Source organism: Henckelia pumila, chromosome 1, assembly GCF_033568475.1.
Source record: "Henckelia pumila isolate YLH828 chromosome 1, ASM3356847v2, whole genome shotgun sequence".
Lineage (NCBI taxonomy): Eukaryota > Viridiplantae > Streptophyta > Magnoliopsida > Lamiales > Gesneriaceae > Henckelia > Henckelia pumila.
In genome coordinates, this window is record NC_133120.1 from 66,884,295 (window position 1) to 66,956,383 (window position 72,089).

The window sequence follows — 72,089 nt, forward strand, 5'->3', positions numbered from 1 at the left end:
TGGTATATCGTACCGAAAATTTATATCATATTTCATACCTAAAATTAAATATAAGAAAATATTATATCGACACTCATACCAAAAATCATGGTATACCGATTTCATACCTATCATAACGAAATTTATGGTATACTGAAATTTTGGTACGGTATCGCTATATAATGTTTTATATCGAAAAAAACTTTATACTTTAAAATTTTATAGTTTATAAATATTATATATTTTTCAGTATACCGGTATATATAAAAAAAATTCAAATTTCATATCGTTATTGTACCGAAAAATTCGGTATTTTTTTTATCATAACAAATCGAAATATTCGATATACCGAAAATTCGATATTTTTGGTATGATAACTTGGATATACCAAAAATTAAATATTTTATCCACCCCCATCGACGATCATGGTGCACGAGGCTATATACTGAAGAGTGGAGAGATTTTCAGATCTTAATGATGGTGGAGAAAAAAAAAGGGTGACTAAACACGTCAATACATTCATGGAACAAATTGAAAATGAGAAAAACAAAACAATAAAGAAAAGAAGACGAAAAGGATAGTAAAAGGGTAGTTAAGGGGTTTTCAAATATTGAGAGGGGTAATTTGGTACATATGCATGACATAGGGAGTTGAAACAAATTAATACTCCATGTCAGGTAGTGGAAACATAATTATTATGACATGGGTACTGGACACAAAGTTCAGTTTTGATTTAGGAATTTTAGAGCAATTTACCGTTTTTTAAAACATATTTAATGGCTTCAAAAAAATATTTAATATAAATTTAATGTATTAGGTAAAACAAAAATAGATAAATAAAATAGTAGATAAATATAATATATTTAAAATTAGATATATAAAATTTTAAATTAATCATAATCGGAATGACATCAAATCGAATATATTGTTATATATCACTTGGTGGTGGGAAAATTTGAAAAATGAACTTCACATAAAAATACATACGTGACGTCGTTTTTGCTATTTGATAACCTTTGAGATAATAACTCAAGAATAACATCGAATAAATTTAATAATATATCATCATTTTTAAAACTTTGCAATCTATATCAATATCTATAGGGGTTTTTAATTAAAAATCCCTCTCCAAAAACATTTCTTTAAATCAGTCCCTATGTGATTGTTTTTAAAATTCAATTCCTGACCCACTATTTTTAGATTTCATTTCCTATGTCAATCGTTTTACTCAATTGCCCTCAATGTCACGTGCAAGAGACGGTGTTCTCTCTTTAGTTTTTTTCTTCAATACCCGGTCCGAATGAACGAGAAGTGTAATCTCAAATGTCCGAAATCTCATGAAAAATAACACTTGGACGAGCTGTGGTCTTCGTTTTCTGAAGAATTATGATCTTCTTATATGGATAACTGAGACCTCAAGTTTCCAAATAAGTAGGTTGGTGTTTTTTTCCTGTTGATTTGAAATAGACTCCCAAATTCTTCTCCAGCTAAACCGATTATTTGCAAGTTATGAAATAATATAGTTCCCAATTTGTAGCTTTGAATCGGTCATGTTTAACAGTTTTGAACCCTAAGTTTTGGTGATAACAAGACAATATATCATTGTTGTACATCTTGCTTTCTTTTCATGTAAAACAGGTATTGACCGCTTGCCTTGAAGAAACATGTGTCAACCGCTTGCTTTGAAGGACAGATGTATCGACCGCTTACAAGAAAGACAGTGGCAGGCTCCTCGATCGATCAAATACAAGTCACATCTCTCGATCGGTCACTAGCTCAAAGATATACTCCACTGGCTATATTGATGATATGATAAAAATTCTATCATATATTTATTTATATTTTATAGATATATTAGAATATTGCATGGACATGCATGGATCTAGTTGCCTTATACATTAAAATTCTATATGAACTAAGACTCACTTCTTATAAATAAGGGTTCTCTAACCCTTATTACACTAATTCTGACATATGTTTCTACACGTATTTACACGCTCATAAATGTTCTCTACACGTCTTATATACGCTTTTACACGTCTTTTACATGTTTTCTATCTCTTTCAATTTTTATACTTTCTCTATTGAATCATATACTGACTTGAGCATCGGAGTGGCTTTGTCTTTGGGCGAAGTCATCTCACATGTTTTTTTTATACACAAAAATAATTTGGGATCATTCGGCTCGGTTTATTGAAGAACTTTGTTCGTTAATTACAGATTCGGGGATTTATTTGATGCAAATTTTTTTAACGCATCAATTGGCACCGTCTGTGGAAACAAAAACTAAACCTACGATTACTCTTCACGATTGACTCAAGAATGGAAAAAGAAGGAAATATAGAGAGAAAAGAGATGTGGAATTCTCGGATTTTAACATTTTTCTACACATCAGCCAATGTGCGAAAATGACTAGGATTATTTGAACCGTTGGATCGACTTCAAATTCGGTATGAACGTCTATAGTTGTGTGATCTAAATTCAGGACGGTAGATATTGTGATTGTTCGCACGTAGTACCATATTCTGACCATCGAACAAAAGCTGCACATCTCGCATGATTTTTGTGCGTTCTGGTTTCACAAGCACTTACGAAAATTATTACCGTTAGAATTATGAAAAATTTACACCGTATGTTTGGAACATCAGGTTGCAAATTCTGAACGGTGGAGATCTTTATTGATTGCTCGTAGGCATAGATATTTATGGCCAAACAAAATCTATTGTTCTTCTCGCATGATTTCTGTGCGGCTTTTTGAAAAATCGGTTGCGGAAATATAATTGTTGGATGGATTCTGAATTTACACCATATGTTCATGACACTAGGACTCTTATACTGAACGGTGAGGATCGTGATTGGTAACAGTTTAATTTGTTTCTTTGATTAAAGAATAAAAGATGATGCTTCGCCATAATGAGAGATAAGTATTTAAATTACTCTTATCTTGACATTAAATTATCGAAATTTTTATTTTTAAAATTTATTATCCTTTCTTAAAGCTCTCCTAGTATCAAAGTTCTGTGTTTGTTTTTTTGTGATCAGATTTTTTGGACTTCTATTGTTTTGTATTTTTGTTTGGATTATTTTACAGATATCGGGCATGCAATCTCGCATTAAGGCTCAACTCAATTATATCAGGTGTGCGATCTTGCTGTAAGGCCATATTTTACATCATCGGGCGTGCAATATCGCAGTAAGGTCCTATTCAATTATATCAGGCATGCAATCTAGCAATAAAACCCCAATATAATAAACTTTCCTCAACCGCTCAAATATGCTAGCCAGTACTTCTCAACGGTCATAAGGAAAGACTCTTAAACAAGGAACATCAATTTGAAAGACTTGTCTGAAACATTTATGAGCAGCCAACAAGGAATATTGAAAGTTTACTCGGAATGATCACTTAGGCATCTAAGCTCGGAAACTGATTGCAACCGTTACCTCCTAAATTAAGAAAGAGTCAAATCGTGCATTTATTGAAGACTATATTATCATATGAAGAACAACAGATATAGTACATTTGCATTAATGATGTTGGGCTCTCCATGCAAAAGACAACAGTCAAAGGACATACGCATTTAATGGATGAAATAAAGACGTTGGGAGTCTCCATGCAAAGGACACTATAAATAAGATATTGCTCTAAGAAAGAACCACGAAGACTATTATGCGCAATCTTAAGAAATCTCTTTGAGCACTTGAAAGAGATCTTATCTACTTTTTTCACTTCATCCCTTGCTTAGTCAGAAAGTTCTAAGATCTATTAGGATCATCTAAGGGTTTCAAATCCCTTGATTGCTCAAGAAAGAAAGCTCGAGAAGAAGGATTTAAGAGTTTGAGTTTGAGAACTCAAACTGAGTTTGAATTTACGAATAGTTTGATAAGAACTTTGAATCATATCTTTTTGAAATTTAGGAGTTCCGAGTTAGACAGTGCATAAGTCCTAATATTAGATTGGGTGTGTTACAAGAAGTTTTAATAACCAAAGTCTTCTAGTGATTTCTTCTTATGTGAAAAAAGGCAAAACGTCGAAGGATTCAGCCTTCGAACTTTCATAACTCCTCCTCTATTTCTTTCTGCATTTTCTATTCTATCTTTCTTAACTTTACTGTGATTTGAATATACATTTTTCAATGGAGTTCTTGAACTATTTAGGCACTTTGTAGTTGCTCAAACATCTTCAAAAGTTGAGAAAATTATTTTATGGACTCATATTCACTTAAATCTTTGTTTTTTGTTAAAATATTTTAAGAGTATGCATTCACCTCCTCCCCCTCTACGTAAACACTCGGTCCCCAATAATTGGTTTCAGAGCAGGATTTTTCCTCAACTGCTGATACTTATATTCAAATCATGACTTTATTTAAAAAAAATATCTATGTTTTTTAAATAAGAATTTGATGACTGGAAGATTTGTATGCAGACACATTTTTCAGCACAAGATGATGACATATGGTATGTCATCACTGATGGACCTGTGAAGATCCTCAAAGCAAATAATACAATAGCCATCTCTAGTGGTGAGCCACAAATGGTAGAGAAGCATAGATATGAGTGGACAACGGAGGATAAGAAGAAAGAAAATCTCGATAAAGTTGTCAAGGACATTCTCTACAAAATGCTAGACAAGAACATGTTCAGCAAGATCAAAACATGTACCACCGCAAAGGAAATCTAGGAAAAGGTTATCCAGTTGTGTTAAGACAACGATCAAACCAAGGAGAACAAACTCGATGTCATCATCCAGAAGTTTGACAATGCTAAAATGAAGCCAATGGAAACAATGGCTGATTTTGACGAATGGTTTAGTAGTATTGTTTGTGAACTTATAACTCTTGGAAAATCATACTGTAACAGTGAAAGTTTTTTGAGCAAACTTGAGCTTCATGACCTCTTCGCGGACCTTAAAGCCTATGATTTTGAGCTTGGAATAAAGACAGAAGAAGAGCCCTCAAATTCTCACCCATCCAAAGCACTGACTACGGCCGTTTCATACTCACCGATCGAGGAGGCCTCAAGCAAAAAGACAGCAAAACAGTCATCCTCATGTTTAAAAATTTCTCAAGTACTGCAGCACATCAACTGTTCAAAATCTCATAATATGCTTCTTTCAACTTGCTCAAGTCAAATAAAAATCCAAGTCTCTTTATATTTATGAAACTACTCAAATATTGTCTTAAGTAAAGAAAGATCATGATAAACTATCTACAAAAAATTAATTTACTTGAAAATATTATTCAGCTCCTTCTATTGGTTCATCTCAAGAACTTTCATCAAAAAAAAATCTTTTTATATAACAAATACGAGTTTCATGACATATAGGTTCAACCTTGTAGTGACCCTACCCATATCACCTAATATTAGACTTATTAATCATGCAATTAACTTAAGCAAAGCGATAAATATAAATAACAATGAAAACTAACAACCAATTTTACAAACCAAACCGCTGGTATACAACTGGTGACTAAAAAAACCAAAGGTAATAAACTGTTATACAACCAAATTGAATGTATTGTATCAAATCCCTTGAAGTAAAGAAATTCACGGAAACCACGGATCCAGCTCTAAACCCTGCCTCGACCCACAGACATTGTCCAACTTGAGACCTGCCTCGTCAAATAGGGTGTTCAAGAAAAAAACAGTACTGGGCGTGAGCGACTACACTCAATATGATAAGCACGAGTATACAAACTTAGTATGATGCATTCAAATGACTGGGTACTAGTTATCATAAGTCCTGCTCAGTCTAGGTGCCCATAAGTATGTAGTACCATTTGGGGTCAACTTCACTGTGTACATCCACACACTCGTCCACATCACCGTAGCGTCAATTCCCGTCAACACGGCGTCTCCCGGTGACAGACAATATAATCAAGAAATATAAGGCTGAGCGACCCTAGTACAAAGGCTATTTCGAAGAAGACTCGGCTCAAAGTGAATATGCACTGAAACATAATATATCAAAGCAGTAAAACATGTATCATGGCAAATAAAATGCAACATATAAGCATGGATACTCATTGGCTATCTCAGTCAGTACTTACGTACCTCACTAAGGCAGTCCTAGTAACACAAGTCTTGGGTCCAAGACTACAAGCAGATATTTATCATATCAATATTACTGATCTAAAACCCTTAAATAATATAATAGATACTCTCTAATACTAATAAGTATCTCAAACTATACCTGCGCCCGTCGTCAACCCACTGAATTCGAAGCCCTAACTCCTGGGCACAACTCCGCTACGACTTTGGAGGCGTCCTGTTACCACCCGGACCACGCCTAGATGGTTGGAATCGCCCAAGAAACACAAATACAAGAGAGGGAAAAGTTGTGAATAAGCAAGAAATCTGATTCTTGGTTGCCCTATTTATAAACGATGTTCGGAAGCTCCGATCCCTCGATCGGAAATTCCGATCTCTACATGCTAGCCACGTTTTCGAACTATCCTAATCGGAAGCTCCGATATCTACTTCAGAAGCTCCGATCCCATGCATGCATCTGCATGTCCAAACTTTGGCGACGCATCACTAGTTTGCATGGCCTAACCTTCGGAAGCTCATATCTCACATTCAGACTTCCGATCTCAACTTCTATGGTTCGGTGCTTCCGGACCCACTTCGGAAGGTTCGATCTATTCGGTTGTTTTGAAGTCCCGATTCCATATTTTTTATTCAATTAATCACGTGGATAATTTAGATTGTCTTCATTAATCATGTTTAACCATTAAACTCGTAAGCTGGGGCACAAGTTACTACATTCTCCCCAACTTAAGAGATTTTGTCCTTGAAATCAAGCATGAGGATACTAAAACAAAGTGGTAAATATGTCTTTATTACAACTAAACATCTTAAAAAGTACAAGTGCTGAAGTCATAAAGAAAATACATCTCTCAAAACAACTCGGGATTCTCCGAACTCATACGACTCTCTAATTCTCAAGTTGCTTCCTCGATGCCTCGACGCTGCCACTGTACCATGACTAGAGATATGCTCTAGTTCCAAAGTACTTTCTATTTACTGCAAATTATCCTTTGGGGTCTCTCCACATACGATAGATCTTGATCTACTGAACCTCCGTCGAATGCAACACATGAGACTCATCCGCAATGTCCTATCTCAACAAGGATACGTAGAACACATCGTGAATGCTGGAAATACATGGCGGCAACACCAAATGCTAGGCTACATTTTTGAACTTCTCAAGAATCTCAAACGGCCCTATGAACCTCAACGATAACTTGTCCTTCAATCCGAACCTCATCACCTTTTGAAAAGGTGAAAATCTCAGAAAAGCATGCTCACGAGGCTGGAACTGTTAAGGTCTATGCTGCGTGTTGGAATAACTGTCCTGCCGATCCTGAGCAGCTCTAACTCTCTGTTTGATCAACTCCACTTTGTCGATGATCTGCTGGACGAACTCTGGTCCCTCAACCTGATGCTCGTCAACCTTGTCCCAAAACAACGGTGTGAGAAAACGACGTTCGTACAAATCCCAAAAATTTTCCATGTCAATACTACGATGGTAGCTGTTATTATACGTAAACTCAACCAAAGGAAAATTATCCTGCAAGGCTGACCCAAAATCCATCAAAGAAGCTCTGAGCATGTCCTCAAGGGTGCGAATCGTCCGCTCGGACTAACCATCGGTCTCAGGATGATAAGTTGTACTCAAACTTAAAGAATTACCCAAGGCACGCTGGAAACTACCCCAAAACCTGGAGTTAAACATCGGATCTCTGTCACTAACGATACTCAACGTAATCCCATGCAGGAGTACAATCTCCTGAACGTACAGTCGCACCACCCGATCAAATGTGAAGTCCTGGTTATATGGTAGAAAGTGTGCAGACTTAGGCAACCGCTCTACAATAAACCAAATCGCATCATTGTTACTGGATGAAAACGGTGGGTGTGTGAAAAAGTCCATCGTCACATGCTTCCATTTCCACTCAAGAATCTCCCAACTCTGAAGCAACCCTCCGGTTCATCTGAACTCTTACTTGACTTGCTAACAAAAAAGGCATCGCGACAAGAACTGGTATACATTGCGCTTCATGCTTTTCCACCAGAACCTCGTTCGTAGATCCTTGTACATCTTCATACTGCCTTGGTGTAGAGAGAATCTACTATGATGAGCCTATGACAAGATCTCATCTATCAACATGGAGTAATCAGGAACTACCACATGCCCTGAAAGACGCAACAAAACATCTGTCTGAAGGTGAAAGCCAGATTTACTATCTCTAAGACATAAACGAGCTAACTTCTGAGTCTTCAGATCTAAGCATTGTGCTTTTCTGATGCGATTGTACAAGGCGGGTGGCGGGTTTTGCAAGAAATTAAAAAACTCGAATCCCATGTTGTTACTTCTTATGGCGAAAAATAAATCACAAGGAACAACACTCCTGCACAACTCAAGAAACTGCGCTGGTACGAATGGAACTCGCATACACTTTGCGAATAAGTGCATCAACAGCCGGATTTGAAAAACCTGGATGGTACTTGATCTCACAGTCATAATACTTCAAAATATCCATCCATCGGCACTGTCTCATGTTCAACTCTGCCTGATTGAACAGATACTTCAAACTCATGTGATCTGAGAAGATCTCAAACCGCTCACCGTACAGATAATCTCGTCAAATCTTCAGAGCATAGACAATGAGTGCGAGCTCTAGATCATGTACTTGATAATTCTCCTCGTGCATCTTCAACTGTCTAAAGACATAGGAAATCACATTCCCATTGTGAGTCAACACACACCCTAAGCCCTGAAGAGAAGCATCGGTGTAGACTATAAAGCTACTAGAACCAGACGACAAGGCTAACATAGGATCTATCATCAAACGATGTCGCAACTCGCGGAAACTCTCATCACATTCTGTATACCAGAAGACAGGAATATCTTTCCTCGTCAGCTGAGTTAAAGGTCTAGCTATCTGCAAGAAATACTCGATGAAACGACGGTAGTATCCTGTTAGGCCCAAGAAACTATGAATATCGGAGGCTGTCACCGGCCATGACCAATTAAAAATCGTCTTTGTCTTGCTAAGATCAACTGAAACTCCGTCTCTAGAGATCACATGACCAAGGAAGACAACTCGGTCAATCCAAAACTCACACTTGCTGAGTTAAGCATACAACTGTCTTTCCTGCAAAATCTGTAGAACTATCCTGAGATGATGAACGTGCTTGTCAATGTTGTGCGATTAGATCAAGATGTGTCAATGAACACGACCAAGAACTTATCCAAGTAGTTTTGGAAAACCCTGTTCATCTAATCCATGAAGACTTCAGGAGCATTCGTCAGTCTAAAAGGCATCACTAGAAACTCATAGTAATCATACCTAGTACGAAACATTGTCTTCTGAATATCCTCATCTCTAACCCACAACTGATGATAAAGTCAAACTTGGAGTAAACAGAAGTCCCCTGAAGCTGATCAAACAGATCATCTATGAATGATAGAGGATATTTACTCTTGGCTGTCACCTGATTTAGTTGCCTATAATCAATGCAAAGACGCATCGGACCATCTATCTTTCTTCTTGAAAAACAAAACTGGGGCTCCCCAAGTGAAACACTCGGTCGAATATAATATTTTTCAAGCAAATCTTGTAACTGCTGCTTCAACTATCTCATATTTGATGTTTACAGACGATAAGACGCTCGGGAAATCGATGTTGTCCCTGACATCAACCAAATCCCAAACTTTACCTCACGAACAGGAGGTAACCCCAGAATCTCATCAGAAAACACATCCTGAATATCCGAACACTCGGAGGATGTGTTAATGGCATAGATAAAGTAGTCTTCCCCACCAGACTCTAAAGCATGATAGGCTTTTAATGGCATAGATACAATCGGCATCGGGGGTCGCGCTCCCTCACCATAAACGTACCACACATCACCATCCTCTGGACGAAAATGGACAAACCTCTAGTAGGAATCCACTGTAGCTCGATAGGTAGTCAAGAGGTCAATCCCGATGATGCAATCGAAATCATCCATTGCTAAAACCATCATATTAGCGCACAACTAGTGACCCTCGAACTCAAAAGTACAACCTACCACTAGACGCTTAGCTAAAACTTCCTAACCCATGGGAGTCGATACGGCTAAGATATCGTCTAAGGAAATGTAAGGCAATCTAAAATTTTTGACAAATCATGCAAAGATAAACGAATTCGATGCACCGGTGTCAATCAAAACATAAGAAAGTATTCCATATAAGCAAAAGGTACTTGAAATCATGCGCTCACTATCGTAATGGGCCTGCTCCTAGTTGAGTGCAAAGACTTTTCCTTAAACATGTGGGCACAAGTTGCATGGACCAAGAGATAAAGCCTGAGGGCGCTTGCTGAATGGTGGCCTGAGAACCACTACCTGATCCACCACGGTTAGGACAATCCTTCTTCATATGTCCATCTCTCCTCATAAGAAACAAGCCTAAAAAACACGACGACACTCATCAGACGGGTGTTTCCTCCCACAGTGCTCACAACGGATTTCCTTCTTCTTTTTACCAAAACAAAAAACACTACCAGACCCAGAATAAGAAGACGTGGTTCCCTGATTTTTGAACGACTGAGCACGCGGTCCAAAAAACTAGCATGTCGAGAAGACTGAAACAGCTTTGCACGGCTCACACTGGTCTCCGCCTGTCAAAAATGGTTCACTAAACTCTTATAAGAAGTGAGGTCATCACAGACAGTGACCTGGTCGAAGATCTCGTGGTTCAGACCCTGGAAGAAGTGGTCATACTTCGCCTCAGAACTGACACCAATGTGCGGGCAAAACGATATAAGATCGATGAACTTCTGCTGATATTAATCAATGGTCATGGATCCTTGCTTCAGATTCAGCAACTCGATCTCTTTGCCTGGCGGAGGGCTGGGGAAAAGTGAAACTGGGTGAACAGCCTACAGAAATTGGTCCACAGAACATGACCCTGCTCCTAAAGCAACTGAGCGAATGCAGATAACCACCACTTGCGAGCATGACCCTCCAAGAGGAAAGTAGGGGCCTCAATCTTCTGCTCCTCCGAGCAACAAAAAAATCTCTCCATGCACTCAAGCCAATCCTCAGTTGCCTCCGGAGTCTCGCTTCCCGCCAAAGGCTTAGGCCCCATCTGAAGGAACCTGTTAATCTCAAAATGGCATCTACCCTCGTGGTTATGGCAATGTGCACGGGGACATCTTTGAGCATCGTCTTATCCCCCAACGACCTACACTATCATAGCTCTCTTCGTCTTCACCGGCCATCTGAGAGGATTAGAGCATATCAAAACCCAAAAAGCCAAACCTAATGTCTCAAAATTTTATGCATGTTCTGATACCATAAATGTAGTGACCCTATCCGGATCACCTACTATTAGCCTTATTAAGCATGCAATTAACTTAATCATGTTCTCTGTCAAATCTTCCAGGGAGTTAGTGCGGAACAAGAATAATGTGATCGGTTGGCTCAGGGTATGCTGGTCTAAACTCTTTAGGCCATCAATATCAATATTCTGTTGGCGCTAGTATTTTAAGAGACTTACTATTGATTATATTCTTCAATCCAGAGGGTTGGCCTTAGCCTCTAAATTTCAATGATGTCGGGGCCCGGAGTCTTTTGATCATATCTTTCTATCTACTGGTCCTGCCACCTTTGTCTGGAACTTTTATGCGTGGCTCTTTGGGGTCCAGCAACATCTTATTTTTAGCAACTGGAAAGTTGATCTTGATTGGAGTTGTAAAGGTCTTGTAAGATAAATGATCTCATTCATTATTATATGGTTTATTTTTGGAGGGCCAGAAATGACCAGAAACATAGAGACGTGGGCATCCAGGAGAACAAGATAATTCGTAAAATTAATGACTACATCTCTTCTCTTGTGCATGCAGGGGTCCTTCGGCATTTACACTGGAAAGGTTCTGAAGATGTTGCAAGGTTGTTGGGGCTAGACACGAGAACTACTCGAGGCTCTATCATTTGAGTAGTTCGTTGGGTACCTCCACCTACGGGCTATTACAAGATTAACTCAGATGGTTGCTCGAAAGGAGGAGGCGAATCTAGCATTGGAAGTATCATTAGAGATCACCGGGGAGTCCCCATTATTGCTTACCATGATTTTATTGGGCTAGGGACGAACACAAGAGCAGAATTTCTTGAGATTTTGAAGGGGTTGGAAATATGCAAACTCTTTAATCTATTTCCTCTTTGGCTTGAGGTAGACTCCATGGCTTCTCTAGCCATCATTGACGCGGACTCCACTAGTTGGGATATTCGTCATTCTTTGACGCAAATCCAAGGTATTCTGCACTTCTTCGAGGTACAAAAATCTCATGTCTATAGAGAGGAAAATGAAGCGGCGGATGAACTGGCTAATATGAGATTAACATTTACGTCGAGAACTCTTCATCCAGCAGACATCCATGGATGCCGCAAAGGAATTTGCAGACTAGACAGATCTGAGTTACTTTATATTATAATTAGATCTATTTTTGGCGATTGAATCTTTGTAATTTTTTGGGAGTTTTGGCCTAGTCCCCATCTCATGTATTCTTTTATTTTTTTCTAATAAACAGGTAGGGGTCCACCTAAACCCCCGTCACAACAGATGGTTTTATTAAAAAAATTTAAGTTAAGAAAAGCGATAAATAGAAATAACAGCGGAAACTAACAACCATATTTACAAACCAAACCAGTGGTATACAACCGATGACTAAAGAAAACAAAGGTAATAAACTGTTATACAACCAAATTGAATGTACTGTATCAAATCCCCTGAACTAAAGAAACTAACATAAACCACTGCTCCAGCTCTCAACCTTGCTTCGATCCACCAGCGTCGTCCAACTTGAGACTTGCCCCGTCGAATAAGGTGTCCAAGAACAAAACATTGGACATGAGCGACTACTCTCTATACAATAAGCACTAGTATACAAACCTAAATGATGCATGCAAATGATTTGGTACTGGTTATCATAAGTACTGCTCAGTCTAGGCGCCCATGAGTATGTAGTACCATCTGGGGTCAGCTCTGCTGGGTACATCCACACACTCGTCCAGATCACCATAGCGTCAATTTCCATTAACACGACGTCTCCTGTGACAGACAAAAATCAAGAAATATAGGGCTGAGCGATCCTAATACAAAGGCTATCTCGAATGAAACTCTTCTCAACGTGAATATTCACCTGCAACATAATATATCAAAGCATTAAAACATGTATCATGCCACATGACATACAACATATAAGCATGCATACTCGCTTACTATCTCAGTCAGTACGTACTTACGTACCTCACTAAGGCAGTCCTAGTAGCAAAGGTCTAGATTCCAAGTCTACAAGCAGATATTTACTGTATCACTATTATTGATCAAAAAATTTTAACTAAGCTAATAGATACTCCCTAATACTAATAGGGATCTTGAACTATACATTTATCCGTCATCATCCGCTGAAGTCAAAGCCCTAACTCTTGAGCACAACTCCGCTAGGACTTCGGAAGCGTTTTGCTACCACCCAGACCACGCCTAGATGGCTGGAATCGCCCAAGAAACACAAAGACAAGAGAGGGAAAAGTTGTGAATGAGAAAGAAATCTGATTCTCGGATGTTCTATTTATAAGCGACGTTCGGAAGCTTTGATCCCTCAATCGGAATTTTCAATCTCTACATGCTACCCATTTTCCAAACTGTCCTGATCGGAAGCCCCGATCTCATGCATGCATCTGCGTGTCCAAACGTTGATGACACATCACTAGTGTCGGAATATCTGATCTCGCATTCAGAAGCTACAAACTCGCCATTTGCTTCTGATCTCAGCTGCTATGATTCGGTGCTCCCGAACCCACTTCGAAAGGTCCGATCTCTTCGGTGGTTCCAAAGTCCTGATTCCAAATGTTTGATCCGATTAATAACTTGGATAATTTAGCTTGGTCTCTCTTAATCATGTTTAACCATTAAACTCGTAAAATGGGATACGAGTTACTACAAACCTCCAATTTTAAAGCAATATTAAGCAATATTTTCAGCTTCACTCTTCGTGGTTTCAAAACCATAATTTCTGCATTCTTTCAAAAAGATAATCAAACCTTCTAAGAGGCTAATACCCTCATCAATAGTCATATCCTTTCTTTGTTGAATCTTGCTGACTTTATTTACTTTTTGCAATACTTCAAACCATATTACCATGCCCAGAAGGAATTCAAAGCTTCATAAAGTTCATAATTTGCTAAAGACCTTGCATCATTGACTTTGTTGCATCACCACTATGTTCAATTAGACGTAACAGTGCATGCTTTATTTGAGAAGCTTGTCTTACAGCTTTTATGCTATCAAGACGGCTTTTCCAACATGAATCCGACCATTATTTTAATGCTTACTCTTTTGTTTTTTCCTTTCATATTTGAACCATTATCATAACCATATCCTCTCATGTCATTAAAATCAAGTTCCAGTATTCCCAAAACAAATTTAAGCTCATTGAAAACTGCATCCCCTGATGTTTCAACAACTTTCAAAAATTGAATAAAGAACTCTTCCACTGTTATAGGAGTCTTGGAAACATCAATGCATCTCAATATATGAGACGCTTGTCCTTCATAGCTAAAATCCTGAGTATAATCAAGAATTACAGAGAAATATTTATTTCAAGGATCTAATCCTAATCTCTCCTGCCTACAAAAGTAGTAATTCATTCTGAACATTATGACCAAGATAATGGACACGACGGGTCTCTTTTCTTTGGATGCGCCGAATATGCTCTTCCATGATCGGATCAAAATCAGCAATGTACGAATTATACTTAGAAAATTTCTACTATTATGATCATCAAGATTTTCATTACTTCCACGAACGTCAATTACTGTCACCAAGAGTTTTTACAACGCTTATAATTCTCTAAAAAACATCTCTCCAAAATGTCTTTTCTTTCTCAATGACTTTTTGATTGGAATAATCAATTGTTAGTTATTTTCTCAACCTTGTTTCTGCCTCCATCCAGATCGTTAAACTATTAATATGATCAGTACTTTTTCATGTTCACTAACTCTTGCATGAATATTTTCAAATCACCATAACCCATAGTTGTTGTAAAAAGACTTGAAATAACTTTATCTCTTTTGAATAACACACAACAAAAGAAAAATACTTTATCGAGATTACACTAGCCATGATTTATCAAGTTTTTCTCCATCTGAAAAGGATCAGCTATAATGTTTATCCTTGTACCTTCTACCTTTGGTCATTAATCGGATACACGATATTCATAACTCTTTATGGGCCTTTCTCTATTAACAAATCAATTTTTCTTTGAGACATATTATTCTTACAATTTCTCGGATAGAACAAATCATCTAATTTTTTACCATTCATATCTATATTTTCATTCAAATTTCTAGTTTCATCTACATATCCCATTACATTATTATTATTTCCTTCAATTTCAGTTCCTGCATGACTAGTATTTACTTGAATCTCATCACTATATTTTTAGTCAAAATTTGATCTGCAACTAGATTCTCAGGATTCAAATTTTGATCATTGACACTCTTAGTAAAGATTGGATTTGTACCCATTATAATATCATCCAAATCCGAATTTTTATTAGTTGTCAAATCTTAAACTAAGGAAAAAATAGGTATTATCCGTTTTCGTGGACCCAGTGAAAGATTATTTAAGAATCTCTTGCATTTCTTTCTTTTTCTTCTTTGAACTTCCAAATTCAATTTTTTTTCCGGCACAATGCAAATCTAATAAAATAAATACAAAAAATTATTTAAATATTAACAAATATTGGTTGTGATATGAGATTTAAAATTAAACACCAATTGCAATACACAAACATACAAGAAAACTCACATTCAATAAAAAAAAAACGTCATGATAAGTGACCTAATTTGAGAAATATAACTCATCTGAATGAAGTAATTTAACGAAAAAAAAGAACTTTGTATCCAAAAAAAAGAGGTACTTTTGTTATTTTGTACGCAAAGAAAAAGAAGCAAAAACACAAAAAGTGTCTACGTTTAAAAATTTTAAACAAATAATTAGAGTCTCATAACCTATCTATGGTTTTTAATAGAAAAATAAAAAGAATATATATATATATATATATATAAAATAAAAAAAATTAGGGCCCCACCAAACGGAGAGACTCTAGGCGCCTAGATGGCCTCTCCCTCCCTAGGGCTGTCTTTAATTGCACCACAGATTTCAAAAAGACCTGATCGGACATATTTGGAACTTTCATTGAGATAAATAAAGAAACTCGCCCACTTTTTAATCATGTGTCAATTTTAATTTATGTAACTTTTTTTTAATTTATGTGTATTTTTTATTTTAAAATATTATGTTATATTTTTAAATTATGTGTAGTTTTTAATTTTAATTATGTGTATTTTTAATTGGTTATATTTATATGTATTTTTATTATGTTTTAAAAAATTATTTAATAGAATAAAAAAAAATATTTCAATATCATCACTACAACATCACCACCACTTTAGGAACATACAATGAAACTATCAATGCTAACATTATCATGCGATCAAGTTATCAACTTTATCACATCATTCCTTACATTATTTAACATGCTCTAATCATATAACATATACTTCATTATTTCATGGGATTCATTCTCCATGATATTAATCGAAGTTGGCGGATCTTTACCGTTTGATTCTTGTGATAGGATAAATGAAGGATATGTGTGTAATAAAATGATAAAAAAAAGTAAACATGAGGATAAAAAGTATGATGTGATAAAAATTTATTATGTTTGGTATGATTTTAATATGAGAAATTAATTTTATTTACATTTTATTACATTGACCAAAATACCCTTTTTTATTTTCTTTTCATAAATATTTTTATTATTGACATTAAATTATAATTTTAGATTAAAACTAATCTATGAATTTAAAATATTTCAATTCAATATAATATATATTACGTTTAAAAATAGTGGACTGCTATTTACACTCCATAAAATGTTAATAACACTCCAATTCATAAAATTAATCAATTTCTAGACAGTTTTACCCTCTACATACTTTTCTTATTTAATAAAATCTTGATTTATCTTAAAAATCTAAATATAAAACTTTTTACATTAACTGCTAAAAATTTTATTTACAAAAAAACAACTAAATATTTAATATTTTAAAATTTTCCATATTTTTTATTTTTATTATATATAATTAAAATATAAAATAACAAAAAATTTATCTCGAACTAATAAAATTTTGGTAACTTCGTTTTTTTTTTAACAAATATATAAATATGTTGCGATGTGTAAAATTTTGATTTTACAAAACTTTAATAATCTTATGCAACAATAAAATATGTATTTATATTATATTATTTACAAACTTAGAAGAATGTTTTATTAAAAAAATTAAATATGTTATAAATTTTTTAACTTTCAATTAAATTTTAATTTTAACATGTTTAAATATATGTGATGTCAGTTGTTTTCCGACTAAACAAAATATTTCCATATTTGAAATAAACTTTTTTTTTTAAAAAAAAAGGCAAAACAACTTTTTAGAATTTATTATTTATTGTAAAAAATATAATTCCAACAATAAAAATTGTTAGAAAATCAAATATCTAAGTTTTGGTGTTTAACAAAACAACTATGCACATCAACAACAGAAAAGGAAGCCGCGAAACAAAAGCAGAAGCAAAAGAATCATTACAGCAGAAGCGCTCTTTGAACCAGTTAAAGCTATTAACTAAAGGTCTCTAAGTACACTGAGTAGACTCAAATTTGCGCAGTCACAGTGTACCTTCATACAGTGAACTAAAAGACAAGAAAACGATCAGTTATCAACGGATGCATTTGAATCAAAGATGATCGTTATCTTGCACTTATAAATAGAGACCACAGTCAACAGGAGAACACATCGGCTCACAAGAACTCACACCACTTACAACTTAGCAAAGATCAACTGGACACTTTCAATTGTTACATACATACAAGAAGAGTTCGACACTTACATTGAAGATCGTGTACAAAGACCAAAGAACACTAGCACACACATCTAGACATACCAGATCTCTTAAGATTATTTAGTGTTACGTGTTGAGTTGTACAATCTCTGTAAACTAATAAGTTGAGTGAACTGATCAAAAAACTCTCGTAAGATCAATCGAGAATTGATTTGTTGAAGTCTAGGAGTATTAGTTGTAGGCAGTAGGGTAAGTCCTAGCTGAGGTGGGGATATTGCAAGGGTTGTAATACTCAAATTATTCTAGTAGTACCTTCTGGAAGAACTTGAAGAAAAGGTGATGTAGGAGCAGTTGAGTCTCCGAACATCCAGAAACATACCACTATATTATTTACTGCTTTCTACTCTTGCTTATCAGTAGAACCAACTGATGCAGTCTAATCTCCTAGTTGACCTCTTCCGCACAAGTAAATTTGTTGGTTGACTCTTGGAGATGTAAGAGAAATGAGAGTTTAGTGGCTCACACTACTGAACTCACTAACAGCAAGTAGCTACTGCCCCTATCAAATCAGTTTCAAGACAGTAGTAGCTCACTACTGGTCTACCCCAGTAGCAGTATCATTCCGATCATGACAAGTGGTATCAGAGCGAGGATCCTTTCTCACTCCTAAACGATGAATCATAACAGAAACAGAAGACACATTATAACATAACAAATCATTCAGCACTGCTGACAGCTGCACCTTCAAGAAGATCATTGTATGCCTTACTATTAAGAATGTTTAACAAAATTTGATCTAGATAGAAGAAAGCAGATGCTAAACCAACAATAAGCACAAACAACTTAAGTTGTTTACCAGCCAGTTTAGAATCAGATTCAGTGTTAATATCAACGAGTGCCCTGTCAATTTGAGCAGGACTAGAAAACAGCATCTCAGATCACGAATAAGCTTTCTTATTCCCTATATTTTAATTTATTGCATTTTATTTTATAGCAGCAGACAATAATAACGTAGCAGGGAATGTAAATACATTTCATTTTTGATTCCTAACTACACATATCTCCCATATGATAAAAATTTTCCTAGAATCTATCCAGACACCCAGTGTCACGCCCCAAAACCGGGCCTTGTTGACATCGGCGTTGTTTAACATTTCGAATTGAAAAACAACAAGCCACGTAGTATAGAGAACAACCTTCAACCAGTCTTTTATATAATCAAATATGTCTTTACAAAATAGGAAATACGACAATAGCGGGAACGACAAAATAATAGAAAATAACTTCTAATAAAACTTCAAATTGATCACCAACCCCAGAATGCATATTGTTCATCCTCTTCTAGATTTTCTTCGGTATCTGGGGAGGAAAGTAAGGGGGTGAGTGTTTTGGGAAACACTCAGCAAGTGGGGGCCGATCGAGCACGATAAACACCAAAATATATTTACATGTACTCATGTATATTTCATAATCTCGAAACAAAATAAGCATGTTGAATTCGAACAAATATGAAGCAAATATTGCACTGTTAATTATCTCATTTTTCGTGGTTCTACTGATCAGTCCCCTATATGTTACTCCTCTAAGGGGCGAGGCCAAAGGAACGGTTATTATAACCCACCGCATCAGGGCCATATCAAATCAAATCAAATCGTCGGAAATTCCTTAACCATTTCTAAATCGACTCTTAACAATGCATCTCAAATATTTCCAAATAATTCTAACATGCTTCAAATAATATCACGAATAGCCAATAAATAATATATATCAAAGTTAAACGAATATTATCATGCCGATCGAATTTTCAAAAGTATAAGTATTTATGTTATAAAACTTAACTCACACGCAAAAATAAATATAAGTATAGAAACTTATATCACACAAAAGAAAGGTAGAAGCCCACTTACAGTATTCGATTTCTAAGAAAATCATGTAGGAGTAAAGATTGTTGGAGAGCCTCGACTTCGGCAAAACTTGAACTAGATTCACAACGAAATCTGTTCGGTTTTAAGGGAACTAAGCTGCTCAACTTTTCTGGAAAAATGCAACTCCTCGCTCGACTTCGGTGCTGCTTCTTGGCTTGAACTCGGGCAACTTTTTGGATTTGGTTGCAGTAGATGATTACTTGAACTTGGGTAGATTCGAAGGCTTCAGGAACAGGCAAAAACTTGCACTTAAAATGGACAGAAACCTCTTCCAAAATGGACAGAAAGTATGATCGAAATGATGCCGACTTTTTTTCCGAGATTTCTGTTTATCACTTGTGCTCGACAATGAGCAGGCTTTTGAGCTTCGTACGGTTGCTGATGTCTTCGAATTTAGGAGGGACACAAACTATGTAAGAATTCTGATATATGAAGAGGATTCTGCAGCCTCTATCAACCACAAATGGCAGCACACTGGGCAACAAAAATGGAGCTCAAGAAAACCAAAAAAAACAGCAGCTTGGTGCTCGAGAATTTGGAGTTTTTGGGTGTGATCTTCATTTTCAAACTTTGGCCACTATTTATAGGCTGAAAATCTAACTGAAAAGCCTCTCATTCATGGCCAATAATTCCCATTAATAGCCATGATTCCTCTTTATTCTTGCTGTTATAATTCTTGACTGTTACTCACATCAATTTTGAATTTGAAACATCTGCCTTCCTTCCTTCCGTTAAGGCTCTTCATTGCTTGCTTGAAGGCTGAAAGCTGGGTTCTCACATCCCACCCTCCTTATTGAGAGTTTCGTCCTCGAAACTTGCGTCGAGTTGCTATTCAAAAAGATAAGGATATTGTTTCCGCATATTCTCTTCGAGTTCCCATGTGGCTTCCCTTTCAGAATGATTAGACCATTGCACTTTAACGTATGGTATGATCCGTCTCCTTAGCACTTGGTCTTTTGTATCCACAATGCGAATAGGAACCTCTTCATACTTAAGTTCCTCATTTAGATTCCCTTCGATTATAAGAGGTGCACTTTCAAGGACATGACTTGAGTCTGAAATATACTTTCTGAGCTGAGATACATGGAAAATATTGTGAATCCTTGACATATCTGGTGGTAACGCCAGTCTATATGCCAATGTTCCCACCTTGTCCAAAATCTCAAATGGTTCGACATATCTCGGGTTTAACTTCCCGTTTTTCCCGAACCGGATCACCCCTTTCATGGGTGAAACTTTAACATAAGACTTTTCGCCTATGTCAAATTCCAACGGTCGTCTCTTCATATCAGCCCAGCTCTTTTGTCGATCCTGAGCAGCTTTGAGTATTTCCTTGATGATAGAAACTTTTTCTACTGTTGTTTGGACGAGGTCAGGTCCAGTGATAGCTTTCTCTCCCACTTCATCCTAATACAAAGGTGAACGACACTTTCTCCCATACAAGGCTTCGTATGGTGCCATTCCAATACTGCTGTGGTAACTATTATTGTAAGCGAACTCGATTAAAGGTAAGTGTTCACTCCAGTTACCACTAAAGTCTAGGGCACAAGCCCTCAACATATCCTCCAAGGTTTGAATTGTTCTCTCTGTTTGGCCATCAGTTTGCGGATGGTAGGCTGTACTGAGAGTAACCTTGATTCCCATTACTTCTTGAAAACTTTTCCAGAATCGGGACACAAATCTCGGATCCCTATCCGACAAAATACTAGCAGGTACCCCATGTAATCTCACGATATTGTCCATATATAGGGTAGCTAGCTTATCCAGGTTATAATTCATGCAAACCGGTAGAAAGTGCGCTGTCTTAGTTAGTATATCCACAATTACCCATATCCCGTCATGACTTTGTCTTGACTTGGGTAAACCAACAACAAAATCCATAGAAATGTGCTCCCATTTCCATTCCGAAATTTCCAGGGGCTGCAATAATCCTCCAGGTCGTTGATGTTCGGCTTTGACTTGCTGATAGACCTGACACCTGGAAACAAACTCTACAACATCCTTTTTCATTCCATTCCACCAAAAATTGCCTTTCAAATCCCTGTACATTTTGGTACTGCCGGGATGAACTGAAAATTTTGATTTGTGTGCTTCAGACATTACCTCCTGATGAATATTGTCAATGTCAGGTACACACAATCGTCCTTTCATCCACATAACTCCGTTTTGATCTATTTCAAGATTTGGTGACTTTCCTTCTCCTGCTTGCTCCCTGAGTTTTGCTAAAGAAGGATCTTGGTTCTATTTCAATTTGACGGTTTCTCGCAGACATGGTTGTGCTGAGAGTGAAGCTAATATCACCTTACCCATGTTCTTCCGACTTAGAACATCAGCTACCTTGTTTGCTTTTTCAGGATGGTAGCTTATTGTCAAGTCATAATCCTTCAATAGTTCAATCCACCTTCTCTGTCTCATATTCAACTCTTTTTGAGTAAACAAGTACTTGAGACTTTGGTGATCAGTAAATATTTCACACTTTGCACCGTAAAGATAATGTCTCCAAATCTTTAGTGCAAAGACTACTGCGGCTAATTCGAGGTCATGCGTGGGGTAATTTTGCTCATACGGTTTTAGTTGTCTTGAAGCATAAGCAATCACCCTTCCATCTTGCATGAGTACGCATCCCAATCCTCCTTTTGACGCATCACTATAGATGGTAAAATCCTTGCCTTCAGTCGTTAGTGTCAATACTGGTGTAGATGCCAGCTTTTTCTTCACAATTTCAAAGCTCTTTTCACACGTTTCATCCCAATTGAACTTAGAGTTATTTTGTTTGAGTTTGGTGAGAGGTATAGCTATCGAGGAAAAAACCTTCCACAAATTTTTGATAGTAACCAGCCAAACCTAGAAAGCTTCGAATTTCAGTTACTGTTTTTGGTCTAGGCCAATCCATAAATGCCTCCACTTTCTTGGGATCCACAGATACTCCGTCTTTGGATATTATATGGCCCAAGAATGTGACGCTCTTCAGCCAAAATTCACACTTCTTGAATTTGGCATAGAGTTCTTTATCTCTAAGCATCTGGAGAGTGAGCTTGAGATGCTCTTTGTGGTCTTCTTCACTTGATGAATACACAAGAATATCATCAATAAACACCACCACAAACTTGTCGAGAAATGTCTTGAATACTCTATTCATGAGGTCCATGAACGCAGCTGGTGCATTGGTTAACCCAAAAGGCATCACCATGAATTCGTAATGCCCATATCTTGTCCGAAAAGCTGTTTTCGGAACGTCTTCTACCTTGACTTTCAATTGGTGATATCCTGACCTTAGATCGAGCTTGGAAAAGACTGTAGCTCCTTTGAGTTGGTCAAACAAATCATCAATTCTTGGAAGGGGGTACTTGTTCTTGATTGTGATCTTATTGAGTTCTCGATAGTCGATACACAACCTCATACTCCCATATTTCTTCTTCACAAATAGAACCGGGGCTCCCCAAGGAGATGCGCTTGGTCGTATTTGCTTTTTATCCAACAATTCTTGCAGTTGCTCTTTTAATTCTTTCAATTCCGCTGGAGCCATTCGATATGGTGCTTTTGAGATAGGTGCAGCACCGGGTACTAGATTAATCTCAAATTCCACCTCGCGGTCAGGAATTACTCCAGGGAGTTCTTCAGGAAACACATCCGGAAACTCTTGTACAATCGGAATCTCTTCTAATGCAAGCGTAACTTCTTCCTTTACCTCACCTACTACGGCTACGTATACTTCTTCTCCAATTTTCATAGCTTTCCAAGCTTGAGAAGCAGATAAAAGAGACTTCTGCTCCTTGGTTTTACCATGATAAATGACTTCGTCGAGGTTTGAAGTTCGCAGTTTGACATTCTTCATGCGACAATCAACTAATGCATGATTATTTGCTAGCCAATCCATCCCCAGAATGGCATCAAATTCTACCATGTTTAGTTGAATCAGTTCAGCTTGAAATACGTGTTCACTGATACCAATTATGAAATCTCGGTGTACCCTATGAGTTTCAATTGCTTTACTAGTGGGAGTTGCTACCCTAAAAGGTTCCAAAAGTATTTCAGAAATAAGTCCTAACTTCTTAGCAAACCTGTTTGATATAAACGAATGCGTAGCACCACAATCAAACAACACATAAGCAGGAGATTGGTTGATTAAGATGGTACCTACCACGACATCGTTAGCTTTTCCTGCCTCCTCTTGAGTTAGGGCAAACACACGTGCGTTAGGCTTATTCTCCTTGTGATCCTTTGGTTTGTTGGATGTAGCATCTACATTTGATCATGTCCCTCTCTTAAATGGCTCAGGACAGTCAGCAATTCTGTGTCCAAGCTTCCCAAAATTAAAGCATGCTCCAAACTTCTTCCGACATTCTCCAGGATGACGGGTATTGCAGGTAGGGCACATCTTAGCTTCTTGATAGTTGGAGCCGGTAAAAGTGTTCTTGGTTACTCCACTAGCCTGATTGGGTTTCTTGTATGACTGCTTTCCTTGAGAATATTGGCCAGATAGAGGCCTCTTATTCTTGTTTTCATCTTCCCTTCGATTGATGTTGGTCTCAGCTCGAATCGCGGCTCCCATTAGATCAGCAAAGCTTGTGGCTTGGTATACTGCTAACGCTATCTGAATACGGCTACTTAACCCTCATTTGTAACGGTGCATCTTCAAAATATCATCCGCCATAATCGTAGGAGCATATGTCCCAAGTGAGTTGAATTTTGATGTGTATTCAACCACTGACATATCCGGATCTTGGGTGAAATTTTCAAATTCACTCAATTTCTGCAGTTTAACTTCGGCTGGTTAGTACTATTTCAAGAACGTATCCTTAAATTGTTGCCACGTGATTGGACCAGCTGTTATCATAGGTGATGAAACTGCCTCCCACCACTTGGCTGCTTTTTCTTCCAAGAAGGGTGTTACTACATCCACCTTAAACTCATCAGGGATCTCGAGTAGGCGGAGTTGAGTCTCGATATTCTTGAGCCAATATTGGCCAACCTCAGGATCTGGATCTCCTTTAAAGGTTTGGGCTCGATTCTTTCTCAATGACTCGTAATGATACTTTACCCCATGCACCAGTGGTACTGCCCGTGGTGTTGGATTGCCATTTACAGGCGGGTTTCCAAACCCTTGAAGGGTGTTAGCCACAATGGCCGCTATAGGCGCCAAGTCAGCATGATTTAGGCCTAACCTTTGTGGTGGTGGTGGTGGAGGCGGAGGGTTCCCTTCATTGTTGTTGTTGTGGTTTCTATAGCGTGGGTTACGATTGTTGCGTACTGGTCTCTCGTCCATGTCCTACATACGTAAAAGTTTCTAAGATTCTGATAGATTTATGGATTAGAAAAAAAACAACTTAACAAGTTGGACACATAGGTAAACAAAAGACCATTCATTGAATTTCAAAATAACAACCGAATTGAAATAACAACTGATAGTTTTGGAATTGAAAGCAACAACTGAATTGGAAATAAGTGACAAGGAAACAAAGCTGAACCAAAAACTAATGCATCCACACTAATCTAAGTCTATAACTTCTCCATCCCCCACAGCTTCGACGAGCTCTTCCTCCACCTCTATCTCTTCCGGATCTTCCTCCGGATCCTCCTCGGGTTCCTCCTCGGAATCCTCTTCTTGCAGTTGATTTACGGCCTGTAGTAGAATGGCATTATGATTATTCAAGTTTGCCACTGTACCCTGCAATTGCTGAACTTGAGCTTCCAGCTGCTGGATGCGATCTCGCATCTGTTGACGACGCTGCCCATGTTCTGCGCAGGACTGCTGCCCCAACTGCTTCTCATGATCCACCTGTTTAGTCAAGTGGATAACAACACCAGATAGCTCTGCTATGGTGTCCTGTGCTGTACCCAATCTGACTTTCGTCTGCTTATGCTCTATCTCATCTGCCTCCATTTTTCCTTTTGTCTTCTTATGCTCTTCTTCAGACTTAATCACTTGGTTGCGTAGAGCTTCTTCACGGAAATGATTAAGGTCCATGTCATCACGGAGGTATATGTTATCCCCCCTCACTTGCTCTAACTCATAGAGGTATTTGTTGGCCCTCTTCTCCCATTCTCGCTGCTCACGCCTAGCAAGAACAACCTTAGCACAAAGTCGAGTAATCTTATGCTTCTGGTTATCAATAACCAGTTACTTCATGCGAAAGATGGAATGGGCACGGGTACGAGGAAAACTTGGCGCCATTTCCTGAAAGAAAACAAATGAAAAGGCAAGGCTTAGAACAAAATATCAGAAATCAGCAATTACACAACACATGAACAGTTTGCAATAATTACAAACGAAAATGGGACTTTTCGGAAATATTTTCCAAAAATGGAAAATTTTGAGATTTTTAATTGAGCTGACAGTATCGATTGTGAGGATTGTGACACAATCGACGGAATTAGATTTCGAGTTTTTTATGAAAAGTTATAAGGATTCTAAATCTTTCCTAAAACGGCAAAAACGCTATTTCGGAGGCCTAAACGATTGAGTTCGGCCTAAATAAAAGTTTCCTCATTGAGAAATTATATTTCGCAATGACTTTGATTCGTGAGATCGTTTCGGAGGGAACGACATTGGCCTTTTGGCCTACTATGAGAAAATGTCTAAAAATTTTCCTAAGGAATTCCCACCCGGATTATGAACCTAGCGACTTTGATACCACAAAAATGTCACGCCCCGAAATCGGTCCTTGTTGACATCGGCGTTGTTTAACATTTCGAATTGAAAAACAATAAGCCACGTAGTATAGAGAACAACCTTCAACCAGTCTTTTATATAATCAAATATGTCTTTACAAAATAGGAAATACGACAATAGCGGAAACGACAAAATAATAGAAAATAACTTCTAATAAAACTTCAAATTGATCACCAACCCCAGAATGCATATTGTTCATCCTCTTCTAGATTTTCTTCGGTATCTGGGGAGGAAAGTAAGGGGTGAGTGTTTTGAAAAACACTCAGCAAGTGGGGGCCGATCGAGCACGATAAACACCAAAATATATTTACATGTACTCATGTATATTTCATAATCTCAAAACAAAATAAGCATGTTGAATTCGAACAAATACGAAGCAAATATTGCACTGTTAATTATCTCATTTTCCGTGGTTCTACTGATCAGTCCCCTATATGTTACTCCTCTAAGGGGCGAGGCCAAAGGAACGGTTATTATAACCCACCGCATCAGGGCCATATCAAATCAAATCAAATCGTCGGAAATTCCTTAACCATTTCTAAATCGACTCTTAACAATGCATCTCAAATATTTCCAAATAATTCTAACATGCTTCAAATAATATCACGAATAGCCAATAAATAATATATATCAAAGTTAAACGAATATTATCATGCCGATCGAATTTTCAAAAGTATAAGTATTTATGTTATAAAACTTAACTCACACGCAAAAATAAATATAAGTATAGAAACTTATATCACACAAAAGAAAGGTAGAAGCCCACTTACAGTATTCGATTTCTAAGAAAATCATGTAGGAGTAAAGATTGTTGGAGAGCCTCGACTTCGGCAAAACTTGAACTAGATTCACAACGAAATCTGTTCGGTTTTAAGGGAACTAAGCTGCTCAACTTTTCTGGAAAAATGCAACTCCTCGCTCGACTTCGGTGCTGCTTCTTGGCTTGAACTCGGGCAACTTTTTGGATTTGGTTGCAGTAGATGATTACTTGAACTTGGGTAGATTCGAAGGCTTCAGGAACAGGCAGAAACTTGCACTTAAAATGGACAGAAACCTCTTCCAAAATGGACAGAAAGTATGATCGAAATGATGCCGACTTTTTTTCCGAGATTTCTGTTTATCACTTGTGCTCGACAATGAGCAGGCTTTTGAGCTTCGTACGGTTGCTGATGTCTTCGAATTTAGGAGGGACACAAACTATGTAAGAATTCTGATATATGGAGAGGATTCTGCAGCCTCTATCAACCACAAATGGCAGCACACTGGGCAACAAAAATGGAGCTCAAGAAAACCAAAAAAAACAGCAGCTTGGTGCTCGAGAATTTGGAGTTTTTGGGTCTGATCTTCATTCAGACTTTGGCCATTATTTATAGGCTGAAAATCTAACTGAAAAGCCTCTCATTCATGGCCAATAATTTCCATTAACAGCCATGATTTCTCTTTATTCTTGCTGTTACAATTCTTGACTGTTACTCATATCAATTTTGAATTTGAAACATCTGCCTTCCCTTCCTTCCGTTAAGGCTCTTCATTGCTTGCTTGAAGGCTGAAAGCTGGGTTCTCATTGATAAACTTTCTAGGATTTCTGTATCAGTAGAAATTTTACATAAAACCTTGTATCGCTTGATGACTGAAAAAGAAGGTGGATGCCCTTGCGACTGAAAACTTCTTCAGACGTGATTGCACCCAGTAGCCGCTTGTACTTCTCATATTTGTTGTGCCTATCCTTAGGGTAGACGACCAAACAATTTTTGGCAAACTGGATATTTACCTCCAACAAATTTATCCTCAGTGCAACTTCTCTTGTAACACGTTTTTTTGAGCATGATCATTTCCATGATTAGTTAAGCTAAATATAAATCACTCTTCTTTTTATAAATGAAAATGACCGTTCACATGCTCACACTTTCCAATGATAAAACAGAGTGTCGGGAATACGAAAGGACTTCTAGTTTGAAGAAGTCAAAGTGCTCAGACACGTCAAATCAACAGAAGCAGACCAGAAGCTATATTCAATAAATTTCAAGACATCCTTGGCAGAACGTGAGTATAGAAGAGCAGCACAGTAGATCATGACTAGTTCTGAAAACTGTCTACTTAACCATTCCAGACAAGTGAGACGAGTAGTATTTGAGCATACCAGAAGCTACTGGATCAACTATGTTGACCATGCAGCATATACCAGCACTACCAGTAAAGCAAAAGTCAAACAATTAGCAGATCAGAATCCATCTCGAAAGAATAACTTGAGTTAGGGGGGAACTTCAACATATCAAATGATGTTACAGACAATACAAATCTGGAGAAAAACAATCGATCACTCAAGAATAAGCTTTTATATCCTTGAACTTTTAAAATTTGATTTTTTTAGTTTGTTTGCTTTGTATTTGCCTCTTTATTTGTTTATGCGTTCACGTAGCATTAGTAAGTAAAATTGTGCATAAAATGAAAGAACTATCTCAGATAATAAAAGTAGATATTATTTATAGATCATTGTTTAAAATCTCTATCTCCCACTCTACGGCCATTTCCAGAAGTTCATCCAGACAGTCATTTCACCTGAATGGAACTCAACTTAGAGTGAGAACAGATTTATTTTCTGAAGCTCCTTCAAGAGCATTAGAAGACGAACACCCTCAGCACTGTAGATGTTCTCCACTTTGGTCGTCTTCAATCGCTGTTTGTACTTCTTCAACCTATTCTTCTCCTTCGGCAAGATAAGCGCAGCATTGCGAGTTTGGAGCTCGAAAATCTTAGCTCAGAGAGACTCTATTTTTTGGGGAAAAAAATCTTCATACTCTTTATTTCTCGCCTCAATCTCAACAGACATTTTGTACTTATCGTGTTGTATATATTCAATTTCCAGTTCAAAGTGTTTCTTTTATAGATGCATTCACAGTATACGAAGAGTCATATATAAATGATCACTCTTTCCAATGATATGACATACATGCTTAGGAATATGAAGAAACCTTCTCACATTGGAAACTACAACGACCTACGATTCGCTTGACATGAAGATCTATCAAAATCCATATGATAGACTAGGGATAAATGCAGCAGAACAAACTCAACTTCTGAGAAACAGCAATCACTCACTACGATTCAAAGTAAGCCTTCTTACCTCTTATTTATTCATATCAAATTCACTTATTCTTGTCTTAAAATGTTTGTAGTTATTCAAGTCTTGATTAATTGCAATAAACCAAAATAGGAGCAACACTAAAAAAAACAGAATTTATTTATATTTGTCTCCTAGCATTACAAATTTGTCTCTGAATTGCCATCTTCTACAACCTTACATAGATACCCAATTCACCAGCTAAAGCCCTCTGGCATCTTGGATATGCAGAAATTTTATTTAGAGAAGGTAGTTCCTTTATAAGTAAAATGAGGTAGATGCCATCAGGGCTAAAAACATTCTCAGGCCTGGTTGTTCCAAGTCTCTACATATACTTCTCCAGTATTGCAATTCCTAGACGAGGGGAAGTTACTAGAACTCTTTTGAGAAACTCTATCTTGGCTCTTAGTAATTGTATCTTTGTTGCAACCTCATCTTCACAAATACGTATGAGTACCTCCATAATTTAATTTTATTACCAGTTCTCTTTTTATAGATGAAAATTAGAATATGAAGAACTGCTTGCATACTCACATTTCCCAATGAAATGACAGGTACTAACAAAAACATGAAGAGATCTTTATTAGAAACCACCAACCTCATAACTATGATCTCTTAAGAATCTCTAGACCAAGAATAGGCTATTGCATGAAAAGACATTTCTCATCAAAAGATCTAAGTCAAAACAATTAGGTAAAGTCCAATCAACATCAACAGAATACCAGATGACTGGACTTCAGCAGAAGCAGTAACTAAGGGGGGACGCTAAAAAAATAAGTAGCAAATCCAACTTAGAAAGAAGGTAAATAAAGCAGTTGGACGCAAGCAGAAGAACAGATCAGCATATCCTAATCAGCAGAAGAACAAACTAGTAGAACCCTAGCATGTTAGAAAGATCAATCGAAATATCACGATACATCAAAACAATATTAGACATCAAAAAATTCATCGAGTTCTGAAAGTTTTTAAATTTCTTCAACAGAATACAAGAGTTGATGTGTTTGTCAAAAAGAGAAAAATGAAAAAGTGATACATTGCTCAAAGATTTGTTATACACCAAAAAGAAGGAAATTGTTAGGAAATCAAATATCTAAATTTCGGTTTTCAACAAAACAACTATGCACATCAACAACAGAAGCAGAATCCACGAAACAAAAGCATGCAGAAGAAGAAGAAGCATTACAGCAGAAGCCATCTCTGAACCAGTTAAAGCTATTAAATAAAGGTCTCTAAATACACTGAGTAGACTCAGATTTGCGCAATCACGGTGTACCTTCTTACAGTAAACTAAAAGACAAAAAAAGGCTAATTATCAACATATGCATTTGAATCAAAGATGATCGTTATCTTACACTTATAAATAGAGACCACAGTCAACAAAAGAACACACCGACTCACAAGAACTCACACCACTTACAACTTAGCAAAGAGCAACAAAACACTTTTAGTTGTTACATACATACAAGAAGAGTTCGACCCTTACATAGAAGATAATGTACAGAAGTCGAAGGACACTAGCACACACATCTAGACATATCAAATCTCTTAGTATCACTTTGTGTTACGTGTTGAGTTGTACAATTGAGTGAACTGATCAAAACACTCTCGTAAGATCAGTCGAGAACTGATTTGTTGAAGTCTAGGAGTTTCAGTTGTAGGCAATAGGGTAAGTCCTAGCTGAGGTGGGGTGTTGCAAGGGTTGTAATATTTAAAGTCTTCTAGTAGTACCTTCTGGCATAACCAGAAAAAAGGGTGACGTAGGAGCAGTTGAGTCTTCGAACATCCAAAAATATACTATTGTATTATTTAATGCTTTGTACTCTTGCTTATCAGTAGAACCAACTGATGCAGTCCAATCTCCTAGTTGACCTCTTTCGCACAAGTATATTTGTTGGTTGACTCTTGGAGATATAAGAGAAAGGAGAGTTTAGTGGCTCATATTACTGAACTCACTAACATCAAGTAGCTACTGCCCCCTATCACATCAGTTTCAAGACAGCAGTAGCTCACTACTGGTCTATCCCAGCAGAAGTAGCATCCCGATCCTGATAAAAAAAATAGAAAAATTAAAGATTTAAAATAATTATTTATTTTAAAATACTATATATCCTACATATTTCAATTTTAAAAAAATAAAAAAAATGTTAGTATAACTAAGATATCTATATCAAATCAAAATGAAACAACGAAATTTATATTTATATTTTTTCAAAAAAATAAATTAAAATTTATGTGGCATATCAAAATTTATTGTGTATTTTAAATTATAATAGTTAAATAATGAGGTTATTATCATATAAGATAAAATAAATACGATTAAATATTATAAATATAGTTATTATAGTTGTTAATGTAAAAAAAGAATGGATGGTAAGTTTTGAAAATTAACTCAAATTAAGGAAGAGTAATGTTGACAAAGAACTAAATAAAATAAAATGATAAGTTGGAGTGTGCTTAACAAATTATGGAATGCAAATAACACTTTCCTCCAAAATAAAGCCAACTATTATTATTTTTTTCCTACGAATAGTTTATCAATTTTATTTTTATTTTGGTTCTCCTAAATATTGAATCAATTTTTAACAGTGTGACCATTATAAAATTTACTAAATTCATTAAGGTTTCGTAACATATTTTACGATTGTTTTTACATATCCATTTGCATCAGGTGCAGCATCTTGGAAAATAGGAATTTAAATTCGTGTGTAAATAACAAATAAATTTTAATCATGAATGCCCACGTATGTATATATATATATATATATATATATATATATATATATATATGTATATACTTGTGGTGTGCGAATAAAAAATAAATTTTATGATAAAATTAAACAACTCTGGTTCAAAAAAAAAACAAGAAAAAAAAAGAGTTAAATCTCCGGTTTCCCTCAATCTCCCCAATTTCTCCGGTAGAACAAATAAATATAATTCAAAGGATGCCCATCAATTTAGGTTTCACAATTGTTCACACTTCCCAACCTATTGAATTCAAACATTTTGTCCAAAAAGTATTCCATAAAGCCTATACATTTTTAAAGCCCATGAAATTAAGGAGGCAATGTTAGCCCAATGAATCCATCAAAGTGCATGGCCAACTGATATTTTCGTAAATTCTTCGCTACTCATGTTTACATCTACTCTTTGGTGCCAGAGCTTATGCATAACTAGTGTTCTTCGTACGTGGTTTGTGTATATATACTTTTTATTAATTAATTTTCATGTTAATTTAAATTTAATATGATGAATTAAATATTTAGAAGTTTAGATGTGTGTATATAACTTTTTTTGTTATTTAATTTTTATATTAATTTAAAATGATACGATGAATTAAATATTCAAAACTTTAGATAAATATAAATAATATTTAGTAATTTAAAAAGTAGATAAAACATTGTAATTTCTAGATAACTTATAAATAAATTAATTATTCTATGTTCCTCAACCTTATTAATGTATTATATGTATAAATGATAATACAATTGTTATTTTTTGTACTTTATAATATGTTATTTCTAATATTAAGAGGGTGTTTGACTAAACTTATTAAAAATATCTTATAAGCGCTTAAATTTTAAAAATTGTTTTATGAGTTTATAAGCTGTTAGGACTTATTTTAAAATTAATTTGTTAAAATATTTGGGTAAAAAAATTTTTTAAACAACTGAATTATGTTGATATGTTTGGTATTATAAGATTTTTTTATTGTTAAAATTACCAAAAAGGGTATAGTTATATGAAGATATTGTTTCGAGTTATATATATACGGAAATAGATTTAGGATAAATTTATATTAAAAAAATAAAACTATTTTAATATTCTAATTTAGAAAATTTTAAATGATTTGGAAATTGTTTTTAAATAATATTTAATGTGTGAAGGATATGCTGAAGATTTATGAAAATATTAAAAAATATTTTATAGAGATAGAATGTTAAAATAAGAACTTTTTATAAAAAATAAGGTCACTCTTACTTTTTTAAAAACAGCTTATAAGTTGTCAAAAAATTTATTTTGACAGCTTATAAGTTGTTTGAAAATTTTTTTACCAAACAAAATTTAAGAGCTTATAAGCTCTACAAAACAGCTTATAAGTTCACCCTCAATTTTTTAAAAAACAGCTTATAAGCTGTCAAACAGTATTTTGAAAATTTTTTATCAAACAAAATTTAAGACCTTATAAACTTCAAATCATCTTATGAGTTGTTTTGTATAACTTATAAGCTGTTTTGTAGAGCAGCTCGGCCAAACAACCTTTAAGTGATATTATGGTTGTCAACACTTCTCATTTTATATGATGATGATGTTATAAATTATAATAAAGAATAATGGTATTTTTTGTTTATAAAACATACTATGATTTATGATGACAATTAATCGAGTTTAGAAATAGAACTTTTTATAATATATATGATAACGGACATTAGTTTATCAAAAAATATATCATGAATCCAACATTAGTTATTGTGAGCCCGTCGGTATATATCTATTTCTGTTCTCAACAAAAATCGTATTTAAACCCTTGTTTATTTATTGAGTAAAAAACAAAAGAATAATTTGCTGAACAAATCATTTATGGTCGCAGAAACCGAAAATAAAAACAACTAGCAAAAACATAGTTGCTACCAAATAAATCCATTGTTGAACAACGTCCCTATTACGTTTAACTCAATATTTTATCTTTTCCGCCCAAAAAATAATTTTGATTCCAATTTCTACTCATGTCAACAAATCTATTGAATTTTTTAAATAAATAAATAAATATATATATATATATATATTTATATATATTTATATATTACATCCAATTCTACATTTCACATCTCCCATAAATTTTCATGTTATTGTGTTATATTTTAATCGTATATACTATGTTTCAAATTTTACGTACCTTCTAAGTTCAATCAAAATATAATTAAATAGTTTTATCAAACAAAATCCCTTATCCTAAAAAAATGTTTTAAAAAAATAATTTTGGCATACATCCACAAATTTTAGTTTTGGTCATACCTCTTTCAATTTTTGAAATCTTTTGTCCTTGTTCATCCATGAGTACTGATGTTGACATGTGGTATCAAACACGTTGGCAAAATGTTGGCAACACATCATAAAATACCTAAAACTGTCAAAAAAAAAGCTGAATAAAATTGAAATTTTACAACATATCAAAGTGAAAAATATATAAAACCAAAATTACTTGTTTCTCAAAACCTTAACTTGCAGTTTAATGCTTTAAACATAGTTTATCAATCCCACTGTCTCAAGGAATTTTTTCCTACATGATGCCATGGATTTGATTTCATTGTTGAACATTTCTTTTTAGTTGGAGAAATATTAGCTAGAATAGGGTTTTTGAGCGTGAGATCTCGTGTCAAATTTAAAATCTAGATGTGAAATAAAAGATCAGGTTTTTAGTAGTTCAGGTTTGTCGAGAGCGCAGCTAAACCACGAGTTTATTTTTAGAAAGTTTTGAATTTAGGTATGGTTTGAAAAGATTTTTAGGTAGCACTTATCCACTTAAAAAAAAGCAGATAAATATTTTTCAGAAATTTTCTCAAATACTGCCTTAATTTAAAGCCTAAAAATAGATGGGGTATATGAATGTCACAATTTATAGGTCCACTTTGATAAATATTAAGTAGTTACGAATCTTTCTTTGATTCTCTTGCTTTTTAGCTAAAGATAAGGTGTCATGTCACACTGCAAACTCCTCTCTACCACTGCTTTTTTCATGGTTATGGACACATTTGGGCACGTGAAACAGAATTACGTTTGCAAGTAAAAATATGTCGGTAAATATTGTAAATTTACTCAATTTTTCGTAGACAGATGAATGGCATCGGATTATAATATTATAGGGCAAAATTCCGGTTCAGTTCTAAATGTTTGGACATATTTTTGGTTCAGTTCTAAATGTTTGGATGTTACTGGTTTGGTCCTAAATCTTTTCCAAAAGTTCCCGATTCAGTCCTAAATATTTATACGTTCCCGGTTTGGTCCTAAATGTTTCCCAAAAGTTTCCGGTTCAGTCCTAAATATTTTTACATTGCCGATTTCGTGCCAAATATTTCTCAAAAGTTCCCGATTTGATCCTTCCATATACTCGTGTGTTAAAACTAACATCGCGTAGTGTTATATCATTTATAATTGAGTTTTATATTATTTATTATATATTTAACATTAAACAAGCTGTAAATAAAACACAAATTTATTAGAGTTTTTATCCAAATTTAAATCAATTTTACACAATGTTCAAAATAAAAATATTAAATTCATGATGCTACAAAATAAAAACTTAAATAAAATAAACGAAACTTGAGGAATTAAAATTTAATAATGTTATTTCACATTTCTATTAATTTTGTTATAATCTCATTTATGATGCTTGCACATTTAAGAAAAAATTTGAAAGTTGGAAAAAGATATATATCTTTTTAAAACTCTTTTTATAATTTAAAAAATACTATTTGAAAAAAATTTATTATTAAATAAAACTTAATTTCATATCACTACTTCAACGGTGGTCAAATACTTCATTATATTTTCTCAATTGTTAACCATAAGTATTCTTCTCTTGAAAAATTTGATGAAAATTTCAAATATTTTGTGAAATAAGTAATACTAGTTATTTGCTAAAACATTTGTTTATTTGTTTGTAATTGATAATGTTTTTAACTATAAGATTACACGGTTCAATTATTTTTTATTCTATAATTTTATTTTGTATAATTTATATTATATTTTCATTTGAAAGAAATTCTTGTTCATTTATTATTATTATTATTATTATTATTATTATTATTAGCTTCTATTTTATTTAACTTTGTCTTTTGTTTGTAAGTTTTTTTTTATCACGCTTTATTTGTAGATGGAAGTACCAAACGAGAACTTTTGGAAAATATTTAGAACGAAATCTGGAACGTAAAACATTTAGGACTGAACCGGCAACTTTTTAAAATATTTGGAACCAAACCGGGAACATAAAAACATTTAGGACTGAACTGAGAATTTTTAAAAAACATTTCGGACTAAATCAAAAACATTCAAATATTTAGGACTGAATCAGAAATATGTCCAAACATTTAGGACTGAACCGGAATTTTTTCCTAATATTATACTACATAAAAGGCACGATGTTCTGATATGACTTTTAATTATCTGACATAAGGATCTTAACTTTGACATGAGACGTTGCCGATTCAAAACTTGACTATAATAACAAACATATTCCCTTACTAAAACAAGAAAAACACATATTTTTTTTATCTAATAAAAGATACCATAAATTTGCTTTGAATTTGTAATTTACTGCTAACAACTATATATGTTTCAATGTTTCTTCCACTTTTCAAATTAAAAATTCACACATTATCCATAAAATAACTAATATTTCTTTTCCAAAAAAAAATAAAAAAAACTAATATGTTTAATATGGTTGCATCATTTTTGTTCCTTAAAAAAATATTGCATTAATCAAATAATAATTAAAAAATTATAACTAAATATTTTCAATATAAGTGTCACAGTTTTGTATAAAAACTAAATCCCGATTTATCCTTGAAAATTAATTGTACGACTTGCAACACATGCACAATTGTTTTTCAATATTTATTCAGTAGGAGGTATAATACTATACCAATACTCAAATGCACGTATTGCATGTTTGTATACGTTCATTTTTTAACAAAAAAATAAAAATTAAAAAAATGAACAATGAAATAAAAAAAAATATAAAAATGACGTTCTCATATATAAATATCAATCAAAGGACAAAAAAACGTAAATGTGGTATTTCTATAATTAAATAGCTAATCAAAGGACAAAAAATAAGGGATATATATATATATATATATATATATATATATATATATATACTTCCAATTATAAATATATTAAGTTAAATTGAAATATAATTAAAATGAAGAGAAAAAATTGAATTAAAGATGATGCTTATCTGTCGGACAATTGCTACAAAATTTCACGATGAAGCGGTTTTTAAGAGAGGAGGTGATGAATTAATGTCTTGCGAAATTTCTTTGTTGAGTTTTTAAGTTTTCTACCGTTAATTGCAGGTAAAAAACAAAAAAACAAAACAAATCTCAATCTTTTGAGTGAAATTAATCATAGTGAACCACAATAGTTATCAAAATCAGTTAATCAAAATCTAATGAGAGTCTCGGTTGATCAAAATCTAATGAGAGTTTTCAAGTGAAGTGTGAAAGAAAATATAAAAACATAAAGAATTTTTATGTAAGTTGGAAAGAAAAAATTTCTTCTATATCTCCACCTCAATAGTTTCCCGAATATACCACTAAAAGACTTTGATAATTTATTCGAAGAAAAGTTTTTGCTATTCGAAGAGTACTTTTTGAAATCTTGAATTACAGGGAAATTATAAGTCTCTTGCCAAAAATAACACGCCGTATTTAATACTTGACAATCAGATATAAAACGATCATAGTAAATTTGTCTTTATTCCCAAAACGTTCTTACTCAAATTTTCCAATTTAAAAATTATTTCTAAGTTCAAGTGACATCGAGATTCACGAGGGTCAATCAATTTTGAAGTTATTTTCAACCAAGATGCTCTTAAATTGATATCAATTTTTTTTTAGAGTACATTGATAGCAATTGACCTGGTTTTATTAGATTAAATCTTTTGAATTAATGTCTTACGAAATCTTAAATTGATATAATTAAAAGATTTAAATTTTTGAATATCTGGACCCAATAATATTAGGCACCATTTCTATATTAGGTATCGAAGCAAATATCAATATGAATCACTCCTGATTGTAGTGAGTTTGATACGTAACTGTCAAGACACATAGGATGAGAGAGTTGCTCTTATTTTTCTTTGAAATAAAGATTGCTTTTATTTGGTTGTACATTTGAAGGCATAATACATGAAACAAGCATGAGGATTAAAAAATTTCAATAAGTTTTGAGGCATAAATCGTTGAGGTGCAATAATTGTTTCTCATGAAAAAAATAATCAAAACGTGATGTTTGAACTGTTGTACAATTTAAAAGATTATATTTATACTATTACGACTTATTAGATAATAACACACCTTATTATCCCATAGACCCTGATTTGCCCACAATCCGCACTATACAATAAATTCATCATGTGTAGCATAGAAAAACTCGTTATCCACTCGACTACATTATGGTTGTGTTTACTTAGTGGGATGAGATTACATGTGAATAAATCATATTAGGATTATTAAAATGATTTTGAAGGATTTAGAATAATGATGGATAAACAGTAACATGTTTACTTCGAGTTATTAATTTTGAAATTAAAATAATGATTGAATGATGAATGACAGTTTTACCCTCCACTTATGATATACAATCTTATGCTTAATTTTGTATTCATATAATTTGGATTGAGTTATTTTTGAACTAAATTATTATTGATTCACATGGAGGCATTTTCATTTATAAAAATTATTAGATATAAAAATATGTATTTTTTCAAAAATAATAAAATTGATAAATCGAGTTATAAAAAAGAGAGACACGAAAAGAAATTGGGAGGGAAACAAAAAAATTGAAGGAGGGTAGATTAGGATTTATGTGTATTTTTTTCATAAATATTGGTTAGGATGTGTTATCCCTTGTGTAATTAAGGATGTCTAATATCATGAATTAGGATTAAATGACAGGCCATGAGATTTGAGATATTTGATTTTTTTTAAAGTAAACAATGGATTAAGTTAGATTAATAAGTTTATCATATTGTTATCAAGCTAAGTAAACACACCCTATGAATATTATCAAGGATTAGAAATTCACCGTCTCCTATCGAAAAAAGAAAGAAAAATTCATCCTATTGTAGGGTGAACATACCATATATCACCCAACTACATCTGAAAAATATCAACAATATTTTGTAATTCACTACATGTACCATGGGAAAAACAACAAATGAAAATAGTACACAGAATCAAACAAATTACGATGAGTCCCTTTTCTTTTTCTTGAAAGATAGGGTTAGTCCTTTTCTATGGACTTTGGCAGGGAGACAAATAGATGACTCTTTAGATTCATCTCCTTCAGGCAATGGGTCCCTTTGCCAGAATCCATCAATCATACGTCGACACGTGTCGACCACAACCAAGAAAAATCTAGACTCGAACCCATCATCATCCCAATATAAATGTGCTGCCTTCCTTGCAACCAAGAGTATTCATCAAATTGTAGATGCATGATCAATTCTTGAAAAGCAAAGAAAAAAAAAAATCAGCTTTGTGTGCAATCATGGGATTGATTCGAGCACAGAAGTTCCGGTCCGGGCACGAGTATTGTTCGCGCTACATTCGGGAACAAAGAACTCGGCTTTACATCATATGGAGGTGTTCGGTGACACTCATAAGATTGAAGTTCGAACAAGTACACGTTGATGATTGATACGAGACAGAAATAACGACTATATTATATATATTCGCGCAAAGAATCGAACCACCACGATGACAAGTGCCCAAGTACTGCGAAAAAGAGAAGCTTCTAATGATCGATATTCGACTTCTAATGAGCATATATAGAGCGATGCAGAAGCCATCTCTTATGGCTTTTCTGCTGCCGATTATGGTCATTTATCACTTTGCAAGGCGAAGGAGCGTATATGCAATGTGATGCCTCGGAAATTTTCCAGGGCGATTCAATGGCAAAAGGTTTGAGGGATCACGGTTCTTGGAAAATATGGGGATGATAGGTCTTAAAGAACATATGGCTGTAAATATGTAATCATGCATAGATTGAGTTATTTCATCTGCTGATGATATATTTACACTACAAATTAAATGAGATTCCCCTACTGGGTTTTTTGATCTCCCTATATGTACCACCTAAAGTTTTGTCTATTTGATTTGTTCACCAATAAATGACTGATTTTTATTTTATAACTTTTAATTTACTTGTGATTCGGGACCAGGCATTTATAGCAGATACATGTTATGCCTGCAACACTTGTAATACTCTAGATAGGACAAAAACTGAATAGGCCATATAAATACATAGGCCTATGTTTGAAAAGTTAGCCGAGGTTACATTGTAATAATTCTCAAATAAAGGATACTGCCTAAATTTTGGCTACTCGGCAATGGTTATTGCACGTAGAGCGGCATAGTCAAAACTTGATGTGAGCCTAATTTGATCGAACTTGAGTCGAGTTTTTGAGAACCCGACGTTTTATAAAGGTAGAGGTCGAGTTTTAGTTGTTTCCAGTCCAATGGCTCGCAAACTACTCGAATAACTATATATATTTTTGTTCAGTGGATACAAAATTTTAAGGATATTTTTGTTAATACACTGTACACACCTAGAAGTTTTTTTTAATATGCTAGAAAGCCTTTTGTGCTTTTCGAGCACGAGTAACTCGAAATGCGCACAAGTCGAGCTCGAGCATGAAATTGAATGCTCAATCGAGTTCAAGTAGATAAAATTTAAATCGGGAGGGACTCGAGTTATATGGTACTCGAGCTCGACTGGTGTGCACTCCTAGTCACATGTATCACTAATTTTACTGATGCAATCAAGTCCAAATACAGAAACACCTCTAACACTAAAGATTTATGACAACCTTGCATTTCACTAAGTAACATTTACAATACTTTAGTCCAACAATTGTAAGCGGCGTGTAACTATAACCTGATATATATATCAGTTTCTTCTTTCTTTTTTTTTTTAATATCACATATATACATCAGATTTAAAAGGCTACAAGTGCACAAAGTTCAAGCTTCAAACTTCGCTCAGATATAAATGAAAGTTGACGGGATACCAAATATGATGCATGTAACATTATATTCTGTGACACTGGCAAAATTTAATTTGGGTTGATCTTGTCGATTCCAGTGTTGATTTCTAAGCATCCACCTTTTCCAGTTGGCTTTAGGGATTCTAAGAACTTACAAGGATCCAAACATTAAGTTGGCTAAAACTTGTATCGTGATGCCTTGGCACGAGGTTTGCAGGATCCAGGCTTTGCAATTGTCACATATATAAACTTTCCCTCGAAAAACTGACAAAGCAGCACAGAAGTACTTATTCAAAGAAGTTCATATCGTCTATACTAGACAAATCAAGAAAGAGGAATGCATATACCTTGCCGTTCATCTCTTCCACAGCAGTCTCTGCAAACTCTTCATTCATAAACCAAACATAAGCGAATCCCAGAGATTTCTTGGTTTGCTTATCAAGAATCACCTTTACTGTCACCATGTCAACCTTTTGGTTTATTTTCTTGGTAACAACAAGCACTCAAGACATGGAGTAAAGCGTACCTCGACTGACTTCTCCGAAATGTGAAAACACCATCTTTAGCCCTCCCTCAGAGGTTGATTGAGCCAATCCTACATCAATCTATTTGCATGCTTAAGCAGTCATAAAATATTTATGATACCAAATTACATATCAAGCTCAGACGGAATACAGGGTCACTGACAAGAATATGTGACAGCTGCTAAAAGCAACCCACAAATGTACACAAGCGATATCTTATAAACCATGAGAACCCATTTAAAGCCATGCAAATGGAGCTAAAATCATTGCATAGGTTGTAAAGATTCTAAAACTAGAAAGATTTAGGATCACAAAGAAGTGCTTTCATGAATTATAATACGTAAAAAAAATTATGAATCTATAGAAATAATAAAGACCAATCCACTCCCTTCTCTGGCTGCCACGGATGCAAATTCTGACATTTCATTTACTCGATCTATCAAACACGGCCACAAAGATGACAAGTATACTACCCATTGAACTGCATTGCATATATTCGATATATATGGAATTGAAAATTTTTTACAAGTGAAACAAACTGTAAACAGGATAATATGAATAAGAATACATCGTTAACATACATTCAAATCCACAAAGATTGCAACTGAAACATGGATCACATTGAATTCCAATTTTCCCACTGACTTTCCTTCAAAACGAGGAACCGCGCCCCAATATTTCAAGAAACTATTTCATGCAGCAGCAGCACGTGATAAAATTATAAAGCAGAAATTCAGCTCAATTTCATCGTTGTATACAAGCAAATGATTTCACACCTTCATTGCATCTAAAAAATGAATTTGCGATTCAAGAATCACCTTTGACGAATACTATGGAGCTCGAAGGAGCATCGTTATCCAACTCAATTGAAGAGCGCAATCTTGTAGAATTTTCAGCTCTCAGATTTGGACTCCTAGAAATCCCAAAGACGAGTTTTGTGGGAAATGGGCTTCTCGATCGAAATGATACGGGAATTGAAGATTGCTTTCGAATTTGTGGGATTAGAATTTGAGGATTATAGGCTGAACAGAAGAGGGCCATTTGAAACCCTAGATTTTATTGCCTACTACAGTTTGTATTAGACTATTAAACTCGACTCCGTAGAACTTTTAACTTTACAAGTTATGTTTGGGCTTTTGGGCTCAAATAATTTTACTATTTTGTATTTTGAAGTCCAAAAGCCCAAACATTATGAAATACCTTTTTTTTTTTTTAAAAAAAAAAAGTTGTGTATATAGCCCAACTTATTGAGAATGGATGATGGGCTTGGTGGTTTTGGTCCGACTTGGTATGTTCATTTATTAGTTATTATTCAAAAATGCTACAATTTACTAATGAAATGTTGGTGATTATTTGTATAGATAAATCAAAACACTTAAAAAAAAGTAGAGAAAAGTATTGTCCCAAGTTGTTGTTAGTAGGAAGGCGGTTGAGGAACCATGATGGCAAAAAAACAAAAGGACAAGTCAAAACAATTGCAAAAATTTGGAAAAAACTGGAACAGTGAGAAGATGGCTGAGAAAATAGTTCTCCCAACCAATAAAATAAAATAAAATAGTAGAAACATGATATATAGAAACAACTCTTCACAACTCAGCTCTCAAAAAACTCTCAGAAGGTTTAAAAAAACAACTCTCGGAAAATTTGAAATTTTGCATACGATAGTTTCAGTCGTTAATCTTAGTTAATAAGCTAATATTTTCGGTCTTAAATATATATTTTCCAACTCGTAATTTTTGTAATAATCGGAGGAGATTATAATGGACGATTAAATTGGAGCTCACATTTGCTTGTTTTGGAAGTTAAATTGTTTGCATTTTAGTCACATTTGGGTATTATTGCGGCTGATACGTCTGCAAATTAAATACAGCAAATTAAATATTTTTCAAACATATTTTTGACATGTCAAGTGAGACCATGATGTCTGTTGATCCGATTTTCTCTTATTTTTCCAACTTTTTATTGTTAATTCAATTCATAAAAAATAAAACTAAAAGCAAAATAAAAGACACAAGCAATTTTAACATGGTTCGGTCCAACCGACCTACATCCACAGGGCCATGTCCAACCATCAAACAATCCACTAAACCTCAAGAATGTTACAATCATACAAGGACATAAACCATATAAAAGACTCCATCTTTTTTCATGACGCCTTTATGATGAACATGTTCAGTAGATTCTACTTGGCGAGCACCACTCGTCTTTTGAATCCGCCTTCTCGAACTCCCTTCGATGCATAGACTGTTCTCTCCCAAGAACTCGCCTTCCTCTCCCGAGGAATGTATCACAGTCTTCCCTTGTAAGTCTGTGCCACGATCAAGCTTGTACTCCGAACTCAGAATGAATTTTTGTGATACTTTTCTTAGCTTGTCTCACTGGATGTTGGGACATTTAGTAGAACACGTGTTTCTTTTTTTCCAAAATTCATCCCTCACAACAAACCAGACAAGCCTACAACATAATATGACTTATGCATGAAATATCTCTCTTTTCCGAGAACTCACCTTCTTCTCCCAAAGAATGTCTGATGAATATGGTGCATAAAAGCAACAAAAAGCAACCAACAGATCAAACAATCTGAAATATTTGACATGAAACTCATTGGCCCTAATGGCCACACTCGTAAATTTTAATAATGAATGAAAATCTAATATATAGATAATCTCATGATATTTAATATAGAATTAAATTTTTTTCAAACTTTTCACCATATCTACCATGATATAATAAATCTTTTCAAAACCATATCTTTACATATCTCTAATATCTTCAACATATCACCACAAATATTCAAACATATATTTTCGTCAATTATCTTCATATCTGAGATCTTACCAAAATCATAATCCTTTTCAAAATCCACCAAAAATATTGCAACCAAATCTTTTTAATTTTTTTGAACCAAAATATATTACAAAAATATAGCCAACCAAAAATATCATCTAACAATCTCCCTCTTTGGCATATTTTTGTCAAAATCAAAAAATAGTCAAGAAAATTAATAATATCACAATTCTCCCCCATTTTGTCAAAAATAACCAAAGTTCAGAAATCAAACCGAAATGATTCCAATCGGTTTTTCCCCCTATCTGTTGAATCAAAAAAATGTTGTCGCTAAGTCTGTTGAATCGAAAAAATGTTGTCGCTAAGTCTGTTGCAAAAAGAGTGAAGACAGAAACTATGAATTATAAAAAATCATATCATAATCTAATTATCCCCTTGAGTATCAGCCATGTGTACTCGTATTGACCTTTTATCTTCTACATCATGCATCATATCATTGCCCTTCAAAACCAAACTCAAAACACCAGGATCAACATCATAAAAATAATGAACCCGCTCTGATACCATTTGTTGATCCGATTTTCTCTTATTTTTCCAACTTTTCATTGTTAGTCCAATTCATAAAAAATAAAACTAAAAGCAAAATAAAAGACACGATCAATTTTAACGTGGTTCGGTCCACCCAACCTACATCCACGGGGCCACGCCTAACCATCAAGCAAATCCACTAAACCTCAAGAATGTTACAATCATACAAGGAATTAAACCATATAAAAGACTCCCTTTTTTCATGTTGCCTTTATGATAAACACGTTCAGTAGATTCTACTTGGCGAGCACCACTCGTCTTTTGAATCCACCTTCTCAAACTCATTCGATGCACGAACCGTTCTCTCCCAAGAAATCGCCTTCCTCTCTCGAGGAATATATCACAGTCTTCCCTTGTAAGTCTATACCACGATCAAGCTTGTACTCCAAACTCAGAAATGAATTTTCGTGATACTTTTCTCAGCTTGTCTCACTGGATGTCGGGACATTTAGTAGAACACATATTTCTTTTTCTCCAGAATTCGTCCCTCACAACAAACCACAGAAGCCTACAACATAATATGCCTTATGCATGAAATATCGCTCTCTCCCGAGAACTCACCTTCTTTTCCCAAAGAATGTCTGATGAATACGGTTCATAAAAGCAACAAGAAACAACCAACAAATCAAACAATGGACATGAAAGCTCATCGGCCTCTCCTTGGACCTAATGGCCACACTCGGCAATTTTCATAATGAATGAAAATCTAATATATAGATAATTTCATGGTATTCAAGATAGAATAATTTTTTTCAAACTTTTCACCATATCTCCCACGATATAATAAATATTTTCAAATTTATATCTTTCCATATCTCTAATATCTTCAACAAATCACCACAAATATTCAAACATATATTTTCATCGATTATATTCATATCTCAGATCTTACTAAAATCATAAATCTTTTCACAATCCACCAAAAATATTGCAACCGAATATTTTTAATTTTCTTGAACCAAAATATATCACGAAAATATAGCCAACCAAAAATATCATCTAACAATGCCGAAAAAAATCTAGATGTCACACTTACAAAGGCGACGACATATTTCCATTGCAGAAAGATAGTTTTGAGAAACCAACAAATCATTGTGGTTTGAGTGAAGGATTGCTGCATGGAGAATATTGAAAAAAATTTCTAGTTAGAAAGTGGTGAACCTGAAGTATCTCAGAAATTGTGGAGATTACTTCTACATATCCAAATCTTATTGCCATTAAAGAAATTGGAGGAAATGAGTAAGATGAAATCAAGCGGAAGTTTGGTTATCAAAATCTCGAAAAAAAATCCAAACATCATGTTCATGAAAATAATGACTTGAGAGGTGTAATTTGGTGAATTTTTTTTAATCTCAGAAGTATCCTTCACCCTCAATTCATAGGCTCCAATTTTCCATTTTCATGTTTCTATTTTTTGGTTTCACATTTCTCCTAATCATTATCTTCAATTTTAAAAATAAAATTAATGCTTTGTTGGATCGGTTGAGTGTGTAGAGGGAGAGGGGGTGAATACACACACACTATAAAATTTTCTCTTTAATAACTGAATTCAGTTGGGTTGGAAACTGAACTTTATCTTTCTCGACTGTCGATATCAGTTGAACACTGTAGTGACCCGTATCCAGAATTAACGATTAATGAGTAATAATCAAGTGATCGTGTTTAGATTTAGTAAAACATGATTAAGGGGTTTCCAAAAAAGAGTCCAGAAATGGATCCAGAACGCTCGAAAATGACCGGGAAGGTTTCGAGGGTTCTGAGGGATCGGAGGATTAACTAGGTTCAGAGGATCCGAACGGGATCGGACGATCCGAAGAGAGGATCGGACGCTCCGAACATGTTTGGACGGTCCGTCGGCATGATTGAACGATCCGAACAGGGCCAGGGCTTACGTCATCACCGAAGTCAGCAAGGTGACATCATGGCTGATGTGTGGATGGACTTCGGACGATTCGAAGTCGAGATCGGACGATCCGATCGTGTTCGGAGGCTCCGACCTGGGTTCGAACGATCCGAACTTTGTCTATAAATAGGGGGCCGAGATTTCATTTTTGAGCGCACCAAATTCCTCTATCCTCTCAATTCCTTAGCCTTATAGCTTAGATCTAAGGAATTCTAGGTGTCCTTTTGGGATTTCGGAAGTGGCATAGCGATTCAGGCGTCGTAGCGGATCTGTGGCCTAGTTTTGAGGCAAACGGCAGCAAAAGAGCTGACGACGGACGCAGGTATACCTTTGGCTTCCTAAAAATATTTAGGAATATGGAATAGCTTAGTTAAGGCTTTTAGAGCTTATTTAATAATGCATGAGTATTTGCATTGTAGAGCGGATGATTGGCTTGGAACCTAGAGTGAGACTACTAGGATTTCCTGTAGTAAGGTACATAAGTACTGACTGAGATGACCAGCATGATATATATTATATGTGTTGCATGAGTATGTGTGAAAGAGTGGGTGCCCGGTTAGCCAACTTGTGGCTAAGGGCTTTTATGACTCTATGTAAAACAATTTTTTGTTTAATATAATTTACACTTTTATAATGGCATTGACTTTATCTTTCTTCATATTGTTATATTATGATATACTATTGTTGTTTTGATAAAGACCTTGAATATACTATAGTGTATGTAAGATGTGGTAGCACACGGGGATGGCTATCATGAAACACATCTTATAGTCACTGTATATTCTAAACTGTTCCTAGTCAATTGAGCCGTCCGCAAATAAGGATAAGGATCGCTCGAGATTGAGACTAGCATTTGCGATGCCGAGTACCACGTTTCATTGGTATGGAACATAGAGATGTTCAAAGCATGCAAATGGATATTCATATGATGAATGATCGAACTACCCTATTCGGACTTTCCAAGTGGTTATCACTTATCGAGTGGATAAAGTCCGCGGTTTTGGTTGTACACCATTAGTCCTTATTACTTGAAACATCATTGAGACTCTATATGCTAGTACTGTACTTTGACTCGTTTACCGACTCTATTGGGGTCATCAGGTGTCGGGATTGGGTACAGTTACGACACATATAGGAGTCGATGCTTTGTTGTCAAGGATTCACCACATACTTGCGAGTGTGGATATCCTATGCGATCTGAGGAGATATTAGTATGACGAATCTCTGGCCAGAGTACATGATGTATTTTAGGTTACTTGGTGTTCCTAGTAACACATGCGATGTTACTAATAGATCTCCAAGATGTTATGCATAGTTATCGAATCTCGAACGACTCTCGATGCACCAATGATTGTTGATTCGATCGGGATATTTGGTTGAAGGGACCGTACTGTACGCTAACCAAAATCTACTGGTTCTTGCAGGCACTATCAGTAATACCTAGGGAATCATGGGGCGATGTTGCTAGGCGCTCTTACCATGATTCGATGGGTAAGTCGGAAATTGTTGTTCCGAGTCACAAAGAGTTGTTAGCCCACGGCTAGCTGTATTCTTGAACCATTGAGGGTTACACAAGTAATGAATTACTAAAACCCCGTAGAGATAGTTAAATTTAAAGAGTTAAATTTAATGAAAGAGAAGTTGGACTTCTTAATTAAAAGGGAGTGGGATTTCCTAAAATGACATAGGGATAGACATTTTTGGAAATCACTGAATTCGGATTCAGAAAAATTATCTTAACTCTAAAAGATGCATAAATGGTTTCTGTGCACATTGGTGAAATCAGTTTATCAATCGGAGTCACGATGAATTTTATATTAATTTCTATAACAACAGGCTTGGCTTGTTGGGCTTAAGTTATGGATTGTGGGCTTTAAGGAGTTAGAGTCCTGATTTAATTATAACTTAATCCAGTCTAGAAATTATCTATAAATAGGACTGCAGTGTTCGAAAATTTGGTGTGATTTCAGTCTTGCAATTTTCGAATTTCAGCCTATATTATTCAAGGGGATTTTCGAAATCCTCTGTCCCTTTTGGAGAAAATTCGGGTTGTGATTTTTGTGAAAAATTACAATCTGAATTAACAGATTATATCTGTTTATTCTCTACGCAAACTTCTGATTGATTTCTAGTGCAATCAATCAGAGGGTTTCTGTTTTTCGTTCGTGGACCTAATTCCGGAGATAGATCGTGATAGTCATCGGTTCCCGGGATTTACAAGAAGAGCAGATTAAATTCTGTTGGAGTCCACAATCAAGCCTTTGCTTGACAAGGTAAAATATTTAATAGTGATTATTTTTTTTACTTACACAATTTAATCGTAAAGTTTTGATACCCAGATATGGAATCGTTCCATATTAATAAAATAAATTTTAAACTTCCGCTGCACCGGGTATCAATTCTAATTGATCTGAACACAGTTTTCCAACAGTGGTATCAGAGCCAGGTTGCTCAGATCAAACGATTAAAATAATCGATTGTACAAAATTTTTAAGCCTCGGTTTTTGAAATAAAATGAAAATTTAAAATTAAATTTTAATGGTCAAATCGGGCAGCGAGCGTCGCTGCCCAATGTGCAGCGACGGGCTGCCCAGCCCGAGCCTCGGTCGGGGCACGGGCTGCCCGGGATTGTCCCGGGCAGCCCGGAAAATTAAAATTTTATTTTTTTTAAAAAAAAAATTTGAATTTTTAAAATTCTAGTGTTTGATCCAATCGAAAATTGTTTTTGATTAGATCACTAGGCATCGGATCGAATTGTTCGAGTCCGAAAGTTTTAAAATTGATTTTTGGATAAATTTGAATTTTTGGAAATTTATAAATTTTATCCGTTAAATTAAATTTTATAAAATTAATTATTTTGGTACAATTGATGATAAGATATGATCTTATGGATGGATAAGATAAAATAGGATTTTATCTTTTAAATTATGATGCCTTTGCATGTTTATCCAATTATTTAATTATTGAATTAATTAATGGATAAAGGATGATCGATTGTCATGACCAATGTTTTAGGTGTATGTTAGGTGATTTACATTTGTCTTATTGTTGTTGGTGTTTATTAATGGGCTTGGTTTATAGCCCAATATGATTGTCATATGTAATAAAAGTGGGCCTGGTTTATGGCCCGTTCCCACCCCTAAAATGTATCCCATATTTGTCATCGAAATTTATTGTAAATTTATTAGACTTAGTGGGAGACAAAGATTTGAAGAAATGGTGGGCTCAGCAGACAATGAAGACCGAAGAAATGTAAATTGGAAGCACAATGTAATAGGATTGCATTGCATACTTACATATCACCTAAGATTGGACTTAGACTCGTGATTGACAACCACGGGTCGATTAGTTAATGGGATCGATCATCCTTAAATAATATATGATATTATTGATGTATGCATGTTTAGACAAAATTGTATGAATCCCGCAAGCATACATAAATTGCATGATGAGACAAATTTTCAAAATTAAAAATCCCTCATTTTAAATATGATTTAAAATTGATATCAAGATTAATAAAAAGGGAATTTAAATATTGTTTAAATATTCCTACCTTCCATCAACGATCAATGTATGAGATGCTACCCGCGGATACGGTCCGGCTCATATTATTGGGGGGGCCCGTTCGTCGAAAAGCTGTACATTGGATCGACACTTGTTGTAAGTTGGGTGGAACTCCCATGGGATTGGCTCATATTATTGGGGGATCCACATGGCGACCGTCCATCACAACTTAATATTGATGGGTTATCTTGACATGTCACAATAAACGGCGTCATATTATTGGGCCCTTATTGGACATGAGGTAAAAACATGGGGGTTACTTTGGAAGTAATTGGGCTCTACCTTTTGAAAATTATGGTTGGCTGATATTATTCGGGATCATGATTTGTCAATTGGACTCCATGTTCTCACTAAGAAAAATAGTTTTCCGTTTTCACTAGAGGGTAGTGAAATCGTTAAAATAGTGGGAGTGTAATTCATAAAATAAAATTCGCCATATTTTATGTCTTAGTAAATTAATTAAACAATCATTGATTATTGTCTGTTTCCTTTTCAGTATACTATGACTTCTCGCAATCCACTGTTTTCAATTCTAGAACAAAACAAATTGACTGGCGCAAACTATACGGAATGGTTCCGTAAGTTGAAAATTATTCTTACTTTGGAAAAAACTTTCTACGTGTTAGAGAAGCCGCCTCCGAAGGAAGCCCCGGCTAATACAAGTCCGGAAGAGTTGGCCAAACTTAATTTATGGTGGGACCATGATATCAAGGCCAAATGCTACATGCAGGCTTCGATGTCTGATGAGCTTCAAAGGAGATTCGAGGATGCCGTGAATGCTGCTGACATTCACAAGAACCTCAAGGAACTCTTTGGATCTCAGTCAAGGTCGGAGAGGTATGCCACCGTCAGAGAGCTCATGACGAGCCGCATGCGAGATGGGACTTCGGTCCGTGAGCATGGGGTGCACATGATTGGGCTCATTGAAAAGTTGGTAACACTCGACTTGACTTTGGAGCATGAACTTAGCGCGGACTTGTTGCTTCTATCACTTCCTTCATCGTTTGACGGTTTTGTGATGAACTTCAATATGAACAAGATAGAGGCCACCCTTGAAGAGATGGTCAATATGCTTGTCACATATGAAGCCACACTAAAGAAGGATAAATCGGTACTCTTGGTTGGCTCCTCTTCTAACTCTAAGAAAGGACCAAGTGGAAAGGGTAAGAAGCGTTCTGCCCCGCCCAAGAAGATTGTACCAAATAAGAAGGGAAAGGCCAATGCTTCAATTGGGATAAAAGATGAAAACGTTTGCCATTACTGCAAGAAACCCGGTCATTGGAAACGTAACTGCAAGGAATACCTTGAACAGTTGCGAACTGCAAAGGGTATGTTTTACATTGAAATAAATGTTTCGCTTAATACTTCTTCTTGGGTATTGGATACCGGATGTGGATCTCACATTTGCAATGATTTGCAGGTGATGACAAGAAGTCGTAAGCTAAGGATGGGTGAGACCCAGCTAAGGCTCGGGAATGGTTCTAGAGTCGAAGCCAAAGCTATAGGAGACATTTATTTAGTTTTGCAGAACAATTTTAAGTTATTTTTGAGAGATGTTTTATATGTTCCGGATTTGGTCAAAAACATTATATCTATTTCTATGCTTGATAGAGATGGTTTTTCTTGCAATTTTGTGAATGAGATTTGCAATATTTACAAGAATGAATGTTTGATTAGAAATGGACAACTTGAAAACGATCTATATAGCTTAAAATTAAAAGACGTTCCAATTAATTATGTTGATAAACCGGTAACAACAATTAAAAGGAAGGACGATAGTCAAAACCCGGCAAACCTTTGGCATGCTAGGCTAGGTCATATTTCCTCAAGGAGGATGAACAAGCTAGTGGGAGAGGACATGTTTGATATGTCTGATATTAACTCTCTACCTACTTGTGAGTCCTGCCTAAAGGGAAAAATGACTAAATCTCCTTTCAAAGGGAAACCTGAGCGTAGTCAAAATCTGTTGGATTTGATCCATACAGATGTTTGCGGTCCATTTAGGATTGGTACTAAATGTGGCAACACCTACTTCATTACCTTTACTGATGATCATTCTAGGTATGGGTATTTATATTTAATGAAATATAAGTCTGAAGCATTTGAAAGGTTCAAAGAATTCAAGGCTGAAGTAGAAAACAAACTAGGTAAAAGTATTAAGGCACTTCGATCGGATCGAGGTGGAGAATACTTAAGTACCGAGTTTTTGGACTATCTAAAAGAGAATGAGATTCTCTCTCAGTGGACTCCTCCTATGACACCTCAGCTTAATGGTGTTTCGGAGCGTCACAATTGAACTTTGTTGGACATGGTTCGATCCATGATGAGCTTCACTGAGCTCCCACCTTCGTTTTGGGGCTACGCGCTTGAAACGGCGGTATTGTTGTTAAACAACGTCCACACTAAAGCAGTAAATAAAACACCATACGAGTTATGGAATGACAAAGTTCCTAAGTATTTGTACTTGAGGATTTGGGAATGTCCTGCTTACGTGAAGCAGACAGTAGGAGATAAATTGGATAGTCGATCCACTTTATGTTATTTTGTAGGGTATCCGAAGAATTCAATCGGATATTATTTCTATCATCCTGCTGAAACAAAAGTGTTTGTTTCAAGGAATGCCACCTTCTCGGAGAAGGAGTTCTTATTGGATAAGAAAGGCAAGATGATGGAACTCGAAGAAATTCGAGAAGAACCCGAGATACAAAATAGCGATCCTACACCTCAAGAATCATCACAAGACACGCCTATTACTAGGAGATCCGAGAGGACTTCTAGGCCTCCTATTAGATATGGTCTTCTTCTTGAAGGGGATCAAAGTGAACCCGTCATTGGATGTGATCCAAGAAACTTCAAGGAAGCAATTTCTGATGCGGATTCGAATTTATGGCTTGAAGCTATGCAATCGGAAATAGACTCGATGCATTCTAACCAAGTTTGGTCTTTAGTAGATCCTCCCGATGGAATTGTTCCAATTGGATGCAAATGGATCTACAAGAGAAAGCTTGGGCCTGATGGAAAGGTATTGACCTACAAGGCACGATTGGTGGCAAAAGGTTATACTCAAAGACAAGGAGTTGACTATGATAAAACCTTTTCACCAGTCGCAATGTTCAAGTCCATAAGAATCCTTATTGCTATAGCAGCATGGTATGACTATGAGATATGGCAAATGGATGTAAAGACTGCATTTCTTAATGGAAACATTAAGGAAGAGATCTATATGACGCAGCCTGAGGGATACACATCCATGGGAAGCGAGCATAAGGTATGCAAGCTTCAGAGATCAATCTATGGTCTCAAACAAGCATCAAGAAGTTGGAACCAGAAATTTGATGAAACAATAAAGGATTTTGGTTTCATCAAGAACCCGGAGGAACCATGCGTGTACAAGAAAGTAGTTAAGAATGCGGTAACATTCTTAGTACTTTATGTTGATGACATCCTAATCATGGGGAATGATGTAGGGATGTTGCAGTCAACAAAGATATGGTTATCAGGTAGATTCTCGATGAAGGATTTAGGTGAGGCATCCTATATTCTAGGAATTCAGATCTATAGAGATAGATCTAAAAGAATGATAGGACTCACTCAATCAACCTACATCGACACCATATTGAAAAGGTTTTCTATGGATGAGTCCAAGAGAGGACATCTACCTATGTGTCATGGAGTTTTTCTATCCAAGTCTATATGTCCCAAGACTGACGAAGAGATAGAGAAGATGATACACGTGCCATATGCGTCAGCCATAGGTAGTATTATGTATGGGATGATATCTACCAGACCGGATGTGGCCTATGCTCTGAGCATCACGAGCAGATACCAAGCCAATCCCGGTCAAATGCATTGGTAAGCCGTGAAGGATATTCTTAAGTACTTGCGAAGGACTAAGAATTTATTCATGGTTTATGGAGGGAGAGAATTGAAGTTGGAAGGCTATACCGACTCTAGCTTCCAATGTGACGTGGATGACTCGAAATCAACCTCTGGATTTGTATTCGTGCTCAATGGCGGTGCTGTCTCTTGGAAGAGTTCCAAGCAGGACACCACAGCGGATTCCACCACTGAGGCATAATACATTGCAGCGTCAGCTGCTGCTAAAGAGGCGGTTTGGATAAGGAAATTCATCCAAGAGTTGAGTGTAATTCCTGAAGCTACTGGTCCAGTCCCGGTGTACTGTGACAACACGGGTGCCGTTGCTCAGGCAAAGGAACCAAGGTCTCATCAGAAGTCCAAACACGTACTGAGGAAATACCACATCATCCGGGAGATCGTGGAAAGAGGAGACATCAGTGTCGAGAGAGTGGCCTCTACAGACAATATCGCTGATCCGCTTACTAAGCCCTTGCCAGGACCATTGTTTGACAAACATCGCGAAGCAATGGGATTACGTAGTATGACTAGTTGGCTTTAGGGCAAGTGGGAGATTGAAAGAGTGGGTGCCCGGTTAGCCAACTTGTGGCTAAGGGCTTTTATGACTCTATGTAAAACAATCTTTTATTTAATATAATTTACACTTTTATAATGGCATTGACTTTATCTTTCTTCATATTGTTATATTATGATATACTATTGTTGTTTTGATAAAGACCTTGAATATACTATAGTGTATGTAAGATGTGGTAGCACATGGGGATGGCTATCATGAAACACATCTTATAGTCACTGTATATTCTAAACTGTTCCTAGTCAATTGAGCCGTCCGCAAATAAGGATAAGGATCGCTCGAGATTGAGACTAGCATTTGCGATGCCGAGTACCACGTTTCATTGATATGGAACATAGAGATGTTCAAAGCATGCAAATGGATATTCATATGATGAATGATCGAACTACCCTATTCGGACTTTTCAAGTGGTTATCACTTATCGAGTGGATAAAGTCCGCGTTTTTGGTTGTACACCATTAGTCCTTATTACTTGAAACATCATTGAGACTCTATATGCTAGTACTATACTTTGAATCGTTTACCGACTCTATTGGGGTCATCAGGTGTCGGGATTGGGTACAGTTACGACACATATAGGAGTCGATGCTTTGTTGTCAAGGATTCACCACATACTTGCGAGTGTGGATATCCTATGCGATCTGAGGAGATATTAGTGTGACGAATCTCTGGCCAGAGTACATGATGTGTTTTAGGTTACTTGGTGTTCCTAGTAACACATGCGATGTCACTAATAGATCTCCAAGATGTTATGCATAGTTATCGAATCTCGAACGACTCTCGATGCACCAATGGTTGTTGATTCGATCGGGATATTTGGTTGAAGGGACCGTACTGTACGCTAACCAAAATCTACTGGTTCTTGCAGGCACTATCAGTAATACCTAGGGAATCATGGGGCGATGTTGCTAGGCGCTCTTACCATGATTCGATGGATAAGTCGGAAATTGTTGTTCCGAGTCACAAGGAGTTGTGAGCCCACGGCTAGCTGTATTCCTGAACCATTGAGGGTTACACAAGTAATGAATTACTAAAACCCCGTAGAGATAGTTAAATTTAAAGAGTTAAATTTAATGAAAGAGAAGTTGGACTTCTTAATTAAAAGGGAGTGAGATTTCCTAAAATGACATAGGGATGTGCATTTTTGGAAATCACTGAATTCGGATTCAGAAAAATTATCTTGACTCTAAAAGATGCAGAAATGGTTTCTGTGCACATTGGTGAAATCAATTTATCAATCGGAGTCACGATGAATTTTATATTAATTTCTATAACAACAGGCTTGGCTTGTTGGGCTTAAGTTATGGATTGTGGGCTTTAAGGAGTTAGAGTCCTGATGTAATTATAACTTAATCCAGTCTAGAAATTATCTATAAATAGGACTGCAGTGTTCGAAAATTTGGTGTGATTTCAGTCTTGCAATTTTCGAATTTCAGCCTATATTATTCAAGGGGATTTTCGAAATCCTCTGTCCCTTTTGGAGAAAATTCGGGTTGTGATTTTTGTGAAAAATTACAATCTGAATTAACAGATTATATCTGTTTATTCTCTACGCAAACTTCTGATTGATTTCTAGTGCAATCAATCAGAGGGTTTCTGTTTTTCGTTCGTGGACCTAATTCCGGAGATAGATCGTGATAGTCATCGGTTCCCGGGATTTACAAAAACAGCAGATTAAATTCTGTTGGAGTCCACAATCAAGCCTTTTCTTGACAAGGTAAAATATTTAATAGTGATTATTTGTTTTACTTACACAATTTAATCGTAAAGTTTTGATACCCAGATATGGAATCGTTCCATATTAATAAAATAAATTTTAAACTTCCGCTGCAACGGGTATCAATTATAATTGATCTGAACACAGTTTTCCAACAATGTGATACTTGTTTTATATGTTTTACGGCTTTAGCACATACATGTTTTTACGGTAGACCACATCTAGTATGATGTGAGTCACTGACAGTTTCCACAGGGAGCTTTTAACTCATAATGGACTCGAGGCGAGCATTGCCAGTTTCCATATGAACCAAGTGTCTTGTTTTCGATTCAAGTCAGGATTGGGGAGACTCAGCCCCTGATTTTGCTATCACTAGGAGCGACCACGATGGTAGAGTAGACGCTATAGTAGGTAGGAGAATATGGGAGCGGCACCGCGGATTAGCTATCCGGCACAGCCCTGCATATTATTGGCGCTCTGAGTATACTGTTTTACCTTGGTTTTAAATACATCTATGTGCTGCATATATTATATATATATATCATTGCTTCTGTATTGAGCTTAGAGCTCACGTCCAGTCTTTTCTGTGTATCTGGATACCCCATTCGACGGGGCAGGTGTAGGTGCAGTGTTGAGCACCAGGAGCTTGGAGTAGCCAGTGACCATTGAAGACAGCAGGATTAGCTGTAGGTATTCACCCTTAGGACTATTTGTAATTCGATTGGGTTGTATATTGCTTATTTAACCGGTTGTATTCTGCCGATTTGCTTATATTTAAGTCTTCCGCAGCGATTTATTTTAAATGCATGCTTAATTATGCTCTAACTCTGATTAGGTAGTTGATCTGGGTTGAGTCGCTACATTTATTGATATTTGAATGAGTTTCACTTTTTGTCATCTGTATGATCATATCTGGCTCAATATCAGGAGCCTCCGAGATATCATCCCAATAAAGAGGAGATATGCACTTCTTCCCATACAAAGCTTCAAATGGAGTCATCTCGATACTCGTCTGATAACTATTATTGTACGAAAACTCCACAAGTGGTAATGAATCTTGCCAACTAGTGTTAAAATCTAACACTATAGCTGTAAGCATATCCTCAAGTGTCTGGATAGTCCGCTCTGACTGTCCATCAGTCTGAGGATGATAAGCAGTACTCAAGTGCAATCGAGTACTTAGAGCTTGCTGCAGGTTGTGCCAAAAGTGCGATGTAAATCTAGGGTCTCGATCTGACACGATAGATTTAGGCGCACCGTGCAATCTTACCACTTCTCTTACGTATATATCTGCCATCTGATCATGTCGATATGTCATCTTGTATGAAATAAAACATGCTGATTTGATCAACCTGTCAATAATTATCCAAATGGCATCACAACCTCTAGATGAACGTGGTAGCTTCGTAACGAAATCCATGAAAATTTGATCCCATTTCCATTCAGGAATTGATAAAATATGCAATAAACCACCAGGTTTCTTTCTCTCGGCTTTCACTTGTTGGCAATTCAGACAACGAGACACATAATCAGTGACATCAGACTTCATCTGTTTCCACCAATACTGATTCTTTAAGTCATTGTACATTTTTCTGCCACCAGGATGAATACTGAGTTTACTACTGTGGGCTTCTTTCAATATGTGCTGTCTCAAATCAGAAACATCTGGAACAACAATTCTGTTATTCACATATAACATATCATCAGTACTGACCTGATATTCGGAACGATGCCCTGATTTGATCATCTCAATCGATTTTTGAATACTCAAATCTGATTTCTGCGCTTCTTTGATTCGAATCAATAGTTATGGTTCAACTCGAATATCACAAACTCGAATAGGCTGTATATCTGTCTCAAATACCAATCTAGAACTACAAAAATCCTCTACCAAACTAGATACACCTATAGTAGACAAGGATAAAGAACATACCTTCCTAATTAGGGCATCTGCAGCAGCATTCGAATTTCCTGGATAATATTTGATCTCGCAATCAAAATCTTTCAATAAGTCTAGCCATCTTCGTTGCCTCATGTTCAGTTCAGACTACGAAAACAGATATTTCAAGCTTTTATGGTTAGAATAAATTTTAAACTTCTCACCGTATAGATAATATCGCCATATCTTCAATGCAAAGACAATGGCTGCCTATTCAAGATCATGAATTGGATATCTCGTCTCATGCGACTTCAACTGTCTCGAGGCATAAGCAATAACATGTCCTTGTTGCATAAGAACACATCCTAATCCCCTATGAGAAGCATCACAATATACTGTGAAATTACCAGTACCTGAAGGAATTTTCAAGACTGGTGCACTCATCAACCTCTTCTTCAACTCAATGAAACTAGCCTCACATGCTTCAGTCCAGACATACGGTGCATTCTTATGAGTCAATTGAGAAATAGGCTTCGCAATGCTAGAAAAATCTTTGATAAATCGGCGATAATAACCTGCTAAGCTCATAAAACTCCGTATCTCTGGTACAGATGTCGGTCTAGGCCAACTGATCAGTGCCTCAATTTTATTCGGATCAATAGAAATGCCATATCCTGAAATGATATGCCCAAGAAAAACAACTCTATCTATCCAGAATTCACATTTCGATAACTTGGCATACAATTTCTCGGTTCTTAAAGTCTTTAAGATAATTCTGAGATATTCAACATGATCACACACATTCTTTGAATATATCAGAATATCATCAATAAAGATAATAACAAAATCATCAGGATACTTCTGAAATATCTTATTCATCAGCCTCATAAAGACTGCTGAAGCATTGGTCAATCCAAAAGACATAACAATGAATTCATAGTGACCATACCTTGTTCTAAAATCAATTTTTGATATATCCTCATCTCATACTCGCAACTGATGATATACAGACCTCAGATCGATCTTGTAATACACAGAAGAGCCCTGCAACTGATCAAATAAATCATCTATTCTAGGAAAAGGATAAAGATTCTTTACCGTTGCCTTATCCAGTTGCCGATAGTCGATGCAAAGTCTCATTGATCCGTCCTTCTTTCGTACAAACAGAACCGGTGCGCCCCAAGGAGAAACACTCGGTCTAATGTAACCTTTGGCTAAGAGATCTTCTAGCTGTTCTTTCAGTTCTTTCAATTAAACTGGTGCCATTCTATAAGGTGCGTTGGAAATAGGTTGTGTACCTGACATCAGTTCAATACTGAAATCTACCTCTCGAGCTGGAGGTAATCCCGGAATTTCATCTGGGAAGACATCAGCAAATTCACTAACCACTAACAAGTCAGCCAATTTTGGGCTAGTTTTCAGCACATTTATCGCATATATAAGGAATTCCTCTGTTCCTTTCTGCAATAAATGAGTCATAGAAAGAACATATATCAAAGAAATTTGAGCTCTCGAATCCTTACCAAAGAATTTCCATTCTTCTGCCATCTCTGGTCTGAATCTCACAATCTTCAGAAAACAATCAACTGTTTTCCTGTACTTGGTTAACATATCTATGCCGATAATGCAATCAAATTCTGACAAACCAATCACGATACAATCTATCTCAATCTCATTACCTTCATACTGCAGTATACAATTCTTGACTGATTTCACAGATACGATACCTTTCCCCAAAGGTGAAGAGATGGATACTACAACAAATAATGGCTCAACAGGCAATGCATGCAATATAGAAAATTGCTCAGAAATAAATGTATGCGATGCTCCAGTATCTATCAAGACATAAGCAGGATAACCAAAAAGAGAACAATTACCTGCTATAACGTCATCAGGTGCTTCCCGATATTGCTCCTTGGTCAATGCAAACACTTTAGCCTGCTGCCTCGAATAGATACAAAATGATACACACTGTGCTTCATTCATTTCCATCAGAATATCATACGCAGATCTTGGTGCATCTTCATACTTCCCGGGTATATAGTAAATCTACTACGATGTGCCTAAGACAGAATCTCCTCACGTAACATCGGGTTGTCGGGTACAACTATCCTGCCAGACAAACCACAACAACCCAAGATGAAAACCAAAAGTGCTATATTTCGGAGCAAGTCGGGATAACTTATGCGTCTTCAGAACTAGGTACTGGGCTTATGAATATGGGCGTACAAAGCTGGCTCAACAAACACTGAAAAGACTCATATCTCCTGTTTCTCTTTCTTGTGGCGAAAGCTGAAACCCAAAGAGAAACGCTCCTGCACTGCACTGGACACTGGAATGGTGCAAAGAGCACTCACATACATTTTACGACTAAGTGCGTCTTTAGCTGGATTCACAGAATTTGGATGGTACTTGATTTTACAATCATAATCCTTGAGAAGGTTTTTCCAATGACGTTGTTTCATGTTCAAATCGGCCTGAGTGAACAATTATTTCAAACTATAAGTACCCAAAGATATACAACCAAATAAAAAATAGTAATAGAGTCCAAACTGAAATAAAACCAGATCACCGCTCCTCGGTAAACTGCAGCCGCTTCCACAACGACTACTCTCGTTGGGTCCATATAACCTAAGGTCAACCCCATAGAATGAGGTTCCCAAGACAAAACCAAGTAAATGAGTGACGAAAGTGCTCAATAGGAAAGTATGATCATTCACATGCTATGAGCGCGTGAATGGAAATGTACGGGATACCGGGAACTATCTAAGTCAAACTCTGCTCAGTCAAGAGGCGCCATAGTGTGTAGTACTCTAGGCCGGCGCATCTGGAGGTAACTCCCATATTAGAATAATATGTGGATATAGATGACTTGACTCCGTACAAATGGGTCCAACCATTCACTCAAGGAAGAAGGGGCTGAACGACCCCACTACAGGATATCGGCTCAAAATAAAAATGTATGCAGCATAATAGTCGTGATATAATATATGCACATAAAACATGGCAGATAAAATACAACACACAGAACATGCATACTCGACCAGGATATCCCGAATAGTACTTTCGTACCTCTAACAAGCAACCTAGCAGCACTGGGTCAAAAGTCCAAGCATATAATCAAGTGAATACCGTATTACTTATTGCTTACTAAAAGCCTTAACTAGACTAATAGTTTCTCCCAAAAGCTATTAAGAGTCTAGACTTATACATGCGTCCGTCTTTATTTCTTAGATGACGAAGGCTCCACCTTTTGGGCACAACTCCACCGCTATCTCGAAAGTGTCCTGCTAACGTACGACCCTCGAACAGTGGCTAAAACACCCAAGAATACACAAGATATGATAGGGAAAAGTTTGGAATTGGTAAGAATTTTGAATCTCGGATGGCCTATATATAGGCGTAGTTCGAAAGGTCCAAACGTCGCATACTTGTCACGTCTCAAACTGCTGCTGATCGGAATCTCCGATCCTCTTTCGAAGCTCCGATGCTCAATTCGGATGTTTAGATCTTTAAGTGTGCGTACACCATTGACACCTCAAATCTGCACGGTCTAACTTTGATCGAAAGCTCCGATCTTGCGTTCGGATGATTCGATCTTACCCTCTGCTTTCGAACTATCTAACATTTGGTTCGGTGCTTCCGAATCCACTTCGGATGGTCCGAAGCTTATTTTCTAGGTTATGAACTTGATTATGCAATTAATTTGTTTAAATTAATAATTCTTAATCATGTTTAACATTTAACCAACTTAAAATGATAATCAAATTACTACATCTTTTGTCTCATTGCCCAAACAACCCAACCTATCGAAACCCAAAAAGGTATAGTCCCTTCATATCTATATGCCGCTTGACAATTGACACGTGAACAAAACCACTTCCATGTAAAAAAATAAAAAATAAAAAATAAATACAATATAACTTTAACTGATATACTAAAAAAATATAAAAAAATTCACGTGAGACGATCTCACGGATCAATATGATAAGATGATCTCTTGTTTGATCGTTCATGAAAAAATATTATTTTTACGTCAAAAATATTATCTTTACTATTATTTTATTAAAACTGAGATAAGTATAATAACTTCCTCTTCTCATCTAATGTGAGGACACCAAATTTTTTTTTTCCCATTTTACCTTTCATTTTATTCTTTTTGTAAAAAAAATTTGTGCCCATTTTGAAAAACATTTCACTTGAAAATATATCAATTTCTGCATCCCACATTCCCAAAAAATAAAATTCAGTTACTGAACTATCAATATTTTTTTTAAAAAAATGAACCACGTTTATTCATATTTTCACACGCAAAGCGTGTGCTTATCTCGCTAGTGTTTATTAAAAATATGAGTAAAGACTATTTGTTCGTGAGACCGTAACCCTACTCGAAAAAGATTATTTATCTTTTAAATTTTAAATTCATTAAAAAAATTAAGTATATATCATTTAGTTAAATTTTAAAAAAAAAAGTAATAATGATAACACGGCCGATTTGGCGAAGAACCGACACAAATACCCGAAATAAACATGGTGATTACGCGAATCTGTTGAGGCTTACATTTCAATTTTCAGGGCAATCGTATCTTAGTAGCTAACAAATCAATTGTTTGAGCTACAAGAATCACTTTTTCCCCAATTTCAGAAATCCATTTCCCCAAGAACGATAATCGTGTGGAAAAATCCCTGCGATCTCTTGATCGATCGGGCTAATGCTTCGATACGTTTGCAAATCCCTTTAGATTTTTTTGTTTCATTTTTCCCCTTTCGTATCAAATCTGGCAACTTTAGGGGGATTGAATTTGAGGCCTCGCTTGTCATTGAAACAAGCTTTACCAGAGGACCCAGAAGAAGAAGAGTGCAGGCCCTGGAGAAAGAAAATCTTGTTCTTCTCCCCACATTCAATAGCGATGGGTTTCAAAGTCAGTTGGGTTTCGTTTCTCAAGATTTCTTTGCTTTCACTGCTGATTGCGGGCATTGTCATCGCTTGCTTCACTCTGCCTATTGAAAAGGTTGGATTTTATCATCTGGGTCTGTTCCTTTTCCCTTCAATTTTTGTAGTTTTCCTGAACTGTGATCAGTGAATTATATGATGGGTAAATCTTTATATATTTATTTGGGTTGTGTTGGGGTTATTTTTAGACTCTTCCCAAGTGTTCTATGATGCGATTTTTCTTTCTTTTTTTATTTTTTATTTATTGTTCATTGGCTTCTTATTGGATTGAAGTTGGATGTGGTAATTGTGATCATGATGATACTTAAGTAAATTAACTGTGTTTTGTTAGTGTTCTTGGAGTGTTGGATCATGATAGCATCCCTAGGTTGCGTAATGGACTAAATTCAACTTTGGGGCATTAAGACATTACTTATCAAAGCCACACAACCGAGTGTTTTATCGAAATGCTTATGCCTTGAATTTGAAGTTCATCTAGGACAGTTGATACAGATTCTCTAGAGCTACCATGCCTTAGAATAATTGAAATTATTGAATTTTAAATTTTAATCATCTATACTTGGGCGATCCCCTTTTCCTTATTGAGATAAGTATTAACCTGCTTTCCTTAGTTATATAGAATCTTGTCATCCAAAGGAGCATTGTGGTGTATGTACGCAAGCTCTCTGAACTGGCGGTTAAAAGATGACTAGGTCGACCATTATTGAACATATTTGGCCACCTCTGGAGCAGTTCTTGTGATAGATTATTAATAAACATGGAAAGTAGATAAAATATTGCTAAGCAGAAACTTGCACATTGTTTTGTAGCTCATCATTGTGATGATTAAAGTGGATATCTGTTTGTCAGACAATGAATGCGATGGTTATTGAACTATATGATTACTCTATTTTAATACCATAATCATGTTGTTTGCCATATATATTGTTTGGGCAAAATATATAAATCACTGAAAGACCTGAGAATCACAATTCTGGCGGAAAGCCTGACACTAGTACAATTTTTCTAACTAACGAAATATTGTTTACATCGTAATTAGTTACCTTGTTATTTAATTCTGTTTTCTCCAGATGCTGAAGGATTTCCTATTATGGATAGAGCAAGATCTTGGCCCTTGGGGTCCTCTGGTGCTGTAAGTACAGTTTATATATTTTTGAAATTTTTCCTTTGGTTAAGCTGTAGCATGCGTGCCTAAGGTTATAGTTCATGTATCTGTTGGCTTTTTTGTTCATAATGTCAGAATAAATAGCGAACCACAAGGTAAGAAGTCTAATGGTTTGCACACAGCAGTTTTTAGCAGTGGAACAGGAGAGTCAAGAAGCAATTCCATTTTTAGTACAATGTTATGTAAATTACAGTGTGTCATGCGGAGCATGCATGTGACATAGATATTTTGGCTCCAATCACTTTGTAGGCATTCTCTTTTAATTTCTTTGAATACTTTAAGAATAATTTTGATTCCTCTGGTACACTTGGATGAAGGAATGTCTTTCCTACTCTGCTGATGTCCTTTAGTAGTTTAAACAAACGTTTGAAATTATTATAAGGGATTGTATTTTAAGAATATAGTTGAAATTTAACTTGGAGGATAAAGTTTCATCTGTGATCACCACGTTTTTGGAATGCCCAAATCTTTGTCAACTGTGTGAAGAATAGTGGCCTGCTCTTTTCTCCCTCGTTATTGGGCCCTGTAGTGGTAAAATCTGTTACTTTGTTATTATACTAAATCAACGTTGCCTTTTTTTTGTATGCTTCTTTGTCCACATTTTCTGACAAGGAGTTTTTGGTGTTTTAGGGGCCAAAAATTTGATCTTAATATGTGGTTGTTGATGTATTTATTAATATGAATTGAATACTGTATAAATATTTATTACTAACAAATTTTTGAATAACAAGTGGATTTTGAAATTTGCAGTGCTGTTGCATACATTCCTTTAACTGTATTGGCAGTACCTGCTTCTGTTCTTACGGTAAGAATTGTACTATCTTTCAGCTGGGGGGTGGTTTATTTTTCATATTTAAGTTGATGGCTGATGAGTGTTATCTGTTGTTCTTCGTGTATACTGATTATGAGATGAAAATAAGAAAGAATTTGTATCCATCATTCTTTGACACATCCCTTACCATATTTTTATGCTTCGCTCTACATGTTTCCTTTAATCTACACCCTTTTCTGGTTATAAGAACTATCTTGACATAATGTGTAATACCCTTATCTCACATGGGAAAAATTGAATATTCAAAATGAGATTATAATGAGATACATTGGATTTCTATAGCAACTTGAGTTAACAATTTTCGAAAAACGAGAACGAATGCAAAATAATTGTTGTAGGGGCCCATTGCTTGGGCTTTGAGGCATGATTGCATTTGCGGGACAAAGTACTACATCACGAGAGCCACCTCTTAAACGTGTAGGACTACCTCAAGATTCCCTACGGTAGTCGTTGAGGGTTAGGTCGCGACAAAGACGTCGCGTTTTGACGAGGAATGTAATACCATCGTCACACATGAAAAATTGAATATTTAAAATGGGCTTATAATGAGATACAATGAACTTTTATAGCAACTTAGAGTTAACCATTTTCGTAAAGTGGGGATGAGTACGAAGATGTTGCCATAGGGGCCTATTGCCAGTCCCGAACGTGGGCCTGGGGTGTGACATAATGGTTCCATTTTCACATTGAGTAACATTCTTTTCTAGAAATTTGAATGGAATGCTTCAATAAATATTGCTTGATGTTGTTTATATAATACATCATATCCACACATTTCTGTTGCCCCCTCCATTGATTCTCTTGTTTTTATTATAGCAATTCTTAATCCATGTCAGATATTTTCTCAATTCCTATCTGTCATTTCTATGAGTGTTTTCAAATTATTTTTCATATATAGCTAGCATGATCAGTACTTTCCTACAATCCCTTAGTTTATGGTTAAAATGAGTTTGCTCGACTGTTCTATTTTCGAAAGAACGCATTAACTCATCTTTTTGTTACTTGTTATCTTTTTCAGCTGGGTGGTGGCTATCTATTTGGCTTGCCCGTGGGTTTTGTTGCTGATTCTATTGGTGCCACGATAGGTGCTGGTGCCGCTTTTCTTGTTGGGCGAACTGTAAGTTTTGATATTCGGTTGTTTCATATTTCCCCAGTTCTGGGGATAACAGCTCTAGGTTCTAAATGACGTGACAAAGTGAAAACATCCCTATTTATTGCTATTGCTCTCTCTTTCCAACTATGAACAGATTGGGAGATCATTTGTTATATCCAAGCTAAAAGACTATCCTCAGTTCAATGCAGTTGCAATCGCCATTCGAAAATCTGGATTTAAGGTTTTGTGCCTTCAATCTCATGTTTATTTCGGATATCAGTGTTGGCTTATTTTTTATACAAAAAGATGTGTCACGCCCCTGGCCCACGTACCTGTGCTAGCGAGATTTGACATATTGAGCTCCATGAGCAATTACTTCTTATCTATTTCTGCCTCTCAAAAATGAGTAACCCAAAGGCTGAAAGAGTTTTTTTCATTTTCTTTTCAAATCTTTTAGCACAATTGGACAGGGGATTATAAGATTGATCTCCAGGATCTATTATTTAAAGTACTAATGCAGTTGTGCTGAATTATCTTGTTTGTCTGAACAGATTGTATTACTGCTCCGACTTGTTCCTTTGCTCCCGTTCAACATGTTGAACTACCTCTTATCGGTGACTCCTGTCCCCATTGCTCATTACATGCTAGCTTCATGGTTGGGCATGATGGTATGAAGTTTCTTGAATAATATTTCCATGTTCATATTTTCAAACTTCAAATGATCTCACATGTTACTTCAAAACCTTTGAAAGCCAAATGTTTCCTCGTGTATTTGCGGTTTGCATATAATTTGTTGAAAGCGATTTCATGTTCTGTGTGCAGCCAATTACTCTTGCGTTGGTATATGTTGGAACAACTTTGAAGGATCTTTCGGATGTAACGCATGGATGGAATGAATTTTCAAAAACCCGTTGGGTAAGAGCTTTTTCATGTTGCGTTCTTGTTTTGTCTGGGTTAATTTAGATCAAGTTAGTGTTCTATCCAAGACTGATTCAGCAGTGTTACCTTTGAAAATATGAGAACCTAGCACTTACCTCTCCTTACATGCAGGCATATATCGTGTTGGGCCTTGCTGTTTCTGGTAAGCTTTTAGCAATTATATTTTCCCATCTTACCTTGCATTTGAGTTCCAAATTTTTATTGTACAATTGTTGTTTTACTTCGAGTGTAGTTGTGCTGATGATTTGCGTTACAAGAGTCGCCAAAGCGGCATTAGAGAAAGCATTGGCCGAAAACAAAGACATAGAGAACGATTCTGTGTCATCACAATTACCCATTGTCGATGATTCTGCTCAAAACCTCCACCAGCCTCTTATAATCAGAGTCGACGCTCCCTGAGAAGATTACGAGAAGTAGTTCAACTTACGTGTAAATTCTATTATCCTGTTCTTTTAACGGGTACATCTCTTATTCAGTATACGTAAAGTCTTTATAGGCTTGTCGAACTTAGACTGCAACCTGGATGATATGCCAATACACGGTCGTAAGGTTTACAATGCTTCTTGTTTTTTTTTTTTTTTTTTTCTTTCCAACATTCGTAAATTTTTTATGAAATTTTCCCGAAAGGGTAGCAGTAGTTATATTTCTGTAGTTAACTACTCATAGCAGGAGTTGAGTTTCATTGTTTATTTGTGTATCCACTTAATTTTATCGGCATTCGATCTCGGTAATGTAATGGAGGCTTCATCCACCAGTTATGCACACTAACCTCCATTGCCGCCTCCTCTACTGGTGGTGCCTCCAACTACTGTTTCCTTCGGTTTTAGATGCTGGGGTTGATGGACTATACATGATGAGGTTTTATTTTATGAAATATATATATATATATATATATATATATATATATATATCTGATTATCATCAAAAACCAAATAGGCTTCCTATATATGATGACGTATAATATCTAGTTGAGCCTACCAATGGTTTAGTAGTTATCTTTTCATCTCAAAATTTCTTATAACCAATGGTTTAGTAGTTATCTTTTCATCTCAAAATTTCTTGGCTCAACTAGATATTATAGGTCATCATATATAGGAAACCCAAAATGGGGATTGAGGTGCAACTGCACAATTCGTAACTAAAAAGCAAAAGTAAAAAAAAATAAAAAAAATCCTGAAACGTAAGTGCAAATATGGTGAGGTAACCATGAATTTATTCTCCACTTCAAATACGAATGCTTGTACCGTCAGTTCCTTATCTGCCAGTGCTTCACATTAGGAAGTATTGTTAGTGGTAAGAAGTTTTTCCTTTGTTTAGATATTTCATTTTACAAAATTATTGAGTGGGCACTACATTGGAGTATGGCTGTCGCGTTCATACATAAAAGTCACTAGATTTTAGTTATGTTTCCATTTGGATATATAAATTTTGATTTAGAGAAAAATATTTAATTCGAGGAAGAATTTGATCAATAGAATTTGAATCATAATTTCAAATACATCAACAACTCAAAGGAACTTAAAACATCCAATATTTTGAAATTGTGTCGCTGTAGCAATTATGATCGTGGCATAACAGATTCCACTCTTTGTCTATAAACATTTGTTCTTATCCTAATAATTAAAGTCAAAATTCTATGATCGATTCCTCTAGATTGTAAGCTGGTACAATTATTGGGAGCATAATCGCGTTCCTCCTAGAAGATAAGTTGAAAATGATGATTGAACTGTTGTATAATTTAAAAAGTTTTAGTTACAATTTTAATCCCGACTAATGTGTTTAATGAGAGTCCTAATATTGGGTAGTCAATGAGCTTTGTGGGTGAAACAATTTGTAAGAGGATTATTGGCAGATTCATTAGAGTTTCCCGGTTGGTAGTTGCGAGTTGCGTGTAAACTTTTTGATTACTTGTTAATAGTGATAATGTATTAATATGTGTCATTGATATATTAGCAAATCTACTATCTAACTTTTAACTATATTGCAGGAAAAAAGGTCTTCCAATAATATACTTGAATGCACATTTTTGCATTTTAACTCTTACACATTGATATGTTTCAAATTAATTAGTCGTATAATTTTTTGAATAGCAGAAATTACATTCTCTCTTTTGCAACTTGCAAGTCCTCTATATTTTTTAATCATATTATTGGTCAATTTGAGATCTTATTTTACTAATTTTGAATTTTGTTTCGGTTTTAGTCCTTTTTTTTTATTGGATTGTTGACGTACTGAAAAATGATAAGATGTCAATAAAAATTACTGACTTGATATCGAATATTGCTGATGTGCTCCGATGAAAAATGACATGAAAAAAATACAAGTTAGTGTATCAAAACCATACATTGATCAGTAACACGATTAAAAATAAAATACATACAAATTATATGAGCGAAAATTATATTTTTCACGAACATAGGACCTAACTAAAGACATGCATATTGCAAAAAAATAAAAAAAATTAATACTTTTGTCTTTCTCCCAAATGCCAATTAATCAAGAAAAAGTGTGGCATGTATTCAAGTAATTATATTGATCATGAGGAATAAGGAGCGAGTGAAAGAGTAAATAACTAAACAGACACAAAAAATTGTCATAAAATATACATTGAGGATATACGATTTTAACAATATCGACTACTTTTTTTGGCGTTTCGAATAAAACTTCTAAAATTTCTAAAACTACTTTTTTTTTTTTTTTTGAGGAATTCTAAAACTACTTTTGAGTATGAATGAGAAATAAAATGATCAATTTAGCCATACTTACAAAGGCCATGTGAGCTTGCTCAACATGCAAAAGGGACAAAGTACTGTTTATGAATTGCCCATTTATCTATTTTTGCCCTTTAATAATTTATTCACTTTCCAGATTTTAGTATTGACTCGTGAGATGTGGGAAATAACATGTTATTATTCACACTAATTAGGCAATGTCACAGCACTTCTTAGTTGGCTAACACATTCAACACCCAATTTAAAGGAGCACTCACAGATGGCAAAATCTATTTAGTCCCATCACCAAAATTTTGCTTCTGTTTATTGTGCCTTTCTTGTTCAGTCCCCCATCTTTCAAGTGTACAAATTAATGTTGTAAATTTGAATTAAAGTTTGGATTTTATTTGATGGCTCATGAATGTAAGAATGTCTTTTGGTTTTACATTCGTTAGTTAAACTCAAGAACATGGAGATCCAATTGTAACAAAAAAATGTGGGACAATCTTCTCGAGTTCGAGATCCAATTATAACAAAAATCTGCCTCCTCCAACTCAAAAAAAAAAAAACATGGAGAACCAAAATACAGTTCCACGTTAATGAGTCATAAGTTTTATTCAAAATTTAATTTTAATTCAAATTCCAACACCAAATTGATTGTATATTATTTTAAATAATCTATTTTGAAGCAATAATTTTATATTCCTTAAAAAAATTTAATTTGCTAGATGTTCCCCAAATTCCAAATCACACTGTTTATAACTGAAGTTATATTGCTTATGATACACCATCAAGATTCGCTTGATACACTTTAAAATTTGTGTGATGCTACGTGTACACGGAGAGTTACACGTTGGATTACACGTTGTACTTGAAATTACATAAATATCTTTAATGTATTTTGGAAAGATTTTTTTCAAATCAAGTGGAGGGATAATTTTGTAATTTCATGTGTAGTGTGTAACCCAATGTATAAATCAACGTGTACATGTAGCATTTCCCTTAAAAAAATTTCATTTATAATAATACATCTCTTCATCTTCCCTTGGTTTATTTTGATGCCCACATCTTCAAAAAAATGGTTAAATTTATTTATTTTTTTATTTTTTTTTATTTTTTCACCAAGGAGATCCTAGGAGAGTATTATTTGGGGTTGTAGCACATGAGCAGTTCTTTAAGTTGTTTCCCAATTTATGACTATTACCTTTCTCTCCCTTTATAGTTTAGGCAAATGTGGCGAAAACCTTAGGAGTTTATACGAGAATAGTAAGTGGAGGAGATAAAAAAAAAAAAAAAAATTGCTCGGAACTACTTAGGTCAAGCCCAAGCTTTTTCCTCTCCGATCCCCATCCTGTAAAATGATTTTTTATCGTTTTGGATGGCATGTGAAGAAGGTATCTTCACGACATGGTCAGAGACGGATCAACCAAAAGACGGGTCAGTGGTTGCATTTGTCACTCCTCAACTTTGTCTTATTTATAATAATTTTAATCAAATTTGCAATTGTAGTTCATTTTATCATTTTCATTTCCCTTAATTGAATTTTCGACTCCATCACTGAC

The 72,089-nt window shown here is 35.5% G+C and overlaps 2 protein-coding genes across 3 annotated transcripts; one reads left to right on the forward strand and one right to left on the reverse strand.

The window, feature by feature from the left end:
• Nucleotides 1-39,462: 39,462 nt before the first annotated feature.
• LOC140875030 (glycine-rich RNA-binding protein 4, mitochondrial-like) lies at nt 39,463-42,999 on the reverse strand. 2 transcript variants are annotated; one of them, XM_073278551.1, is made up of 4 exons: nt 42,764-42,999; nt 41,948-42,016; nt 41,769-41,875; nt 39,463-39,831 (listed from the first exon to the last, which is right to left on the reverse strand). In XM_073278551.1, exons 1-4 carry the CDS (start codon nt 42,984-42,986, stop codon nt 39,619-39,621), a joined length of 612 nt encoding a protein of 203 aa, XP_073134652.1. In that variant the 5' UTR covers nt 42,987-42,999; the 3' UTR covers nt 39,463-39,618. The 2 variants fall into 2 exon arrangements, with proteins under 2 accessions (XP_073134652.1, XP_073134653.1); XM_073278552.1 differs by lacking the exon at nt 39,463-39,831 and adding an exon at nt 41,222-41,685.
• A 20,354-nt stretch (nt 43,000-63,353) lies between these two features.
• LOC140886619 (uncharacterized) lies at nt 63,354-68,373 on the forward strand. The gene is made up of 9 exons (XM_073293298.1): nt 63,354-63,845; nt 64,858-64,919; nt 65,703-65,757; nt 66,803-66,901; nt 67,032-67,118; nt 67,429-67,545; nt 67,700-67,792; nt 67,928-67,958; nt 68,049-68,373. The coding sequence occupies exons 1-9, from the start codon at nt 63,744-63,746 to the stop codon at nt 68,213-68,215; spliced, it is 813 nt and encodes a 270-aa protein (XP_073149399.1). The 5' UTR covers nt 63,354-63,743; the 3' UTR covers nt 68,216-68,373.
• The last annotated feature ends 3,716 nt before the right edge of the window (nt 68,374-72,089 follow it).

Bases quoted from the DNA above. Each gene is read 5' to 3' on its own strand.
- LOC140875030 (XM_073278551.1), bottom strand. From the start codon at position 42,986: ATGGCCCTCTTCTGTTCAGCCTATAATCCTCAAATTCTAATCCCACAA. The intron at 42,017-42,763 runs GTGATTCTTGAA...AGATTGATGTAG, and splicing joins CTCCATAGTATTCGTCAAAG to GATTGGCTCAATCAACCTCT. The intron at 41,876-41,947 runs GTACGCTTTACT...ACATGGTGACAG, and splicing joins TTTCGGAGAAGTCAGTCGAG to TAAAGGTGATTCTTGATAAG.
- LOC140886619 (XM_073293298.1), top strand. From the start codon at position 63,744: ATGGGTTTCAAAGTCAGTTGGGTTTCGTTTCTCAAGATTTCTTTGCTT. The intron at 67,793-67,927 runs GTAAGAGCTTTT...CCTTACATGCAG, and splicing joins AATTTTCAAAAACCCGTTGG to GCATATATCGTGTTGGGCCT. The intron at 67,959-68,048 runs GTAAGCTTTTAG...CTTCGAGTGTAG, and splicing joins GTTGGGCCTTGCTGTTTCTG to TTGTGCTGATGATTTGCGTT.